Source organism: Hippoglossus hippoglossus, chromosome 13 (assembly GCF_009819705.1).
Source record: "Hippoglossus hippoglossus isolate fHipHip1 chromosome 13, fHipHip1.pri, whole genome shotgun sequence".
NCBI lineage: Eukaryota > Metazoa > Chordata > Actinopteri > Pleuronectiformes > Pleuronectidae > Hippoglossus > Hippoglossus hippoglossus.
The window spans coordinates 23,160,603-23,212,142 of NC_047163.1; the positions used below are offsets into that span (position 1 = coordinate 23,160,603).

Below are 51,540 nucleotides of genomic sequence, written 5' to 3' on the forward strand. Positions count from 1 at the left end.
AGGTGTTTGAATTATAATTTTTTTCTGAAATTAAAAAAGAAAAGAGTTAAATAAAAACAAAGAAGAATAACAAAATAACAACATTAAATTTGACATATTATACTAAAAATCCACCCATTATAATAGATATGGCTCATATTAAATGTGCAATTTCACGTTTCAAATTATTATCACTGACCTTTGAAGAGGTGTGTAAATGACTCACATCTCACCTGGGCTGTTATAGCAGGGCTGGAAAAGCAGGGGCCACAAGGTGAGAGTGGGTGATAACCTTAGGTGTCACTAGGTTTCATCACTTTTTAGGTTTAATTAAGACTAGAATGTTTAAAAAGCTGTTTTCAGACACAAAGTGGAGTTTGACTTTCACATATGAAGAACGTAGCAGGAGATTGTTCGGGTCTGACACAGGATGGAGCCTGGGTAGCTAGAGCATGCAGGAGGCAGGAAATGACGCATAAATTCTGCTGCAGAAATCAGGCAGCACATCGACACCAGCATCAGTTCTAATCACCAAAACCTTCATATCTTATTTTCATTCCAAGTTATTATCTTATTTGTCATGTTCTACATGAATGACACCTATTTTTTATCATAAAACATTTGTATTTCTTTTGTTTGCTTCAGTTTCACATCCATCACGTGTTAGCAACGTCATGGACACGCCGGCTTACTCACTGTGAATTTCCCTGATATTTTCCTGCTGTATTCTCACATGGGCTCACTCTGACATCTTCGGGGCAGAAAGAAAGAAGAGATCCTGAAAGTGTCCGGGAAAACTGACATTTGTGTTCTTACATGTAGCCCCTCTGGAAAATTTCAGTAAATGTCTAGTATTCAGTTCATGTCAGATGGTGGTGGGGGTTTGCACTTTACTGTTATTAATGTGTATATGCAGTATGCTCTTTGTTGATAATTATTTTTGGGAGGCTGTTCTTGCTTTGGTTCAATGTAGGGCCCCCAGGTGCCCCCCATTTCCATTCCTCACTTTACAGTTCTCTCATACGCCCCAGCCAGCAGTCAACTGTATCGGTTTTATTTCCATGTGTAAGTTCTGTGTTAAATAACATGCCAACAGAAAGTGGTATGGTCGTTTGTCTTTACCACAGGCAAAAGTGTAAAATGCTTCGGTAAATACACCTGGCTGGTAAACTGTGGGGTTATTAATGTTGCACCTGCTTTCATCTGTCATGCTGTTGTCTTAGGCTATAGATGTTAATGACTTTGGCCTTAATAGAGATTCACCTCACAGCAGTGTGCTGCTTAGAGAATCGTAGATTTGAAAAACTATGCAATTATGCTAGTTTGTTTAAAAGTTTTATAAGCACTTGCTTTAGTAGTTTTGTAGTTTAGTGGGTGTCACTGTGTACAGACTGTAAAGCACCTTAAGGAGAAATTGGGATTCTTGGGTAAGGACACGGTCCCATGTGTGGGTCAGAGTTGACCAAATTTGAGCGCCACACAAAGCCACGCTGCGACTTGCCAAAGACGAATGTTTTAATCGCCACCTCTCTTACGAAGATTGGAAGTGAAAGGTAGACACAGGTTCGCCCCTGAAACATCGGCGGATGTGTGACCAGGCCTTAGAATTGACTTCCCTCTTTTCTTATTTTTTGCTGTTGGTTTTCCCATCAACTAGATTGAGGATGTAACTGACAACATAGTGCAACTGAGAAGTGATCAGGTTTCTATATTTAAAAAGTTCGTCCAAGTTCATCATTTAAAAAACTTCACATAAAGGCCCATGTTAACATCTGGAGCAACATGTTTGAGAAAATGACTCAGCCAAGGTTGTTGTTTTTATAGCTGTCCATTATTTTCTTTGTTGGTTGGTTGGTTGGTTTGTTTGTTTTTTTGTCAGCAGAGATTTTTAAAAAACAGATTTCAGCAAAACAATGAATGAAATCTTGACATGAATCCGGACAAAGCGGCAGATCCAGGATTTTTTTCCCCCACATTCTTTAACATTGCATAAATGGGTGTGTTTTTTTATTTTCAGCAATTTTCCAGAAAATATTCATGGATAGTGACTGTTGTGCCTTATAGGTGGAATGAACTCTACTGAGAGCCATTCCCTGATTATTTGTTATGTACTTATTGGGCCACTAGAGGGCACATGGACCATTTTTGTGTAGTTCAAGTTTTAATGATTAATTTCTACTGTGGGACCTGTGGGCTATATAAATAGCGATAACAACTTAACTTGCGTAATTTTAGTAAATATTCATTTTTTTCACGGGTAAATGTGAAATGACAGGAGACAAATTTGTTATTTTTTTACCAATACACAAAACAAGGAATCTAATGAACAACAATGACAGAATATCCATAGATTGTTTTCGATACACCGTGTTCTATCACCTGAAGAAGTACTCACTGACAGCACATGTCCTCAGACCAGCAGTATGTGCACACCATTACTGATCTGAGCTCCAGTGAATGATAAGGACCATGAACTGAGCTCCACCAACTAGTTGCTGATGAACAAAACACACCAGCGATGAGGTGTCACACTACAAGACATGTTTCTATAACAATGAAGCTTTTAAATGACACTTGGAGTAATAAACCAACAGAGCATTACAACAGAACCCTGATTTAGACAGTTTTATATGTTTACTGTTCAGTTCTCTGACGAACCTGTTAAGTTAGGTTAAGACCTGATCAGCCTCAGTAAGAGTAAATATTTGACAAAAACTTGAAATTAACATAACAGTCAAATGGTTGCCATTTTACTGCTTAATGTTAACAGATACTTTATGTGTTTCAGCTTCTACCACTAGGTAATAAGATAAAAAAATATATCGATATAGATATGATAGATAGATATTGAAGATTAGGAGAGCAAGATTGTGGAATACATATTATGATGTCATTAGTTATATCTCTCCAGATTTCAAGAGGCTTAATTTTGACACGTGTGATCTTTCTTGCTTTTATTTTGAAGGTTGGTGCTCAGCTGCTGGGGCGTAACAGGAGTAGATAAAATTTTTGGAAACTAGTTGATCAGTTTGACTGACGGAGCTCAGCTCGTAATTATCATGACCTGCCTTCTCATCGTGGCTCTAACGCTGTGTGCTGTTTTGACACCTTCAGCCTCTGTTGACAGCTGTGGTGAGTAGACTCTGCTGAATCACATGTGAGCATTGAACTGCTCTGAATCGTTATGGAACAGGGGCTTCATTTCTTTGTTAACTATGCAGCAAAGGGAACAATATCATTGTTTGAGCATTACAACCTCTAAACACTGATGATATTATTCTGCTAGTGTCCTTTCTGCTTCACAGGTTTGAGTCTTCAGACACTATAATGTTGTAACTGTTTGCATACAAGTGGGTCACAGCACAGTCTCTGTGTGTGTGTGTAGATGGGTGTCTGCGCTTCGCCTCCTACTATGGAGATCACATGGTGCTGCAGAGGTCTCCAGAGAGAGCTGTGCTGTGGGGGTACGGCCCTGACGGTGGACATGTCACCGTCTCCTTGTCAGGACCAGTAAATCAGAAAACCTCACCGGTCCCTGTGTTAGAAGGTAAATACAGCCAGCTGCTGTCAGATGGGATATGTATCCTGACATCTGCAGGGAAGTGAAGACATCAGAGGTCAAGTGTTCGCAGCTACGACCTGAGTCCTCCTCAGTCCAGCACGAACACAAGGCCGTCTCATAATTACTTCTGTTATGTCAGTGCAACATGAGTATATGTCTTACTAGATGGTTGAAGTTAACTGCATAATCTTATCAGCATAACTAATAAAATTACCACTTACTTTTGAAATGTTTGTCAGCTATTGTTCTTCGGCCAAATGCAGTACGTACCCATTGGCAGCAGTGGAGAGTCCAGCCACCTTTTTTTTTTTCTAAATCTAACATCTATGATGGAAAATACAGGTGTCTGGCAAGTCACCATGGACCCTGTCGACGCTGGCGGTCCCTACAATGTGACGGCAGCCACTGAAGGCAGCACGGCCACTCTCACAGATGTGCTGTTTGGAGATGTTTGGCTGTGTGGAGGGCAGAGCAACATGGGCTTTGAAACATATAAGGTCGGCTGAGCTGGTTGAACACTTTGGATTGTAATGCACACCAAACATAGTGGATTAGTATTTTAGTACTTCTTGTTTAGTGCAACATAGTTAATGAAAAAAGAATGTTCTGTGTGATATTAATTTATTCATTGTCCAACAGATTTTTAATGCGTCAGATGAGCTGGCCCTCGTACCAAACTATTCCCAAGTGCGACCTTTCATGGTAGCCTTGGAAAAGAGTCAAACTGAGCTGATGGATCTGATAGAAGTGAAACTTCCCTGGACTGTGCCTACAGCTGGTAAGTCAAGGATTTATGTATCTATTCATTAGAGATCGACCGATACAGATCAATGCCGATAATGATATCAAGTAAAGAAGTTTCTGATCTATATATTCATATTGATTTAACCATAGACATTTTTGTATAAATAACATAAATAAAAACAAAACAAAACACACATACAACCAAGTACAATATAAGTAAGAAAATAAGCATATATTCTTTCTATGCAAAATGTAAATATAAATCTGCAACACTGTTCAGCTACGATCAATCGCTCCTGTACTTCCCAGGGAGAACTGACAGTATCCATCCTACACTATGTGGCCGGAGCACGCTCTGCTCACATACTTACCAACAGCCAATGTGTTTTTCTGCATTTTTTATTCTGTAAGACAAACGTTTTCGTATTGGTTGACCAATAAATCAGTCAGGCTCTATTACACATCATCTTAAATCTGAGCTACTGCTTTTTTATGGTTACGACATAGGACAGCATATACGTATTAAAAACTCAAATATATATAAATATGACCATGATGCTATTTGTTTATGTATGTACCACCGCATGCATTCTACTGGTTGATTGATGAAAGTGTATTTCCAGGCAATGTGGCTGACTTCTCTGCGCTGTGCTGGCTCTTTGGACATTACATGCATGACATTCTGAAGTACCCCATAGGACTGGTGGAGTCCTGTTGGTCGGGCACGCCTGTTGAAATGTGGTCATCTACACGGGCACTGCAGCAGTGTGGACTAGCCCAAAGCACAGAAGAGAAAGCCTTGTAAGGATGCAAAGACAACACAATTCAGCTGACCTATGCATTACCTCTGAAATGCATAGTAAATGGTCTGTATTTACATAGTGCTTTTGTCGTCTTGATGAAAACTCAAAGCACTTAAAAGTGTTTGCCATTCACCCATTCATTCCTACAGTGCATCTATGTGCAGCACTTTTTCTGTCACACATTACTCATACACGTATCATGCCCAAGGACACTGTTTTCAGGAATGGCATGTAGAAGGGGGGGGGGGGGGGGGGGGGACTGGGATCGAACTGCCAGCCTTCTGGTTAGAGGACGACCCACTCTGTCTCCTAAGCCACAGCCGCCCCAGTAATTACGTTCCCTGCAGTGTGTGTTCATGTGTGTATACAACGAGAATTGCTACCTTGCACAGATTGCAATTTTGCTACTTTCTGCATGTTACAATCTCACAGTCCCAGTGTGACCGATTCTGTCTTGTGGAATTCAATGATCCACCCACTGCTCAACATGACCATCAAAGGAGCCATCTGGTACCAAGGTAGAGTAGGACTTCCTGCACAGGTATCACCTGTATGTTCATTTGAGCCAAATACACCACATTTATCTTGAATGTTTTCAGGTGAGTCAAATGCAGACTTGAACCAGGATGAGTACAACTGTTCCTTCCCTGCTATGATCGATGACTGGAGGATGGCGTTTCACCAGGGCTCAGGGGGCCAGACAGCTGCTGATTTCCCCTTTGGGTTTGTCCAGGTATGTTACTCTGTGTATTTCATCAGTAGAAACAAGTACAGATGATAATACAAAAACAAAAATATTAAATACAGTACAGGTCTTAATGTGCGCTTTTAAAACACCATAGACTGTTTATAAAGATGGACGACGGGTCCAATGTATGAAGCCAAATATCACTGATATGGGTGCTGCTATCTTGCGCTATTGACATATTTGGGCCAGAGTCTGCACAGTAGTGATTGTAAAAAAGAGCTGCAGTGTTGAGGTCCAATCAGCTCACATGGAGGAGGTGGGATTCATGGCCTATAATGCAGCCAGCCACCAGGGGGCGATCAAAGTAATTTGGCTTCACTTTAGTGGAGCTGTCATGTTGTCCACCTTTATATACAGTCTATGTTAAACCTACCATGGGTACAATTTTTAATCTAAGTTGATTTTTGAATGTCTTTACACTTTCGCCATGTAGAAATAAATAAAAACATCGTTAGCATTTGCATGACTGCAGATTTGATCCATGGTTTCTCCCTGTGTGCAGCTGTCCACTTACTTAAAGACCTCCACAAGTGATGCCTTTCCAAACATCCGCTGGCACCAGACGGCAGACGTGGGCTTTGTCCCAAATCCACGGATGCCGCGAACCTTCATGGCCGTGGCTTTGGATTTACCTGACGAATTCTCTCCCTATCACACGTAAGGAGGATGTTCCGAAAAGCATTCAAATTTACTCTTACTGTACTTGTGAGTCACGTTTAGTAGATATTAGAAACATGCAGGTATCATTTGGCGATAGAGGCCTTGATCAACACTAGGTGATAGACAGAGATATACTTTCTAAAAGGTATAAATACATTTAAAATCAGTGCTGTGCATTTACTTCACGTAGATTCAATTCAGTCTTGCACGTTAGACTTTTACGTAACACTAACATAAATTGTAGAGGTGTGGTCAGGGCTATATTCTACCAATTCTGGTTTTAACCTTCTGTCACTTCAGAGTATGTTTACCTGCGAGAGTTTTTAAATGGAGCAAAGAGCTGTAGCTTCCAGTTATTCTACTGATAGATTGTATGATCCTTATAAACATCTATAAAGTATTTTATGGACTTGCCCCTGACCTGCTGCCAAGACACACAAGGCCATGGCACTTTTCTTATGTACAGAAAACTAACAAGCAAACTGGTTTCTGCTTTTTTGTCTTTATTAAATGTACGCAAATGTGGTGTGACCAGCTTTTTCATTTTGAATTTTCCAATCCAATATTCACCTGCCTAAATGAAACAGCAATTGCCTGCAAGACTTCTTTCACACTCGACATGGACAACACTTTGCTCCAGTCCCAGCAGAACTACACCGGCTTCCCATCCGCTCAGAATTCAGTTTAAGATTCTCATTGATCACTTTTAAATCAGTACATGGTGCAGTTTTGTTTCATATTTCAAGACTTTGAATCCCTTACTATGCTCCTAGACCACTGAGATCTGAGAATCTAACATTCCCACAATCCATAAAACAAAGGGGGATCATGAAGCAGAATCAGTGCCACAGAAATGAAGTTTACTATTATTTATTATTATCATCCAATATTTTCCAATCAGGTCTTAGACATTGGAATACCTGAAGTTCTGTTTAAATATGATGTCTATTTTTTTTCAGGATCCATCCGCGGTACAAGCGAGATATAGCTTACAGGCTGTCACTGGGCGCAAGGGCAGTGGCTTATAATGAAACAGATGTGCACTTCCTTGGACCTTTCCCCAACCAAACCCTGTGCTCAGGAATGCATGTCAACATAACTTACGACCAGGCAGTGTCTGTCACACCATCTTCACACGTCTTTGAGGTAGGAGTCAGGGTGAATCAAAACTTTTGTCCAACATTTACCCAGTAGTTTCATTAGCAAAGGTATTTAGAGGTCCACACAATGTAGCCCAACAGTCCTCTTAAACTCAATCAAGTCTGACAGCCAAGCCAACAAAATCATAGATCACGAAATCATTATCTCCAGTGAGGAAGAATGTTTATCCATCAAGATCAATTGCTGCTGGGAATTCGATGAAAATTAAATTTAAAAAAAAGAATGTGAAAAACAATTCCTGGATCTGTGACAACATTTGATGGGTTCTTTTTTGTCCCATGTTCCCTTTGCCTCACAGACCCATGTATATTGAGATCGAAGGCTCCCTAAAAGTGAAGCCAAAGTGTATTGATGTCCCCCTAGTGGCTGGCTGCAGTGTGGGTCATAAATCCTGTCCTACTATGTTAGAGGATGGGACATGGATCAAACTAAAAAGTCAAAGCACATGTTACTTTTTTTTTTATCATAGACGTTTTTTGTCATTTGAAGTAATACTTATTACACTGATGTGTGTTCAAGTGCTTATTTTTCCAGTATGTTTGTTTTTAATTAGTTATTTGATGCTATAAAAAAAACATCATGATTGACAGCTGACACTGAATTGAGATTGGTCAAGCCACTTCCAGCAGATATTTAGGCTTAAATCTTGGTGTAAATGACCTCGAATATGAATGTTTGCAACAAAGTTTACCACTGAGACTCCAGAAGGGTTTTGTGAACTCAAACACATCATCCCCCCCCTCCATCCGCATAGTGGTGGGTGGATAATGAGTGAATTTAAATTTTTCGGTGAACTATCCCTTTAACCTCTTTATTAAATAACTACAGGTTATTTGATGTTATTTCTCAAACTAAACTGTGTTTCCTTCTTTTTTTAAAAATAAAGATCTGTTGCTCTGCGAATCAAGCTCCATGCGGGCCGAAGTCCCTCTGGGTTCCAGCTCCTATCACAAACTGGGGTCTGACCACTGTCCAGTTATCCACCAGTTTGTGTTCCCCCACTGAAGAAGCAGCTGCTGTTCGTTATGCATGGAGAGATTGGCCTTGTGACTATAAAGCTTGTCCAATCTACAGCCTCAGCGGCATTTTACCTGGCCCTCCTTTTATTTCAAATTGCCACCAAGGAAACAATTAGAAAAGTCACAGAACCAGAAAATGTAAAAAGATGTGATGCAGAATCAGGAGAAACTTTGCAGAATGGACTGAAATAAGCCCCCTTTGACTATGATTGACACAAATAAATTACAAACTAACAACTATGTTAAAGTGAATGTGTCACATTCAAAGCTACACCTTTCGTGTGGGTAAAACAGAAAAAGACAAAAAAATGCAACAGAGTTTAAGAAAAATGTACACTTTAATTGCAAAACTTTAAATAGAAAGGCAATAGGATGCCTTGAACCAAAGTGTGCACATGGGACAGAATAATAACCAGCAATTTAGATTTTCCTGAGACCCCCAATTAGTAAAATAGTTAATTACTTTTTAAATATAAAGTAAACTAGGATTATAAAACCATGTATGTTTGTACAGAGAATATAGAATGTAATTTCTACTAAGAGGTCTTGGGATATCACATTAAGCACAGAGCTAATTCACCATCCATTTCCAGTATATTATCATCAACTATATTATATTATCATCAACAAGTTATCATGATGCTGCTATTTCAAGAATGACTTAAACAGGAAGGTATTTTTGAAATAGGGTTGTAAATACAAAAGTAAAGTTCACCATCGAGTAAGACTTCAGTGGCACTACCAGAATCAGGAGCTGAAATATGAGGTTGAGGGCTTCATGGTGGGGGAAGTCAGGTGGTGCTGATGAGAGGAACTAGGAGACTGCGGTGTCTGTCCTGAGGAAGACAAGTTGGATAAAAAGAGGAGGAAGAGCCAATGTCAATGTCTGTGAGGCTAAGCAACCGTCATGTCAGCATTAGAAAATGCAAGAAATGGCAAAAATAGAGGGACTGTGAAATAATTTGACAGACCTTTGAATGGAATGCAAATGTACAGAAGTTTGAATAATTTACTTAACTGCTGTTATCTTTTAATACATTACATGTCAGCTATTTCAGAGACGTGTTACGCAACCAACATAATCTTTAGACCCGTGTTGACAACTTTTCAAAATAAAAGCTCTGTAATTCAGCTCAATATAAAGCTGCACACAGTGTACAGCAACAACACAAACGTTGTGAAATTACCTCGCTTAAGAGAGGCAATTCTATGAATGCTGTTGCCATGATGGAGATAAGCGACTGCTGTGAATGTCTTTGTCAGACTGACACGGTTCAATAAAAATAATCAAATTGATGTGGTGGGCCAGATATTATTGCTGCCAGCTTTGGCCTGCAGACTGCAAGGACTTGAAGGACAGGTTCAACTTGGTCAGCAGACTCGTGTTGGCATGCTGCCCTGCCTCCACTGACTGCCAGGTAATATTTATTTGAAGGTTTACTAATACTGAACGTTGATCGTGTATCCAAATCACATCCAATTTGACAGTGCACTTCCCTGGGCTCTTACCAATAGACAAGCCAAGTGTGAAGCCGATAAGATGAACTGTTCTCAAGAAATGGGTTCCACATAGAGACAGACGTTTTAGGAATAAGTAGGTAGATACTGTATTGTTAACAGTGGAGGCTTAGAGAAGCGGTTGGGGTTGGTTGTGTTATCGACAGAAACTCCAGCAGTGCAAAGTAGAGCTGAGTGGCTCCACTGGAGCAGCTTCGCTGCTTTACTCAGACGTTTTGACAGCAGATGTGGACGAACAAGACATGGTTTCTCATTTGTTGCCCAGCAGTTAGACCTAGACCATGCCCGACTCTGTGTGTCTGATGAATCATTGCCTTTGAAATGTTTGCCTTGTGCAGCACAGAGTCAATATTCAAGGTTGTGTAAATAAGTTTAAAAACTAGGTCAAGTTTAATTGGAGCAACCTGTGACATGTTCCGCCTTGTTGTTCTCTTCAAAGCACTGGTGTCTCTGGTAGGCCTCAAAGTTGACAGAGGCATCGTCCTCTGAAAGGATGTGAGGGACCTGGCCATCACCTGGGCGACACACCTCGAAACGGATCCATCTGTAGCTACATAAACAAGATTTAATAATAAATAAATAAATAGTTTTGTTTCCATATTACATTCAAACATCATTATCATCACCTAATAATCAACCAGGTTGAAAAATGTGTTTCAGTCTAATATAATTACTTTGATTGGGCAACCTGTCCACAAAATACACTGCTCTACATTTCGTCAGTTGTCCCCTCAATGTGGATGGTGAAATTCATATCTGTATTTATTATAATTTAAAATAAATTCTCATTGTTGGTTCATTTTTTAGTCAGGTTAGGAAGTTGGTCTGCAATGTTTTAGACAACTGAACACGTATTATTAAGAGTTGCAGAGTTCCTGCAGGTTTCAACAAGTTAAATTTAAGACTTTTAAAGACCATAATTAATTAAATTGAAGACCTAAGTCAAGTACAACAGATATGAAGGAATATTGGAGTCCCAGAAGCATTTACACTTCTCCATAACTGAACATAGGCCTCGCATAAAATTAGAATGATTGAATCTTTATGCTTTTTAAGACCCTGGAATAGATTGTTGACAGGAATATTACCGACAGTATGCACTCATGTTAGTGATGAAAACTGACAGCAGACAGAAGAATTCAGCCTTTACTGACCACAGGTTTTCGTCTTTTCCAACTAAACATACACAAATCTCATTCTTATTAAGTCATAATCTGAATGTCAGAAAAGCTGCAAGTATATAGGTGTGTATTGTAATCAATAATCCACTCTTGATAAGCAAAGGGAACTTACTTGGTACATTTGCGTGCTCCAGGACAACTCTGGATGAGATTCTGGATGGTGGGGTGAGAGAAACCAAAGAAGTCTGCTCCTGATGGCACGATGGGCACCACACACTTGGAACTAGGGGAAGGACATGAGCTGTATTAAAGGTCAGGGAAGTAAAGACCATATTGATTAGTTCAGTTACACGTTTTTAAATAAAGAAAATATATAGAGGACTGATTTCTTTAAGTGTTTGCAATTTAGTGCAACTTGATTGAATTTAAGGGGACTATACGGAGGTATGTGTTCTACTTAGTGAAATTCTGGTTTCAAGTTGAATGTGCTGAAAGTAAAGAAGTAAAAAAAAGAAATGTCCAAATACTTCTGGCACTGATTGTAGGATTGGCTTTCAGAAAAAAATTATCTTGGACATTTGCCAGACTGACACCATTGCAGAGAACAAAAAAAATGTGGATGTCTGTAATATAATTTATTCAGAATAGCAACAAACAATTGAATCCAAGTCTTTGTGGTCGACGTCTGTACCTGACAGAAGCGATGGCCTTCAGGAGGTTGGAGTGGCACGTCAGGGCAGAGGAGGCCATGATGGCATTCTGAGGGTCTTCTTCAGGCACAATCTCAAACTGGGGAGTCAAAGTTGAAAATGTTTTAAGTGAGCCCCACTGCAATGCAGCCATCAGTTTGTGTGACTTAAAGTAATTTACATAAACTTTTTCTTTTTTTAATCATACCATTTCAACTGGACAAAAACACAACCCGATCACAGTTAGCAGTATTTTTGCGCTCATGTTAAAATGTTATGAAAATGTTCAAAAAGTGCTGATACACATGGAAGTAATTTCACGAAGTTTATAGTTTAAGTGTATATAGTGTACTTAAACAATATATTTATTATTAATAAAATAATATAGCACCAAATCCATATCAAAATGTGCAACATTGAAGAAGGAAGGCTTTAACTTGCAAAAGCAGCTTTTTTTTTTGTTAAACACAAGCAACATGGCCAGAGCACTAACAGCTCATGCTGATACAGAATAAACCAAACCACCATGGTGACCACGGTAATTAAAGATTGAAAAGGTACAACTTACCATGAAACCAATGAGTGTTTCATCCCTTCGCCAATGTAGGAAGTGTTTGATCTTAGCAGACCAATTGTTTATTTTTTATAAAAACTTGTATTAACATCTACATATATGATTCAGGGAAATGATGGACATATGGAAAAACTGAAGACAATTGCAACTGTGGTTATGTGTGTGCATGTACATGTACGTGTGTACCTTTGGACCTGTCCCCCCATCCTTGATTTGGCAGGTGTAAAGGCACTGCTGGTCGGGGTTCTTCATGCTGGCAAAGACTCGTGTGCTGCAGAAGCCCACTGGGTAGATGGCACACTCATCATGGAACAACATTCTGTCTGTGATGATCTGGAGAGCAGTCAGATATTAGTTTTTTTAACCATTAATCTGCACTAACAATAGTCAGTTGAAGTTGTCACAGCAAGAAAACTTCATTTTGGAGGTTTACCATAACTGTACCATGGTGACAATAAAGCAAAGACATGTCAGACATCTCAGATACTGACCTCCCCAAGACTGTAGACTGTTAAACCTCCCAGGACGATGGGAAAGACGGGGCGACCACATGAGTCCAGAGAGATGGGCTGCACCAGCTTCCGAGACCCGTCCATTAGCTTTCTCTTCTTAGTCATCTTCTTCGGCACTGATCAAACATAAGGGGGTAGAATAATTAGAGGTCAACAGTGTTGAAAGCCGAACACAATCCATTCATATTAAATCCATTATTAGTAATTATCTGCAGTAAAACTTATACTCGACCACAGAACACTCACGTTCTTCCTTTCCATTCTCCCTCCCCCTCTCTTTCCTTTCCTTCTTGGGTTTTTTAAGAGGACCTTCTTCCCCTGTTGACACCACTGATGCCAGGTTGTGTCCCCCAGACAGGCCCGAAGCCCCTGCGGGTACTGAAGTTAGTGCCACAGGTGGAACAGGTGGATGAGCGCTTGAGCTGGGTGTGGGCAGAATCTCCCCCTCTGACAAGGACTGGTACTGCAACAAGGATTTCAGTAAAAACCTGCAAATTAAAATTATATATATTAGTTGGAGATCTTAAACTGTTAGAGAAATGGCACCATCATAAATCCTCACCAGATGGCATCACAAAAACAGATCCATCATACAGTGTAATAAGAATAACAGAACGATGACAACAACAGGACAATGTAGAATGATTGACACACACCAGATGGTCAATAGCATGTTTTTAGAACATTATGGAAATCAAAAGCATAGCTGAAACATGTCCACTCACCTTCGCTCCTCCTTCGCTCTCAGAAACTTCTCTTCCAAGTGGGCAACTTCATCGCAGACAGCTGCATTCTCCTGTGGGTAAAACAGTTTCATAGCATTAATAATTTAAGAGCTGCAAATGCAAGACATAATAGAAAACCTACAGTAACTAAGTAGAGATTCTTATCAATCAGCAGTTCACTCACAAATATCATGGCCCGAGCTGCTTTGCGCAGCCTAAGGTACTTAAGCCGGTACTTTTCATTCTGGGTTTTTCGAGAAACTCTCTTCGCCTTGGTCTTGTGCTCAGAGGAACTGGCAGGGGATGGAAAGCCGGCTCCCGAGGCCCCTGAGCCAGAGCTGCCGACGGTATTCTGCTGCGGAGAGCTGAGGAAAGACTGGGAGGTGAAGGTCTGCAGGGCCTGCTGCCGCTCCTCATCCGTCTGTGAGAAGACAAAGACACAGATCTCTTCTTATGTGCTGGGAAGCACCTGAGGCTCGCGCTTGTGTTGCCTTCAGGGGGATGAATGAAAATACAGATGAAAATATAGACAACAAAATGAACATGGATGTAGCCTGTACTTTTCTAATCTAATTGCTGAATGACGAACCATGAAAGTTACTGAAAACAAAATGTGCATGAGCTATTTAAAATTTACGAAATTATTTCTACTCTGATATAATCAGAAAAGTAAATTATCATCATATATCCACATGATATCAGATTATCAGATTGCCAGATAGTATTGAATCTCCAATGCAAAAAACATTGTGCCTTTCAATTTTAATGATACTGAAATGCAATTTTCAATATCGATTAGTACTGTCTGTACAGTACATTTATAGCAGGCGGTCCCGTTTAATCAACCACAGTGCTGGACCTAGGTCTTGTGTGGACAGCAACGCCTTGGTATATTTCCAAGACAAATAGCCTGGCATAAAAGGTCAAGTGCATTTCAGCATCACATAACATATTCAGGGTTTGTGTGAAATTTGCATTAGTATCCCAGTTAACTCACCAGCAGAGCAAAGACTCCGTTTCTGTTCTCAATCCTCTTGAATCTCCTGCTTCCTTTTTGTGTCTGAAACATATGTGAGACTGAGGCCATAATGCATGGCGCTGGAAAAGTCCAATATGCCTCCCAATTTAGATTAGTTCCATCATGACTAGATACTGTATAGCCCGTTGAAAGGCTTGTGCGTGTGAGCGCAGGGCATCCTTTGCTGTTTACAGCAGTGCTTCTCTTGAAAATAGTTAAATAAGGTCATAGGAGCAGGATGGAAAAACATGGAGAAAGAAAAAATAGTGACAGAAATACAGATGACACCTGTGCTGTATCAACTGAACTAACACACATGTGAAGTGGAGGTGCATGTTGTTTTCCTCAACAGCAGAGGCTGCTGTCAGACTGATAAACACCCTCCTTACCTCACGGTACATGACCGCCTCCAGGCTCGACTTTGCACTGCAGAGGAGAGAGGGACAAGATAAGCAGACTCAAAATGTAGATTCAGTAACAACTTTGATCTGACAATAGATTTAAATATTCAGTGAACAAAAAGATGCACAGTTAATTGAGAGGATTTCTGTACTTAGATTGAACAAGTCCTCTGTCAATGATTCTCTGTTTAATCTCCTTTATGTGCATGGGACGTCCCGCTTCCTCCAAGACAATCTACATGAGAGAAATGTTTAAGTCAAGGACAACAAAGGATCAAACAAAACCTCACAAAGCAGTTGATCATAGTTCTAATAACAACACAATGAAATATGAGAAATAAAAGGCACCTGTGCAGCATCCAGCCATGTGAGGTTTGGCTTCTCCGAAATTTCACCGGGCGGTTCGCTGCAAAGAAAAGTTCAGTATCATTCGGGGAAACATAAACATCAAATCTCCACGCATTTGAGAAAATACTCCATATTTATGTAAAAAATTGTAGAGTTGCATCAGGAAAGTAAGCATAGGAGGTTTTGTTTTTATCATGTTTTAAGTCCAGAATCGTCCTTGCAAAGCACTTCTTTGCTGCTGTTTCGCAACAGATTGTACAAAATCACAGTATCAAAACTGACTTAATTCCCCATGAGCACAAAACTATACCCACTAACTACTGATTCTCAGGAGGTAGAGCGGGTCGTCCACTAACCAGAAGGTCGGCAGATCGATCCCAGTCTACCCATTTCCATGTGATTTGGGCTTAGTGTGTGATTAAAGTGCGGCACAAAGATGCACTGTACGAATGTGTGTATGAATGGGAGCGTGGCAAAACTGTGCTGTAAAATGCTTTTAACTTAACTATTTTACAAATGGTCATACCATCATGCTGTTTTATCTAGTCATTTTGAACAAATCTAGCTTATGTGTATTATAATAACTCATTCAACCTATTATTTGTTATTATCTTTGTTTCTTTTACCTCTTTTAATCTCTTTAAAATTTGTTCAAAACTTCAGATTTAAAATGTATCTATTTGTATTGCGTCTGTTGTTTTTAATGTCCCTGTGCAGCACATTGAATCTACCTGTGTATGAGATGTGCTTTAGAAATCAAACTACCTTGCTTTGCCCTTAAGTTGTCATCAAGACTCGAAAAGCGCAATATAAATACGTGTGTCGATATATAAATGTATAAAACCACCTCTCCAGAGTTTCTGCAGTCCCTGACAGACTTGCGATGCTGTCCAGAGCAGGAAACAGAGAGTAGTTCCCCTGTCCATCAGCCTCCATCTCAGATTCAAACGTGTTGAGGGACTCCATGTGAGACAGGGACGAACCTCTGTCCGGTGGAGACAGGAAACGTCAATGAGACATTTGAACAAACTGGTGTTTACATAATGCTACCTGTGTACACGTGCCTCACACACTCAGCTGGAGACAACACTAACAACAGTGGGACTGTGAGCCAGGCAATGCTAACACAGAAGCTAGCATACTCTGCTATGGTGCAGTTAAGACGAGCTAACTGCTCACGGCTGCTAGAGACTTAAAAACACCAGAGTTCATGTTGTGTAGAAGTAAGAGACCACACACCAGAATTAAAGTGCAGCAAAATAAAACGGCTCACTTCTTACGCTTCGTGCTCCGGATTGTTTGTTTCCGTGTGTCAACCGGAACCTTCAGTCGTCTCCACCGCAGTGGTTACGCTAAAGGCTAAAGGTTAATGTTAACCAGCTAGCCGCCAGACTCCATTATAAACACAGGGATACTGTGGAGATGTTTTCACAATAAATAATTCAGTGATATCGATAAAAGCGCAACTATCGCCGTTCAAAAAATATTGTTGAGGCTATAGAGATTAGTTGTTTCTACCGGACATAATTACTGAGGGGACCTGCACCGGATATTCGGTTTAAATTGTTTATTTTGAAGCTTGAGAAAATGTTAAAACGAGATTATATTTAGAAAAGTAGAACCTGTTAATGCTGCTTGGTGAAGGCTTTTAGTGTGTTTATTTTATTTCAATTTATTTTATTTTCGTTATGTCCTCTCTGTCCTTCCGTATTAACACCAGTATTAGTTTTGAAATGTGGATAAATGGCTTAAAAGTTTGTATTTGTATTCAATGTATTTAATAACATAATAAACTTAAAATACATGATAATCATATAACTTCTGTATACAAAACTACCCACATAATATTACTATACATAAAATATACATATAGGCTGATATATTTAATAAACGTAATAATAACAAGAACATAGAAATAGGTTAGAATAAATTGTGTGCTTTAATCTGTATACCAACATTTATAAGAGCGCAGTGATAGGTGTGACATTTTCTGACCAATATCGGAATGTAACCAAACCAATGAAATATGTTTACATAAGTTTCACTTTACTGAAGAACTTGTCCTTGTTACACTGAACATTTGGTTTCTTTTTTTTGGAATTACTTTTTGAGTGTTCTTAAGGAAAATAAACTTAATTACCAGGATATTACTTTGCAGCTACATTTCCTTTTCTTTCTCTCCTCTAATACCTGGCGTCTATTTGTACAATGTTTCTTTTAATCTGCTCTTAACCTGGTCACGTAACATTTAGAAGCACCAAAGAAAGATTCATGTTTCTCTGTCAAGGTTGTATAAGGTCATACCTACCACATGTCTCTGTACACCACACACATGTGTTTCTGCTCTTGCAGCTGCAAATGACATTGTGATCTGAAAAATTTAAACTCAATATAATTTTCAATATTCTGTTTACTTTGATTTTCTATTTTACCTCCAGCATCACTAGTGTTTCCCAATCACGACTTTCCTCATATCCTTCATTATTGCTAAACAACTCCTGATGTGTTTTACAGACCTCAATGTTTTTGTGGTTGTTTTCGATGTGTTGAAAACAACTAAAAGGTTAATATGACACACCTTTAGCTCACTTGCAGCACATTCCTTTAAATTCATGAGTGAATATCAGAGGGACAAACTGGGTCCATTTGCTGTGTACTGAGAAATCCATGTCTCCAAATTAAATTTACATTTGACATTTTGCCTTTGCTGTGCCTTTCTTTCACTGTGAAAGGCCATACAAGTGTTAGCTTTCCCTTCTTTGATTAGTTATTTCCAGGAAGCCTTTCTTAGGACTAGCACCAATCATGACCAATTTAAGCATGTGTCCTGAACGGGATAATTCATAGGCCTCACAGAGGACAGTTTCCAGTGGAACTGCTATCTTCGATGGTTATAATCTAAATAATACGGGTTGACAGCACGTCCAGGAGATTATCCATGAGTATGGGAGGCACGCTTGCTGACAAATAAATTCCATTCACTTCCACTACATTGGAGAGGCAGCAGGAATGTCAAAGATAAGTTCCTATAACCCTGGGCAAATAAAACCCAAACTATCGAAAATATATCGTTGTAATTTTGGTAAACCAAGCCTTTGAAGCTCCTATAGTCTCATCGCTTGTGCTCTCTATTACCTCGCTGGTCTGGGTTTATTGTGTGCCTCAACCTGGATGTTACTGCATCGTCACATGAAACAGCAAATTGATCCATGTTCATGACACAGAAGTGACTCAGCTCTCTTTCAATATTAAATCTCCTCTTATGAGGCTTAAAGAAACCCTTTGGTCCTAATTCTAAAATTGCTGCATCCAGGAAAAAACTGGTTTATTTCACAACATAATAGTCCAGACACAACTGAGAACAACTAATGGCTTAAATTGTTTATATTTGTTTTACTGTGTAACTGTGTTGGTATGGTACCCTGCAAGCGACGCCCCAAACAGGGCTAGAGGGGGCAGTGAAATTGAAGAGAAGAGTTTGCATGAATCCATTTTAATATTTATTTGTAACACACAATAAATGTTCCATCTAACATCACTGAAATGAGGAGAACATCAGCACATTCCATACAGAACAAAATGAAGCAGGAGACAATGAAGGTAAAACATTGTTCACAGAATTGATCACTGATCTTTGCCTAAATTGCGTTTATTTGAAATATGTCGAACAACATCTGTATTCAAGCGATGTTCCCCTCATCATAGAATAAAACTTAACACTGTTATTCACTTGACTCATTCATGATGTTCATGCAAGCGACAGGGACATTTAGGGGATTCTGCAGTCGTGTGTCAGTAGCAGTTGAGCCAGCCGTAGTTGAGCAATACACGCACCACCCTTTTGTTTGTCACGTCGTACTCACTCTGTCTGGGTCCACTTGAAAAGTATAGATAACCTGTGGAAGGGAACATTCACTTTATATCCAAGTATCAAGCTGAAGTTACAGTAAAATAACAGAATTACTTTGACTTTGGTACAAAAAACAATGTATATCACAATATATAGCAAACAGTTGCCTTTTTAAACATCGGGCAGATATGATCTAATAAAAAAAATGTAAACAGAAGTTTATTCATGCAGCATTTTTCACAGTCACAGTCAAAAAGTGCTTTTCAGGGCCAAATAAGTTAAAAACAGAGAAACAAACACACATACAGACTAAATATAATACAATGTAATGTAATATAATATAATATAATATAATATAATTGAATTGAATTGAATTGAATTGAATTGAATTGAATTGAATTGAATTTAACGTAATGTAATGTAATGTAATGTAATGTAATTTAATTTAATTTAATTTAATTTAATTTAATATTATACAATATTATATTATATAATAATAAAGAGTCCAGTAAAGGGTACAAACAGACTGACATGATACACATAAATAATCTTGTTATGTTTTCATTGGGATTCGTCTGTTAGTAAGCAGTATTACACACAAACTAATTTCCACAAAATTAGGTGGAAGGATGCAATATGGCTCAGGAAAGAACCTGGTGCGGATCCATAAATTCTTATCACTTTTTTTGACAAATTGTGAGATAGGGCATGTATGAACATTTTAACAGATTTCCCAGAGAATAATTCATGGATCTTCATGAGAAATATCTGGAATTTAAGCGACTCTTGGGCCTTGGCTGAGGTATGTACTCATACCTACTGTCATTCTAATCAAAGGTAATTCTTGGCTCGTATATGAAACAGGTTTAATGTTAATGAATATTTCTCACCATAATTCTCAAAGGCTGCATCTACTTTGGAGCCAATGCCTGGAAAATCCCAAGTGATAGATCGCGGGTATCCAGAGTCCATTTGGTTTCTGCTCTCATCATAGCTGCAACACGGGACACATAGATGCTTTGTAAATGATCTAACCTAATTAATATTTCAGTGATCAATTATCTCAGTTGTTTAGCCAACAGGTACATGTCGTGTTTAAACCAAAATTATATGTGATCATGACTAACACTCACCTCCAATACTGTGTTTTCACAAATATGAGTGTTTTCCTAGTAGTCGGCACATAAACAGCTGCATCCACTTTACTGACTGAGGAGGGGAGGCCGAGGCTGGTGATAGACTTTGGATAACCTGACATTATTCTCTTTTGATAAGCCCTTATGCCCCAGTATTGATGACCTGGAGAGAACAGATGGATCTTATTATAACCTGTACAGCTTCACAGTACTTATTGAATGACTACATTCATCATTTAACTGAACAAAACCCTTTGAAAATTACCTTCAAACAGATAAAACACATCCCTGTGTGGGACTTCAAACGCAGCGTCCACATAGTTGATCCCAGGCCACTTTGTTACCACTTTAGTGAAACGGATTCCAATTGAAGACTTTCTCCAATAATATCTGTTAAGGGATTTTAATTGAACTGTAAAAGAAAAACCAACCAATTCATGCTCCGCATAAATACACAGATTATAATATTTTCAGAAATTACCCGTTTTTAAAGAAGAACAGCTCTCCCCTCACGGGGGTAGCTGCGTCAAACACCAGCCCGCGGCTGCACTGCTCGCCTCGGGGATTTGGCAGAGGGTCAGGTTCTTCTGATGGCTCCTCCGGCTCTGGTTCAGGTTCAGGACGAGGAGTTGGTTTTGGTTTTGGGGCGGTTGTGGGCACTGGCGTACGGCTTCCTGGGACAAGGAGTGGCAAAAATCAAGAGTGACAGAAAAGCTCTTACGCTACGATAAAACAAACAACCACTGACATAAAGAAATTAAAATATGCACTTTTACAAACATTTATTAAAGGGGCAATGTGTAGAATTTAGAAATTCTGACATCTAGTCCAAACATGAAAGAGAACCTGTGGTTATCATAAAAACTCAAAAGGTGTTTAGTTTGTCCAGTTTGGACTACTGTAAAAAACATGGTGGCCTCCGAAGAGAGGACCCGCTCCTGATGTAAATATAAAGTATTGAAATATAAAGGATCCAATATAGGTTAAAGATAATTACAATTCGTTCAGTCTGGCTGTCAAACATAAAAACCGTAATGAATACAAAAAAGACCCTGTGCAGTTCATAATATCGAAACAGATACTGCAAATTGGTATTCATTCTTTTAATAGCTGTTGAACAGTATTTTCTGTTATGTGGTACAGATTCGAGGATGAAGCCATTTGAAGTTCAAACATTCAGCTTGTTTTATTTCTTACCATAGAGGGCTTGAACCCCGCGCCTGTCATCGTCTGGTAGCCTGTACTCGTTTGTGTTGACATACTGATAGGTGGGGTACATGAGTGCACGTCTGTTCCTGGAGTGATCCAGACCCAGAGCGTGGCCGAACTCGTGGGCCGCCACCAACAGCAGATTCACACCTGTGTACAACAACAAGGAAATACGTCTGACAGTTTTTATTAGATAAACACTACATTCGATTTTTCATGCACATTTTTATTTTTTGATTAACTTCCTTGGTGAAAGAATAGTTATTTGAGAATATCAAATCTTTTTTCCCCTCACAAACAGTTGTCACATCTCATCTGACAAACAGAAAACTACACAGATTATACACTCCTGCGTCAGTGGACAAGGTTTACCTCTCTGGGTAAGAGTCCAGGTTTCATCATCGTCAAAGTGTGTGTCTCCCCCCTGGCCTTGTCCGGGAGAGTTAGCATGAGCCAGGACTCCACTCGCTCCGTCAAAAGGGTAAAAGTCCCCGTGATCTGCAGAAGCACGAAGAAGATAATGCAATCTATAGTTTAAGAGTCTGTACTGTCTGCACAAGATTTCCAGAATCAGCTGGCGTCACTGATGAAATGTTTGTCAGATTGCTCCAAAACTATGTGATGAATTCAGCTATCTTATTTTTTTATTTTCTTCTTTTGATGGTAGAAGTTAGAGATTTTCTCAAAAAACTCTTATTTCAACTAGACTCACATCCGCCCTTGAAGAGGATCATGATGTCGGCGTTGCCGGTGTAGATCTGTTTGAAGTCCAGAGGGGTGACATCACTGTAGAGTTGCAAGGCCTGAGCGATGGTTGCATCCACCTGCCTCTGCGTCAGATCTGGAGTGTACCTGGTGATCCTGTTCAGACCATATATCATTATTATTATTATTATCTGGGGCGGCTTTGTCTGACGGGTAGAGCGGTCGTCCTCCAACCAGAAGGTCGGCAGTTCAATCCCCTGTCCTCCCCATCTGTATAACGTAGTGTGCTTGGGCAAGATGCTGAATCCCGAAATGCCCCCCATAGAACAAAAAAGTGATGCTAATAGACGCACTGTATGAATGTGTGTGTGAATGGGTGAATGACAATCTGTACTATAAAGCAATTTGAGTGGTCATCAAGACTAGAAAAGCTCTATATAAATACAAATCCTAATGGTTGGTGTCAATATTGTCACTCCAGGGTCATATTTATATATATAGGAGGTTTCACCCCTGTCTGTTGGTTTGTTTGTTTGTTTGTTTGTAAGCAAGGTTACCACAAAACTTATTGGAAGGATGTGGTATTGGTCAGAAAAGTGCAGATGCCTCAGTAGCCAACAAGGTGGCCACTTACAAGAGCCCAGAGAAGGACCTGGTCATCATATTCAGTGTTTGGTCATTACCGCCGCCAAGGTTATATTTTTATCTGCGTTTGTTTGTCCATCTGTTTGTTGGTTAGCAGGATAACGCAAACAATTACTGGATAGATTAGCATGAAACTCAGTGTAAGGATGTGTTGTGGGTCAGAGAAGAAGCCATTAGAGTTTGGGGAAGATCCAGGATGGGGCTGATCACAGGATGGGGCGGACATAGTGAGAGTGTTTTTTTACATTTTCCTAAATTTCTTAGAGATTACTTCATGGATTTTGCTGAAAAAAGACATGTTAGGGAACTGATATTTAACTGATTTAAGAGCGTGTGAAGTTTGGTTCAAATGGATCCAAATAAAAATCTGGATCTGTAGTCAATTTAAATGTGGTTTCATGAGGTGACTGTTGAGCCTTCGAGGAGATTTGCACTCTATTCATCAAATCAAATCAAATCAAATGACGTAACTGCAGCACTGACCTCAGATCTTCTTACCTGTATGTGATTACTCTTTTCTCCCATTTGGGTTTCCCAGGGAAATGTCCATATCGGCTGATGTCTGACACACCGCACCTCGGTGCTTTCATCACCTCCACTGTCTCTTTATTCAAGACGCCAGTCACCTGGTGGTCAGATGATGACATGAGGCAACAACAGCATAGAGCTTTTTAAATTGAAGTTTGAAATATGGTAACATTTTGCCATCTACCATATGATTCTTTTTATGAATCCTTTGTCAGTAGTGGCATTATTAAGTCATATTATAAATGATTACAAGAAAGCCGAGGACTGATTATTGTGTTTTATCATTTGAGAACAAAATAAAGAGTATTCTATATTCTTAAGAAAGAGTACAACATGACATCTAATTGCTTAAAATGTCCACAGAGATCAGCGTTTCTTTCTTGTTATTGAATCTAAAAATATTCAATATGTTGAAATCACCTCTAGGCCAAAGAAAGCCTGCATTGACTCCAGGTCCTCACTGAATGAATCATTGACGAGACTTCGTACTGACGAGTTTCTTGTACCAACATCGCCGTAAAACTGAGAGACATATCCCTGACAAACAGAGAGGAAAAGATGATAGTCAACAAAAGATGATAATGACAGTTGTGATGATGATAAGGCAGAATAGTCTCCCCTACAGTGTGTCTTCCCAATGACAGATCCAGGCAGCTCATATACACAGAACATCCACTGCGTTACCTGAGCCAGGTCCTCATCCTCCGGTGAAACGGTTGGAGCGATGGTCGGTGCCGACTGACAAAGCGTCAAACAAGCCAGCAGTACAATCCAAAAATCAGTGAGGGACATCTTGTTAAGTTGATCCCTTCTCTCCATCCGCTCTCCTCTTATAAGAGCAGCTTCAACTTCCCGAGGTGTGTATTGTTCTGATAAAAGCTGAATAAGAGCATTCCAGGATATGCTAAGATAAGCCCCTGTGCCAGAGGGGGGAGTAAAGAGTGGACCCTGAGATAACACAGTGGGAGGAGATGATACCATCAGTTTAACTCCAAAATATTTGCAATGCTGTTAGATCTTGTAAGGTTCTGCTCTCTTGTCAGGCTTTTATCCAACTTGCATCATATCCTGTTTTCTCTTTTATTTAAAAGTTTTGCATCATTTGTCAAAGATACATGTTGTTGAAAATCAAATATTGAGATATTGAAATATTGAGATCAATATTATAGATGTGCTGAATTTGCTCATTTTGTATTCTGAGTAAAACAACAGAAACTTACATCTACAAACTGTCAATCGAACTGAAACATGAGCAAAATGTGTTTCCTTTACAGCAGCAAACATCAAGTCTGTCTAGAAAACAACCACTTTGCCAGTGTTTCCGTTTTGTTTACAGTGTTCTCTTGTGCTTTTCGATAACCTCTCATGTACACTGACCACAGTTCAGTTTGGTGGTAAACATGAGTGCTCTGTACACACAGTGTTACCCAATGTTACACGGCTCGCTTGCAAAGAGAAAAAGTTCAGCACTGGAGGACTGGTGGAAGTTAACTACATTCACTCATTACAGTACAGTTTTGAGGTATTTATACTAAATTTATATGATTCAAAACAGGTTTAATAACAGCATCTGTTTTCCCTCAGCACTAGAACTTTGACTTTTTAAATTAAAGTGCATTTTTGATACTTACTTCAGTAAATTTATAGTTGAGGTGGTATTTTTAAACTAGGATATTGGATATTGGGAAATTTGAATAAAATCTTCCACCACTACCCTGTAGAGCAAAGATATGTTGATTAAAAAGCATTGGAGAACTTTATTCAACAAAACGCTTTGTTTAGTTCACTTTAATGAGACAATGATATGTTTTCTGACATGTCATCAATTTGAGTTCAAAAGATTCAAGAAATTCAAAATATACAAGAGAAATTCTTAAATTGGTGACACAAATATATGAAGAAGTTTCAAATCAAAATCATAAATTGTCAATTGTCAATTTGAACAAACTTAATTCATTTGTTTGTGACCAATACGTTAGTAAATCATTTTCATTTTTCACATTAGTACTGTACATCTTTACACATAAGACGGGCAGCACTATGCCCCAGGAGGGATGTCAGAGATATCATTTATATACAGGTACGCACATGCCCAAAAGTAACATAGCAGTTAAATATTTAATGCTATGTAATCATTATCTTTCTTTAACTTTTCCTTCTTGGTTATATACAGAAAGCTTTATCTTTTTAACCAGCTCTGAAGTTGATGTATCAACATCCCAGCCAAGAATTAGCTGAAATGATTTTCACCACCCGTTTTTGCTTGAAGTCGTACTGGTAGGACTTTATCCCACTGAGGAGGAAGATGCTGCCTGTCAACAGAAAATCATAGAGAGACCGTTTCAGATCACACGAGCAAAGAGAGACTTTCTGAACTATCTATATTTCTTGTCATATGTTGAGTGTGTGTCATCCCCTCAATTTGATGGATATGTGAGCAGCAAAGTTCAGCTGTAAGCAGAGAAGTTCTGCTTCACTGATACATTGTTATAGAACTGGTAAAAAGTGGTGTTTTCCGTATGAAAGTTTGTGCAGTGCGGTAAACCCCACCCGTCTGCCACCTAAGCACGGTGAAAACAAGAAATTACAGCTTCTATTTCAGTTGTATTCCATTTGAATCCTGCTGCTCAGGTCCACATTATATAGAGTTCATGACCACACCATGTTTTAGTTTTTTTTACCATGTAACTTGAATGCAGCATCGACCCTTCTCGGGATTCCAGGCCAGTCTGTTTGGATGAGTCTGGGGAATCCAGGGTCCATGCGTCTCTTGCCTTCATCGTACCTGAATGTGGCATCATTCAAATTCATTTGTTTGTCCAGGTCACACAATAATTCATATGATGTTTTGGGGTATGATGCTCCCTGATTAAACTGGTGTTCCGTGATTAAACTGTTGTGCCAGGATTAAAGCAGTTCAGCTATATTGTAAACGTCTGAGTCAAATGTTTAGTGGATAAATATAAAGTAGCACATTTTGTTAATTACTTCATGTATATGGGCACTATAAATGCAAACACATTGGTACTTGATTTATTTCATTTCTGATTGATTAATTATATTGATTTTCTATGTTGATTATCAATTAAAATGTTTTGTTCCATCTTTATTCTTGTACTTCGTGGTTTGACCTTTTGATTTCACATTCAGGTTTTCTGATGCTTTCACTCAAAACCCTGCTCTTGCACTCAAATAGCCACTGCTTGTGCTTAGATTTGATCTGCTCATGCTCAAGATATTTTGTTGCTTGAACAGATTTCTTGCAGCTTCAGCTCTTCTCTCGCACTCTTGCTCCTGAGTGCGCTTGAAACATCAACTCTCGGGTTTATCATCTGCTCTTGGATTTTTTCTTCTGTACTTCGGTAACAAGTCTGTCGATTTTCCCCAACCAATGGAATGCCAGGTGTCGAGATAACTTATTAACTCACCTACCCTTGGTATTGGTCCATTAACTTTGCTTCCGATGGGAAGCTGGTATAATAATAAAGCTGTGGAGTGACACTCAAAGAAGTGAAGCACAGGAAATCTGTCCAAACAACAAACTATCTGAGTGCAAGCACCAAGTTTGAGCCTGCCCTCAAACTGAAAGGCCTTGCTCTTTAATAAAAACAGGAGGAAAAAAACCCATTAATTAATGAGTTAAGTCCTTTTGTATGCCTCTGAAATTTGACAGTTTATAGTTTTATTTTTTGGCTTTTTTAGCTGACTTTCAGTTTTGAAGGCAAAACAAGACATTTGAGGATGCCATCTGAGGTTAAGGAAAATTTGAAGGACATCTTTAAAATGTTGTGACATTTTATAGACAATGATTCATAGAATAATGAAAAAAATGGCAAGTCAAGTATTTAGTATTTTTAGTCGTTTCATTGGTAAAACTTTTTTTCAAATGTCATTGAGCTTTTTGTTATTGTGAAAAACCTTGAAAATGTTAACACATTACCTGAAATAAAACTCTCCAGTGAAGAAAACTGTTTTCCCATATTCACTGATATGCACGGCAGCGTCGACCTGCCTGATTCTGGTGGGGAGGCCGAACTCGTAGATGGAGCCAGCGCGACTTTTCATCTTAAGCCGTTGAACCACCCAATACTTATGACCTGGAAAAACACAGCCGTGTCACTGCATTTTGGGATGCTATGAAAAACAGCAACACACCACAAGCGGTGCCAAACTCAATTCCCCTCTTGCATGAACTGCAACACTTAGGTTGCACAAGGCTGTAATTTGGGTGCAACATTGTGCTCTCCTGTAAATCCAGCCTTGTCATGCTGACATGGCCTAAGTGATACCTTGCAGACTGCCCATTACTCTACCAGTGAATATGTATGCCACGCCTTTGGCTGGGATGTCATAAGCGGCATCGACGTGAGAACTGATGCTGGGCAAATATGAGCTGCTGTGGCCCTCTCTTAGGCGATTCCAGTAGGTTGCCCACGTTGTCCTCATCCACATGTACCTAGATTGAAACAACAAGTAGACTCAATAACAGTGCAACCAGACCAACGTTAATCCAGTGATCATAATCAAACCATAACCTACCTGTTTTTAAAGAAAACAATATCATTTCCAATCATAGTAGCTGCATCGAAAGAGAAGTTGGGGTCACACTTTTTGGGAACCTGTTGAGTTTCCAGAGTTTTGGTGGGTTTTCCTAAGAAATAATATTATAGAAGACTTTACATACTAAACGGTAAAATTCTCTGTGAGTGAAGTTTTGAGCAAATAATATGTTTTAAAATTTTAACTCGTTCCTCACCGTACAATGTTTGGATACCAAGCTCGTCATCTTTGGACAGCGAGTACTGTGTACTGCTGTGATGCCTGTAATTGGGGTACATGATCGCAGAGGGGTCCCTCGAGTGAGTCAGACCCAGTGAGTGGCCAAGTTCATGAGCTGCAACAGCAAACAGGCTGTAACCTGAAATACAGCATCGAAGACCCATTAGTCCCTTTAAAGGGTCAATTTGCACAGAATTACACTGGGGACTGTTGCCACACTGCTGCCTGTGGGTTGTACAGCGTCATGTGTACTAGTGGCCATACCCTTCACCAGTGATGTCACACCAGGTGGATTTCATGTCAAAGGCTCTGTCCGCTACACTTGCTGGGAAATCAGTGGGGTGCAGAGCTGTCAACGCATGCAGAGTCGGGCAACAGCTTTTGTTCACCATGGTCAAAGTTGATTCATATCTTTCTTTGAGTATTTTACATTCAAGACCTCTGAAATCTAATCAATTCATCTTTGAGTCCAAGTGACAACTGGTCAAAATTTGAAGAAATTCCTTAATGTCAGACTTGAGATATCATGTTCAAATGGTCAAACACATGTTTTGTGAGGCCACTGTAACCTTTGCCATTTGGCCATCACATTCGAGTTTGTTAATCTATGAGTCCATGTGAACATTTGTACCAGATTTGAAGAGATCTCTTAACAATGCGATGGACGGATGGACAACCTGAAAACATAATGCCTCTGGGCACTGGCTGTCCCCAGCGTGGAGGCATGAGAAGATATTGACCTCAACATATTTTAAAATTACATGAATTTAACTTAGCAGTTGCTTTTGTCCAAAGTGACTCACAGGAAGTTGAAGTGTATCCCTTTTATGTACAGTTGGGGGGTACGAGTGCTTAAAGATTTTTATGTTGGAGAAAGTCTGAAACAGTTTGATTTTCACATTTGTGATTCATGCCTTAGGATCGGCCTTTGCGCCTTATTTCCTGTGGAAACTATGTCACCAGAATCACCAACAGGGTTTGAGTGACAAACCTTGCCTCCCTGCTGTCCACATTTCATCCTCATCAAAGTGCACGTCTCCTCCTATCCCCTCTCCAGGCTGAAAGGCGTGAGCCAGCACACCCCGGGGCCCGTCAAAGGGAAAGAAATCTCCATGAGCTACAGCAGACAGAGCGAATGATTCAGGGTTTAGAGGAAAATCGGACTTACTGTTCTCTGTTTCAATAAAATATCACATTATCACCAGAATTTGATTATGAGAAGTGGTTTGCATATTTACTTCTGCGGGCAAAGGAGAAGACAATATCAGCTTTGCCATGGTTGACTCTAATGAACCTCAGTGGCGTGGCATCACTCCACATCTTCAGCGCTGAGCGAAAGGACTTTTCCACGTCCTCTCTCTTCAAGTCCGGAGTGTATTTGGCAATCCTGCATGCAGTGGAAAAACATGGTGCAATATGTCATCATAAGCAACAGCTGCAGCTACCTCCAAATGGATCTGAAAGATCACATAAGAACTAAACATACTATGCTGCAGTTTCCAGGTTTTTTAAATCCAGATTCATATAAGGTCACCTTTGACTAACAAAATCTAATCAGTTCATCTTTGAGTCCAAGTGAATGTTTGTGCCAAATGTGAAAAGATTCCCTCAAAGTGTTCTCGAGTATTAGCATTCACAAGGCAAACATTTTTTGTTTTGTGAGGCCACAGTGACCTTTAAAGACAAAAATGTTATCCCTTCATTCTTAGGTCCAAGCTATTGTTTCTACTAAATTCGAAAATGTCCCCTGAGGCGTTCTTGAGATATCACGTCCACAAAAATGGGACAGACGGACGACCCAAAAACATGAATCATTCTTGCAATATTGGAGTAGTAAAACTGAAGATATGAATTAGAAAGCATGTTTCAGAGTTGACACAAAACATCTCACATGTATGTGATGGTGTGGTTTCTCCATTTTGGCTTCTCTGGGTAAAAGCTGAAGTTGTCCACATCTGGAACACCACACCTCGGCTCCCTCATTACATTCAGGGTGGGGGGGTCCAGGTGTCCCGTCCCTGTCAGACCAAAGAAGTTTTGCATCTCTCTAACCTTCTCCTCCATGACAGGCGTGGAGCGAATCCGCCTCAGTGGCATTCTGTCTCTGCTTCTGTGATTCAGGTTGTAAAACCTCCTGAGGTAGCCCTGTGGTGAGAGGAGTGCAGTCCTAGAGGCTCAGGTACATATTCTTTATGAATGGCTATAAAGGCATTTATACTTTAAATTGTGTTGTGCATGTTTACTGTGTCACACTCTACAGAGTATGACTGGAATGTATGTATGATGAGAGGCTACAGCAGATGCACCGACATGTATAATTTTCTGCAAAATATAAAAAAACTAAGTTGAAATATCCATGAAATATTTTTTAATTTTTCAGGCTGGTGGAGGAAAATGAGTTGAACTGTAGTAGATGCAATGATTATAACCATTTTGACTTTAAATTCAATTAAATGCATATTGCAAAGTAATGTAGATTATGAACTCACATGCCCAGTTCAGTTGAAATTATTGAGGTCTTAATTGTGGACAAAGATTGGATCTTAATATATGCATGTCTGTATTCAGCAATAGTAATAATATATATATAAAAATATAAAAATATAGTAAAACTATAAATAGAATTATCTCTCGTAATGCAATGAGGTGAAAATCTTACAGAATCTTCCACTTCCACTTCATTTCTGATAATAATATACAGACTCAGTGCTGTAACATATGACACATCAATATTTTCACCTTCATAGTGGAACCAAATCTGATTTGTCATCATAAATGCAGTAACAGTTTCAAATATAATTTTTAAAGTAGTTCTTCACTGGCTCCCTTGAAATAAAAATCACTGTCAGAAACGCTCTACTTCCAAAATCTGTTGTACATTTTTTTTATATAAACTATACGACCGCCTTCTACCCACAAACCTCAGCCAGCTCCACATCCTCTGGCCTGAGCTGCTGATCCGGATCGATGGCCCGGGTCCACGAGGTTTCCGCAAACATCAGAGAGCCCAAAACAAGTATCCACAGCCGGAGCGGCTCCATGTTTTAAATGCACATTCTCAGCAGGCTTCACATTTTTTATATGGGAGCGTTTCCCAGGGATTGTCGGGGCAATCACATGGCCCAAACATGCACAGTCCTGGTGGTTACAGCTGGGTCTACCTGCCCCAATTTTCTGGAGGTTTTGTGGTTAAAACCTCCCAATGAAACGTCTACATACATGTCTGGGCTCTCTGTCTGTAATGATGAAAGCTGTGTGTGTTTTGTAGCATGGAAACCAGAAGCAAGGAGAGTGAGTTCATTAGTGAGGGACACCTGATTTACCCTCTGCTGTCATCATGTCTGTAAAGTGAAGTAAAGATTTAATAAAAAGCAAAAAATGGAAAGGCTTATTTTTACTATCATGCAAAAACCACACATACATGTTGGGTTGTCAATTGTTGTTGTTTATTCTTTCCAATGATAAATAAAACTTCACTCAAAAAGTGTTTCTTCTTTTTTTAATTTAAAATCATTGCTTTCAGGTAACTTCCTTCTGGCCTGTTCGTGTATTTACAGCGGACTCTTTCAACATCCGAGCCAGGAATTAGCTTTCTCAACTGCGACAACAAGTTTCTGGGTGTAGTCGTATTTGTAGACTTGTGGTCCGAGAAAAAAGTAGATGAAACCTGGAAGATGAAAAAAAATAATCTGACAATTGAGAAGCAAACAAAGTGATTCACATATTTCATATTGTGCCCTCTGGAATGCTGTTTTTAATATCAGGTGATCATGATGATGATGATGATGAGCATATTTTCTCCACTGTTGCATGCAGTTAAAATTACAGTATATTGCGTGAAGGACTTTAATTATTAAATTATACAGTTTAAATGATAGAGGAGAATGCTCTGTAAAAACTACACTGCATGTAAATCAGCATGCCTGTGCTACTAATAGCAATGCAACTCGCAAAAGCCCTTAAAGCTACAGACAGAAATATACTGCCAGCTGAACAGAAAGAAGATTACTGCACTTTTCCAGCAACACCCAGTAGTATATTTTTAGTCTTTTGCATTTTCCTCCATCTCTATGTTTTGCTGTAAATACATTCGTAGCTTCCATCAGCTGCAAATATACAACATACAGGGAAACAATGACAATGTTTTTCTCACCATCTTTATAAACAGCGGCATTTATTGTCGAGTTGATTCCTGGGAAATCCTCGCTGATGTACTTTGGATAACCAAAGTCCATAACCCTTCGGTTTTCATTGTAACTGAGAAGAAAAAAGAAAAGCTGTGACCCAGGAGCACCTGCTTGTTCTACAAAACTAATACACAAAGTTTGTGTTGGGCTGTAACTTTATGATCACATCATCAAACCTCAGAGGTCACACTGAGGCCTGTGAGCTCTGCGTGAGGTCAGACTGAGGAACTGTTACAGTCAGATGTGAGTAAACTTTTTCAATGTCCAGGTCCATATGAAACAGTGCTGTGTGAATCAGCTCTACACTTTTTTATTAACAGAACACAATTTGGAAATAAGATGTAATTTACAGTGCATCCGGAAAGTATTCACAGCGCTTCACTTTTTCCACATTTTGTTATGTTACAGCCTTATTCCAAAATGGATTAAATTCATTTTTTTCCTCAAAATTCTACACATAATAACCTATAATGACAAAGTGAAAAAAGTTTGTTTAAAATTTTTGCAAATTTATAAAAAATAAAGAACGGAAATATGTACATAAGTATTCACACCCTTTGCTCAATACTTTCTTGAAGCACCTTTGGCAGCAATTACAGCCTCAAGTCTTTTTGAGTATGATGCTACAAGCTTGGCACACCTATTTTTGGGCCATCAGGTTGGATGGGGACCATCGGTGCACAGCCATTTTCAGATCTCTCCAGAGATGATCAATCGGGTTCAAGTCTGGGCTCTGGCTTGGCCACTCAAGGACATTCACAGAGTTGTCCCGAAGCCTTGTTATCTTGGCTGTGTGCTTAGGGCCGTTGTCCTGTTGGAAGATGAACCTGCGCCCCAGTCTGAGGTCCAGAGCGCTCTGGATGTCTCTGTACATTGCTGCATTCATCTTTCCCTCGATCCTGACTAGTCTCCCAGTTCCTGCCACTGAAAAACATCCCCACAGCATGATGCTGCCACCACCATTTCAACCACGTTCAATCTTTGTTTCATCAGACCAGAGAATTTTATTTCTCATGGTCTGAGAGTCCTTCAGGTGCCTTTTGGCAAACTCCAGGTGGGCTGTCATGTGCCTTTTACTGAGGAGTGGCGTCCGTCTGGCCACTCTACCATACAGGCCTGATTGGTGGAGTGCTGCAGAGATGGTTGTCCTTCTGGAAGGTTCTCCTCTCTTCACAGTGCAACGCTGGAGCTCTGTCAGAGTGACCATCGGGTTCTTGGTCACCTCCCTGACTGAGGCCCTTCTCCCCCGATCGCTCAGTTTGGCCGTCTGGCCAGCTCTAGGAAGAGTCCTGGTGGTTCCAAACTTCTTCTATTGACGGATGATGGAGGCCACTGTGCTCATTGGGACCTTCAATGCTTGTACCCTTCCCCAGATCTGTGCCTCGATACAATCCTGTCTCGGAGGTCTACAGACTTCATGGCTTGGTTTGTGCTCTGACATGCATTGTCAACTGTCGGACCTTATATAGACAGACAGGTGTGTGCCTTTCCAAATCCTGTCCAATCAACTGAATTCACCACAAGTGGACTCCAATCAAGTTATAGAAACATCTCAAGGATGATCAGTGGATACAGGATGCACCTGAGCTCAATTTTGAGTGTCATGGCAAAGGCTGTGAATACTTATGTACATCTGATTTTTTCACTTTTTATTTTTAATAAATTAGCAAAAATTTCAAAAAGTCTTTTTTCACGTTATCATTATGGGGTATTGTGTGTAGAATTTTGAGGGGAAAATTAAATTAATCCATTTTGGAATAAGGCTGTAACATAACAAAATGTGGAAAAAGTGAAGCGCTGTGAATACTTTCCGGATGCACTGTAGGTTCAAATGAGGAGTGCAACCTGATTCAACAATTACTTCTGCTAAGGAGATTATGTTTTCACCCCTGTCCTTTTGTTTGTTTGTTACTTTACACATAAACTACGGAACAGATCATCACAAACCTTGGTGGAAGGGTGTGATATTGGTCAGAGAAAATCCCAATCTCAATTTTGGCTCGGATCCAGATCCAGGAATCCTTTTTTTTTTCTTTAACATGCAAGATAGGAATTTTTTTACATTTTCATCTGAAAATGTATGGATCAGGATGAAAAAATGTGGCTATTTAGGGAACTGATATTTATTATTGTGTCAAATTTCATGCAGCTTGGTTAAATTTAAGAGGACTATTTGGCCTTGGCGGTGGTTTACACAAGACATCCTTGTACTTGCAGTGCATAATAAAGGTAAGCAGTTTGGCTTACAATAACTTCACATAATTAGAAACAGCCAACCAAACTCCCTGCTGTGTTAAACGTCCATTCATTCAAACTTAATCTATATTGCCTATCCTTTGAGGGTTGCATGATGCTAGCTGGAGCCAATCCCAGCTGACATTGGGCGAGAGGCGGCATATCGCAGGGCGAACATACAGAGACAAACAACAACCATTCACACTCACATTTACACCATACGTATAATTTAGAGTCTCCAATAAACCTAACCCCAACCTGCATGTCTGTGGGAGGAAGCCAGAGTAGCCTGAGAAAACCCACTCACACAATGGGTAAACATGTACACTCCACACAGAAAAAACCCAACTTCCTGCTTTGAGGCAGCAGTGCTAACCACCTGTTGAGTGAATACAAATTTTGAATATTTGTATCTGTGTTGTTGTTGATTTGTTGCCTTACCTCCAGTAGATGTCATGCATGAAGAAGAGTGTGCGTCCTGTTTTCACTAGGTGCACCGCTGCGTCAACTTCCTGCACCCAGACTGGAAATCCAAAGTGGCTGAGTGCTCTGGCCTTCCCCTTCACAAGAGAACCTTTCACTGTCCAGAAGATGGACTCTGTCGACGGATTAATATCAATGGAAGTATTAGATTCCTCCTTAAATAAAATGTTGCATTGTTTACTTTCCAGTTATGGTTACATTTATTTATTCCACTGTTACACAGGCTCTTACTAATTTGATGACTGTCCAAATGATTCTACCTTCAGATCGAGAATGAAATGTGCATTTAGAGCTCTTGGATAAATACTAGTTTGATTGGAATAAGAGGATAAAAGCTGTGTTTCAATTCAAGGGCCGTCTCGTGTTATTGACGACCCAGTCTATGCGGCCGAGGAAGGATGCAGACGGTCTGGTCTTGTTATTGCACTACCAGCTTGACCCGCCCTTACACCTGTTGTTGAAAAGATGTTTGTTTTTTTGTATTGTGAGCTGTTCAGTTGATATTTAAAACAAATATTATAATATAGATAATATTATTAATATTACTAATAATGACTTGCCTCACTTGCCATTACCTCTTTGAATTTTTTTTGCCACAGAAGCAAAAAATAAATAATGGGACATGTCGGGCTGGGACGGATCCACCTGGTGGAGCCTCCATTGCCCTGGGGTAGAAGGACGCATCCCCATTTTGGGCAGCCTTCGAATTAATACAGTCTAGTGCGAGGGTGTGAAGCAATCGCTCTTCAAATGCGGTCTACGAAGGATGCAGCCCCTGAATTGAGACACAGTTGTTGTGATTGATGCCGTTTATGTTCAACACTGAAGTAAAGATAGTTACCATGAATAAGATAAGCAGTGGATCTGCGAGGTACCCAGAAAGCAGCATCGATGCTCGTTTCAATCTTGGGCATAAAGTTGCTGATGGGACCTTCTTTGATGTCGTACTGTTCGTTGTGTTTAATCCAGAGATATCTTGTGGGGTGAAAAAATGTCAGTAAGGTAAACACATATCTTGATTATTGTATTTTTCAAAATATATTAAAATCAAGATTTCTAAATTCGCTTTTGTGTCAAACACTGTTAAATAAAATGAGATATGTACTTTTTAAGATAAATGCATTACCTATACCCTTACCTTTTATAAATTGTAATTGCAAATTGTGATTTGTGAATATTGGCTATACAAATAAAATTGGATTGATTGATTGAATAAATCTACACTCTGATGTGTCAGAAATTGTTGTTTTCATTTTCTTTAGAATAGAATACACATATTGTCTTCTTGTCGTTGAAATAAAAAAATCATGCACATACCTTTCTCTGAAAAAGAAGGTGGCGTCCCCGAGAGTGGACACTGCGTCAAAGGTCATGTCTGGAGCACATTTGTTCTGCAGGAGTCGAGGGAACAGAGATCCTGACATCCACTGGTTATACTGAGAGCTCCAGTCGTACCTCGGAAAGTGACTCTGACGACCTCGGGCTCGGCCTAACGTACATCAGCACACACTTATGTATCAGGTTCCACTTCGGAGGAAATACAAAGTGAAATACACAGTAACTATAATAGCTGTATCAGTGTTCGGGTTAGGGTTGGGTTGTTAATCAATCGGTGGATAAATCAAAACTCTTTACTGTAAAGTGCGTTGATATTTGCTACATCTTCTCTGGATAGGAGGTTGGCAGGATGGGGGGACTTGTAGGTCGGGTACATCAGTGAGTCTGGGTTTCTGGAGTGCTTTAGTCCCAAAGCGTGGCCAAATTCATGTGCAGCTACCACGAAAAGATTAAAGCCTGCAAAAGAAAAAAATGCACTGAACATGCGGCTGTGGCTCAGGCGGTTCGATCCCAGTCTCCCCCATTCTGCTTGCCGAAGTGTCCTTGGGCAATATACTGAACGCCAAATTGCCCCTGATGGCTGACTGTATGAAAGAGAAAGTGCTGCACATAGATGCACTGTATGAAACGATGCTGTAAAGCGCTTTGAGTGGTCATCAAGACTAGAAAAGCACAATAACATTTTAAGAAATATGCAATATACAGTTCTTTTAGCATGAACGTGTTGGTGTGATTCAGTTCGGCACCTGTTCCTCCTGCAGTCCAGTGCTCATCATCGTCAAAGTGGGTGTCGCCCCCAACACCCGACCCTGGACCGAAGGCATGAGCCAGCGTGCCTCTGGGTCCGTCGAATGGATACAAGTCCCCATGCGCTTCATGATATAAACCAGGTCACACATGAAACACAGAAACCACAGAGAAAAACATTTTGTTCCATGACACTGGAAAATTACAGTCCTCTGCTCGCCTCATCTGAAAGATTCTTTCATGTTCAGCAGCCAAGTGCGTGATGATGCTGCCTCGGTGAGCCGCTTAATTACTACTCAGGTTCTCCTTTTAACTGTCATTCGATATTTACATGCAAAAGATATGCATATTTCTGTATGTGAGCACGGGTCAAACTGCCCAGTGCACTCTCAGGCATCAAGACAAACCCACCGTAGGTCACAAACTCCACCATGATGTCAGCGTTGCGGGTGTGCGACCTTACAAACGTCAGGCCGCTGGCTCTGGCCCAGACGCTGAACGCTGACTCAACCAGAGAGTCCACAGTGCTACGAGGCAAATCCCTGGTGTACCTGCCGATGCTGCAAAGTAAATGTGTCATTCTGTTGGTTCATATGAAGATCAGGACACGTATATATCAAATCTGATGACGACAGTAGCCATGTTGCTTATGTTCTCTTCAATTACACTTTTGTGCTACATGTAATCGTGGATTTTTTAGTCAGTGTTATATAAGTTCAAGCTTGTATCCTGAACCTGGCACTAACGATCCCATTATAAATTTACGAGTCCCAAACATAAAATCTGTTTAAAATGTTTTGGAACAGAAACTTTTCCCTTTTTCTGCCAAAAGTTTAATTGCCTGCTTTCTCAAATTGTTTCCCACATATTTGGCGTGGTTTGCATTTTTGGGAACAATCATTTTTTTGTTTCAAGTTCAGTCTAGGTCAGACATGCCTTTTTCTTCAGTGATAACTCTATTGCAGTTTTGTCTTACTACACATCATTAAAAGGCCACATAGATACCTGTAGGTGATGACGTTCTTGTTCCATCGTGTTGTCTGAATGTGGCTGTACTCCTCCACATCTGGAACGCCACACCGAGGGCTCTTCATCACCTCCACGGTGTCTACGTCCAGCACACCCGTCACATTGAGCCCAAAGAACATCTGCATGTCTTTCACTTTGGAGGTGAAGGTGGGCCCACTCCGCTTCATGCGCCCCAGGGGCTCTTTCTGCAGGTTGTAATACTGCTGAAGGTATTCCTATGAGTGGATTTGAAAATCCACATCAGTTATCACTTTGCACTAAAGAGCCAGGCAAATGAAAGGGCCCTGTATCCATCAGATTGCACATTTCGTTGATTCATTTCTACATGAATGAATCTACAGCCTTTGGGTGATCATCTATAAATTACACCTTCTCTAATCACAGTAACAAAAAGTAAACTGACTTAAGCCTTAGCGAGTAACAATGGTAATCAATCCTCATGCTGGTTGTCTTCTACGACTCTTTTCTTCCAAAAAAAACCAGAACAAAATTATATCATTCTGGATGAGACGATGCTAAAAGAATCTGCAAAAGCATACAATGCAACATCTTCGAGGACTCAGAGGGCAGTGCAGAGACTTACCTCCGCCCCCCACCCACACAAAGACAAAAGAAATTAAAAAAATATCTCAACATCCATCGAGCACAGGAGAGAACGGCTCCGTGCATCGCAGTTAACCCCAGCAGAAGAGACGCTTTGAAACTGCCGTGATTTGGGGAATTGTACAAGAGATTAAATCACATGCAGTCCAATCGTCAAACATTTGTCATGCAGCTCATGCAATTATGCACTTACTGTGGCCAGCTTCAAGTCAACCTGTGGTTCTGCGGAGGGAGAGCTCAATGCCTCCGGGATAGATGTGGGCGCCGTAAAACATGGACGGGGCAGCAGAAGGACCAGGACACAGCAGGGGAGCAGCATGACATGCATTTCACAGACGTAACACTACATGGATTGTAGTGGCCGAGGTTTAAACACATGGAGATGGGAGTTCTGGTTAATGAGAAAGCCTTTTAAATGGTTATTGTGACTCATGCCAGTTGCAAATCCAAGGAAAGCCTCAAAGAGTACTATGGAATTAGGGAGGGGTTTGGAGACAACCAAGGACAGCACCAAAAAAAAGTGACGTTCAATGAGTTTTTTTGACTTGCCTACTGCAATGGTGACTGGAACGAATGAGGAGCATAGTTCCATTTTCAACATCTTAAATTCAGTTAAATTAGTTAAATTGAATGCAAATTTAGGCCTGAAATCAGTTGTTGTGATGTTAATGTGACGAGACGAACACATATTTTCTTTTTACATTTTTCAAGCAGGGAAATTACAACACGAGACAAGAGGCAGCAGAAAACGAATCATTCTGCTCTATGTGTGTGCTTGGTAAAAAAATGTAGATTTTTCCATGATTAAAAACCAAGCAGCTCGGATAATGAGTCAATGATTTCCGCAGTCTAACTCCCTCCAGACTTGAGCAACACAATCAGCTGGGTGGCACTTCTCTGTCCCACGCATTCTGCAGGCTCTCCCGAAATAACGCCATCCAAGCCCATTCTCGTCCCGATTTAGCAAACACACGTGAGACCTTCCGATGAGACAGTTTGCTGTAAATTGCAGGGGTTGATTTAAGGCCCTAGAAAAAAAAAAAGAAAAAATGGCCGTCAGCCAGGACACCGAGACTGGCAAGGGTGGTGCTGTGCTAAATTCAAGCTGCAATTATGGTTGATTGGTCATTGTGGGGCTTTATAGGAGCGACGGCATTCCTCTGCGGGGCCAACGTGAGCCGGTTTTCAGGAAATGTTGCACTCTTTCGCAGAACGACTTGAAGAATTTATGTCATTCTGGTTTTATGGTCCGAGTACAGACGAGGTAATGAAGTAATTTCAAGCCGGGATGATGAGTGAGAGTTTAGTTTAGATCTGCAGGATTACAAGCGGGGGGGAAGACCGCTCTGGCAGAATTAGACCTACGGGAACACCTCAGTTTACCAAACACACAATTTCCCACTGTAAATGTACCAGAGAGGCAACTTAAGATCAGATCTGTCTCTGGAACAATGTACTTCAAGACAATGAACATCTTTAAAGTACCTAAAGGACTCAGGCAGCGACTATGAGGCAAAATGACATGAGAAAACTAGAGTTCATTTATTTATAATGCTAAACCAAAGAATGCTATCAATAGCAATAATCAATGATATCAAATCAATAATATATCAACTTCATTTCATGGTTCACTCAGAAAAATTCGATCTCAACCATCAAACCTGAAAATCCAACATTTCTTGTTGTATCGTGTTTTTCAGTTAAACACAATCACACCAATCTCACAAAACACTGCTCTTATTTTGAAATCTTCTTTCCAGCTCATTTCTATCAGAATCATCACAAATATTGCATGATGTTTTCTGTTAAAAAGGCACATCCACTGTTTAAACATAAACTCTAACAATAAATTAAACCAAACTGAAACACGTGACGGTGCCTTTAAAGCCATCAGGTGTAGACTTTAAAAATATCTGACTTTGGCTCCTCCTAGTGGTACAATCAAAAAGTGACTGTGGCAGACTGAAGTGTTTTACCTCCCTACTCCTCCACATCTGACCTGGATGAGAGTAAATGCAATTTATCTGTTTACGACTACAAAGAATGTCCAAAATATTGTTATCATATAGTTTGGATGTATGACCTTGTTAAACTGTTGCACATGTGCACAATCTGCTCGGTAGTTGTGTGTGGATTTGAACATGCATTTGGGAGCACCCACAGTTATGCATAAATCATTGTGTGAATTTGTAAATCTTATTCATGGCCTGTAGATCATTGTATACACATTATTAGCATTTTCAGTAAATGTTCTCTGAGAAGACACTTTACTATAGTTCTGCAATTCATATTTTGGGTGTAGGAATATTTTCTCAGCTATAACGTACAGACAGATTTAGTGGCCACTACAAAAGATAGACAGAAAAACAAATATGGAAGACTTGCAAACTAATAGATAATACAAGATAGCAAATAAGTCTGAATATGATTTTTTTTGTAAGGATCATTTATATAGGCCCCTTTGATGATGAGTGGGAAAATCTGACATTAGATGATAGACCAAAGCCATTTGTGAGCTCCCTCTCCTGAATAGTCTCCTGTTAGAGCCTCTGCTGCCCCCTTGTGGCAGCTCTTCACCATGTGTCTTTTCTAAAAATGGGCCTGATCTTACCTGTCTCCAGTCACTGATGTTTACGTACTTTATTTGTGAACTTCCCATGTGTTCAGATTAAATAGATCTCAATGGTGCACTGTACAGTGTCGGATTTTGCTGGCATCCCTGTAATCTAAATTGTTCCTTCACTGTAGGCTGGAGCTGTCTCATGGGCGTTTCACTGGTCAGGTCCATTGTGGTATTACATATCATTTTCATAGGCTCACACAGTGCTCCATAGTTGCTAGGATGTGAAATACAATCACGTCTGGAGCTATATTGTATTACAAAGGAATTATTTCCCCTCAGTATGTTGCCAGCACTTATGTTAATATGTAATACTGTGTTTTATGATCCAGAGGCTCTATAGTCCGTATTCTGCCTCATTGAAGTCTTTTGAGCTAAATAACACCACAGTGACTTTTGCGTCTCCTGACACACATTCACACAGCAGCTGCCCACTATCTCACTGAATATGATGATATTTAGCAAATTCCACTTCTGAAGCGATGATGAAGCAAGGCTACTTATGCATTCAATGGAAACAGACATAATTGTTCAAACAATTTATGATATATCCCTCATTGTAAATCATTTGAATGTAGACGAGATGAGTGTAAAAAGTGTGAATATTAAAAGGAAAATAGTTGAATCGTCTCTTAAAATGAGGTAATTTGAAAAAAAAAACACCATTTCTTGTTTTGCTTCTCCAAGAGGACTTTTATTATGAAGCTTGTCTGATGTAGAAACAAGAAAAATTCTGTTAATAACCAGCCAAATCAATACTGCTGTACAGAATAAAGGTTAAAGTGTAGATTTGTACATTCGCAGGGGGATCAAAAGTAGGAAAGCTTCATAACTGGGTCACTACAATGGATATGTTCAGGTTTTTTCAACAAACTGTACAGAATTGACTGTAGAATCACAAAGAGTGTGCTTGTGCCCTCTAGTGAGTCATCATGGTCAGCAGTTCAACTGGGTGCTTGTGTATCATTATTGCACACAAACTATCTAACACTCAGAATTAGTTGCTGTCTTTTTTGTAATTCAATTTTCTATTGTGTTTTTAAAAAACACCCATGCACAAAACACGTAAGAGTAGAGATCGCTTAATTACTATCACTATCTTTAAGACTAAAACGCTCAAAGAGCAAGCTGAGCTACATCAGTTAGAGATGTTGATAAAATATACTGCAAACAGCAGATTATACCCAGGACATTTCATTATCCAGGCAACATCCACATCATACATGTTATACCCCAGCACAGGTCCTCTCCCACAGATCATTAAAAGTAACCTTCTTCCAAATATTAACTGATCATTTCCCCACTCTCAGCTATTGAGAATGTTATAGCATGTTAAGTATGATTGTACTATATATGAAAGGACGATGGCTATGACCACACCATAAAGAAATGACTGCAGATTCTAAAACATGAACATTTATGGATCTGGTCTCAATACAAATACAATTATTTCCCCAGTAGAAACCAAGTGGAACTAAACCAGCATCTTATGTGAAAGGTATGAAAGCAGTTTCAGATAAGGGTATAAATCATTGCTTCCACAGCAGATCTGTTGATCTCAGAACGTCCAGACACAGCAGGATGGTCGTGTGGTCCCTCAACAAACCCTGTCCCATGTCCCATACCTAAAGAGTATGACCAAGCAGCACAACAGTGACAATTTAGAAAGTGAATGATTTCCTGACAAGTAGTGGGCAGCTGCTTCACGCCAGTTTCAACAACCAAACCAAAAACAGGCTTTGGGTTGGACATCATTAAAGTGCTGATCTGTGTGGAGAACGACCAAAGAGGGAATCAAGACAACAACCCACAAAGTGGCAGAGTCATGCTCCAGCAAAGACATCCGCCACTTTCCTGTTGGCTGAGGGAGGTAGAGAAGCTCTGTACTCATTTGTAGTAGGTTTGTTCACATTGGAAAGGCAATAAACAAAAATACACTCAATCTTTGACGTTGTTGTGAATGGTCATCCACAAAGGAAATGTAGAAGGATCATAGCAGAAGAAATGTAACCAAATAGTGGTGAATAAAAATCTGATTTAAATGAGTTTTGTGTCTCTTAAAAATGTTACATCATATGCACTGTGTCAATTCATTTGTATAAGACATTTAAGTACGTTGAGATTTTTGTATACCAACAAGTAAAACTGTAGACCCAGAAGCACAAACCTTCACCAAGGCCCAAAAGTCCCTTTAAATTCAACAAAGCTGCACCATATTACACACTCACATTATTCCCATAAACATGACACATTTGTTTTCATGCAGTTATTCTGAGAAATCAACACAAATGTTGAAAAACACCTCATCTCACTATGTTAAAGAAGGTGAAGACATATCCTGGATCAGCATCTGCACCAAAATTGAATGTGTTCTTATGTGACCCATAACCCAGCCTTGTGTTTGTGGCAATCTGTCCAGTAGCTTCTGTGTAATCTTGCTTACAAACAAACATACAAACAAATGGACAGGAAACATCAAGTGTCTAGCTAGTCTAATGTGAAAACTTTTGTGTATAGAATGAGGCGAGGGCCCAAATGCAGATGCCAAACCAGCACAGACCAATGAGCAGTCTATGTTCAGACTCACGAGTAGGTCAACAGGCCGACATTAGAATCCAAAACCTTGGAAGGCAAAGTCAAAACATTTAAGTTTAACCAACTTAAATATTGGTAAAACACATGATGATGATGATGATGATGATGATGATGATGATGATGATGATGATAATGATGATGATGATGATGATGATGATGATGATGATGATGATGATGATGATGCAAAATACTGGAGAACTCACAAACACACTGAGACAGAACAAAGAAACACAGAGAATAAATACTCCAATTTGACAAGCCACAGGTGAAGATAATGAAGGCGGAGCTCGTCGTCATCAAAGACAGGAAGCAAATGAAGAGGGACACACAAGTTTCCAAATAAAACAGGAAATAATAAACAATAATTGCAAACATAGTTCCAAATATACAAAACCAGTCCAAACACAAGGAGATTATCAGCCTGACAGGTTTGAGTCTTTGAGTCTTCAGATGCCATAATGTAGACACAACACAATCTTTAGGAACTTTAACTGTCTGTATACAACAACTGGATCACAACACACACACTTGGTGTGTGTGTGTGTGTGTGTGTGTGTGTGTGTGTGTGTGTGTGTGTGTGTGTGTGTGTGTGTGTGTCAGTGACCATTTTAAAATAGCATAAAAAATCCCCCATACTGCCAACTTCCCCCGGTCATGAGTCAGGAGCACCGTGCCCACCACTGTCTAAACCTTGATGATGTTACACCTAAAATATTTGTCAACACAGGATGGTGAAGTTTTTGGATACAAAGTTTGTTACACGTTACACGCACACATCACTAATATCTGTGATGTTTGTATAGAGACTTAAAATCATAAACAAATGTATTATATACAACAATTAACATATTTCTATTTGTCAAGAGCAAAGTGTAGCAGTAATTAAAAGTTTTTAATCCACACATCGCTAACACTGTATCTAGGAATCCTTATTTAACCCTGACTACAGCAATGCCTGTTCTGGACCTGTCTGCTGTCTTGTTCTGTGTCATTAGTGAGTCCTCCTCAGTTCTACAATATGCTGTCACTATTTATTGTTTGTGTGCTGGACTTTGTGTTTATCATACCATGTTTATTTGTACTGAAGATTTTATAGTCAATGCTTCAATTTAATAAAGCATAATTTTCTTTATTACTGTTCACATGTGTGGTTTATATATGAGTTTGAATGATTTACTTAACTGCTGTTATTTTTTCAAATTGCATGTCAGCTATTTCAGATGTCTGTTAAGCAATCGACACAATCTTCAGACCCAAGTTCACAAATTTTCAAATGAATAGCTCTGTAATTCAGATCAATATAAAGCATCGCAGCGACAAAACAAACATTTTGCTGGTGCTTTGACGACTTGGCGAAAAGGAAGTGATTCTATGAATGTTGCCGCCATGATGAAGAATCTGTACCTGTCACAGGTCAGTCTGTCTATGTCGGTGTCAGTTTGATATGGTGAAATAAAAAATATATAAATATAAAAATGATGCACTGCTGTAGTTTATCGGAGGATATAGAAGAGGAAGAAGCTCATCCCGGTCCACAGACTGACTGTTAGCACGCTGCCTCCCCCTCACTGACTTAATACAGTGTCTGATTTCTCTGGCAGCGCAGCAGCCTGCTACTTAGACTGCAAAACGTGACACGGACAGTCTCATACTAATCAAAACATTGTCATCATGTTATTATGAGACATATTTCCAAAGGTATGCTGATAAAGACTAGTATCATGACACTGTCAAATTGTCCTGTCAATTCTTTGGCATGTAATTGTCGTCAGGGCAGCGATGTTAAGTTGAACTGTTTCCAGATGTGTAAACAATACCATTATGTGATTTACTTGATTCAAGGTAAGTGCAGAAACATTTGTAAAAGTACTGTCCTAGGGGTCTCTGAGCAGAGTCTTCTCTCAGCGTGTGGAAGTGAAGGAATTCCAGTGATGTGTCAGGAGGTAATAATTATACAGCATTGTTGTCAGACACAGACAGTGATGGAGTAGACGCAGTAATAAGAAGCATGTCTTCACCTGCCTTGTCTCCACTGACTGATTCAAAACCCACTCAGCAAATCTCTGGAGCAATACTGTCAGGTTCTATATATATATATATATGTATTATATATATATATAGAGCTGGTTTTAATTATATATATGGATGGATGGATAGATGGGTAGATGGATAATTGGGTAGATAGATAAGATAGATAAGATAGATAGATAGATGGATGGATAGAGATAGATGCAGGTATTGGGGGGGGGGGGGGGGGGGGGGGGGGGGGGGATTTGAGATGACCACAGTCATATACAACATAGCCCCAAGTGGAAATCACATGTTTTAGATTTCATGTTTTCATCTTCTCCTTATTTACTCTGATGTGTGTCTGTTAGTCACGTCTCCTAAAACGTCTTCACCTAAAATAACAAGACACAGAATCACTATCATGAGACAAGCAGCAGCATGAAAGTATTCCCAAAATCCCCCACTTTTTTCGCATAGAGCAGCATTTATTTTCTTTCTTAACCTAAAGAAGTTTGGCGGATCAGTAATGATGCGACATCACATATTAAACCTGACCTGTTGACTCTTGTGAATCTGCTGACAGGAAAAAAAGACTCCTAGTTGTTTTTGCCTCTTGGACGTTTTCAGTGAATATGTTGGCAAACTCCTCAAGTCATTGCAATTTGGCAAAATGTTTCATCAAAGCATTTCAAATGGGGTCAAAGGAGAACACTCAAACCACAGTCACTGCACATTTTACACATACAAGCACATTCTCGACGGCTGCATGCAGGAGGAAGTGGCTAGGTGCTTTTACATGAATCACTGGGACCCTTTGAGAGAAGAAAAAACAGTGTTCCCAAAACACTATAAATACCCTTTAGTGCTTCTTGAGCCCAATGAGTGCTTAGGACAACACAAAGACAGCAACAATGATAGCTTTGCTGCTGCTGCTGGCGCTGGTCGCTCACACCTCTGCACTGCCTCTGCCGTCTGAGAACAAAGACAACTGGCTTCAAGCAGAGGTAAGATCTGACATCTTGTAAACTGGCTTTAAATGGTTTATTTAATGTAATCATGACAAGAATCATCACAGTGCTCACGATCTAAGATGGAGCACTTTTCATGCCTCTGTGATTTTTCTCTTTGAAATAGAAATACCTCCGTCGCTTCTATGGTCTTCCAGCCGGTCTTCAGGGGAGACAGGGGACATCAGGCGCCTTCAAGACCAAGATCAAGGAGATGCAGAGTTTCTTCAAACTCAAGGTGACCCGATGAGGGAAATAACTAATTTTACCTGTATTTAGGGAGGAAAGTTTCTCTTGGAAGTCGTACACTTAAAAGAAAAAATACTTTCAAGTGATGAAGGTTTTCTATTCATTAATTATGTTAATGCTATAAAACGCTCTTATCGAAAATGACTTACTTATTTATGGTGTTCATTTCCAGGTGACAGGGAATCTGGATGACAACACGCTGGAGTTTATGAATCTGCCCCGATGTGGCGTCCCGGACATCGGGGAGTACAACCACTTCCCTCGAGACCTCAAATGGCAAAATAACAACGTCACATTCAGGTTGGCATTAAAAATTACCTCCACCAAGGAAGTTCATGTTTTTGTCTGTGTTTGTTTGTTATTTAGCAGGATTAAGAAACTTTACTGATTTACTTTTCATATTCACTTTTCTTAACTTGTCCCCTGATGTTTCAGGATCCTGAATTACACACCAGATCTGACGAAGTCTGACGTTGACAGAGCCATTCGCACTGCGCTGAACGTTTGGTCTGATGTCACGCCTCTGACCTTCAAGAAGCTGCAGAATGGCATCGCTGACATTATGATCAGTTTTGGGTCAAAAGGTACAAAAAACCAAAAGCATTAATTTTGATATATGGTAAGCATGCTTGACTTTGGCTGAAAGGGTAATTACATGCTCTAAAGGGGAGACTGTGCACATTCTGCTCAGTGTATTTAAACCGACACCTGAATCCTGCAGAGCATGGAGACTACAACCCTTTTGATGGGCCTGATGGTCTGCTGGCTCACGCCTACCCACCGGGCCAAGGCATCGGAGGAGACACTCACTTTGATGAGGATGAACACTGGACCAAAGATTCATCCGGTAAGACTCAGGCGCACGGTCGACATTAAACACCACTTATCTGAACAATATAATGGACTGGATATCTTTTCTCCACAGCCTACAACCTGTTTATAGTGGCAGCCCACGAGTTGGGCCACGCCCTCGGTATGTCCCACTCCACAGACGCCGGTGCCCTGATGTATCCCATCTATTCCTACAGCACAGGCTTCGTTCTGGCTGAGGATGACATCGAAGGCATTCAAGCTCTCTACGGTGATTCAGACAAATCTCACCTATGAATGCTTTTCATAACATCATGGAAACATTACTGTGAACGGTGCATTAATGCCAGATGTTCAATCTCAGGTCCAAACCCAGACCAAAAGAAGGTGAAGCCAAAGCCTGATGCACCAGATAAGTGTGACCCCATGTTGAGTTTTGATGCTACCACAGAACTCAGGGGGGAGACCATCATCTTCAAAGACAGGTACACTGACACTAATGATGGTTCACACACACAAAGTCATACCTGAACTTCAGATCTTTATCATCAATGAAGAGACTTAAAACCTGTGATCCCTAAACACCACGTGTCCACGTTCAACCCAAAATCCACACCTTTAAATTCACTATATATCTTTATTGAGATTTATTCAATTAAATTTTTTAATTAAATTTTATTTGTGTAATCATAACATACATTAAAGAGAGAGAGAGAGCAAACTATTTTAGGGAATCAATTTTAATATTGTCGATTAGTTCATCAGTTCATATTATACATTATTCAATTTCATTTGTATAGCACCAAATCATAATATACATTATCTCAAGGTACTTTACATAGTGAGGTCAAGACCTTTAAATCATAGATAAACCCAACAGCAGCACTTTGGCAACTGTGGAGAGATAAAACTCATCAACTGGAAGAGACTTTAGCACAACCAGACTCAATGTGGGCGACTGGTTGGGTTGAGGAGAAAAAAGGGGGAGAGGAGAGGTGGGTGGAAAAGAGGGGAGAGAAGAGAGAGAGACCACATTAACTTTATGCTTTATCTTGTTCCAGATTCTACTGGCGTCTCCATCCTCAGATGCCTGAGCCTGAACAGACTCTGATCCAGTTCACGTGGCCCTCCCTCCCCAACAAGGTGGACGCAGCTTACGAGAACCCAGAGAAGGACATGGTCATCATATTCAGTGGTGGGTGATGACCTCCACCAAGTAATGTTTTTGACTGTCAGTTAGCAGGATTACATTAAAACTACTGGACGGATTACCACGACACTTGGTGGCATTTCCCTTGACAATAATTCACGGATCTTGGTGAAAAACTGTGTGCAATTTGATGCAGATCCAGATAGAAATCCAGATGGAAAGATTTTAAATGTAGTTTCGTCAGGGGATTGTTGGGCCTTGGTGGAAGTATGTGCTCTACTGAGTGGAATTCTAGTTATTGTTGTTGTTTTATGCGCCATTGTTGTTACTTTATCTTCAACAGGGATCCGAATGTGGGCTTTGAACGGATACAACCTCGTGGATGGTTACCCCAAATACATCCACAAACTCGGCCTCCCCAAAACCGTGAGGAAAGTGGATGCGGCCGTTCACATCAAAGGCACGGGCAAGACTCTGCTCTTCACTGACGAGGAGTACTGGAGGTATGTACAGATTAATGTAAGAGTTGATAAACCTGCACAGTAAAGTATTCCTGGTGAACTATACCTGTTATTTTTCACCAACAGCTACGATGAAGCAACAGGCACCATGGACAGCGGCTACCCACGAATCATTGAGGACGATTTTCCTGGAATGGATGACGAGGTTGATGCTGCTCTTTATCAACACGGTACTGTGAAGCCTTTAATATCATATTTTCATCAATATACAAAAAGATTATTTTCCCTTTGTCTGTATTGAGTTTCTTTCTAACACTGCTCCCCCTCTGCTCTTCAGGATACTTGTATTTCTTCCATGGTCACGTGCAGTATGAATACAGCTACACCGCGAGGAAGGTCATACGCATCATGTGGACCAACTCCATTCTCAACTGCTGATGAGGCGGTGTGCGACTGGCCTACCATGGCATAGAAATATCGATAAATATAGCTGGCTATATGGCAAGAAACCAACACAACATACACAAACATTTAGAAATGTTGAAATGAGACATAGGAAGACGCAGTCCAGTGAATGAGCAGGGAAATGGACACGTGCAGGGAACACATGAAAATTCTTTATTTCCACTAGTGCTGGACATACGTCAGCTCATGTAAAGTGCCAGAAAGACTCCTGGAATATTAATTTTTTATGTATATTTCCTAATATTTCCTATTTATTTTACAAATCTATTTGTACAAAGGACGCCAGACAGTGGACAGGGTTCATCAGTGACTGTGGGTCTGGCTGATCTGACCTGTGAGGTCAATATTTGACCTTTTGTTACACTAATATATTATTATTTTTAACAGATAGAGCTCAGCAGGTGAATACAAACTGTACTTGTCCTGGGACTTTTGTAAGATAGGGGAAAGTGAATCTGTAACAATGACATCACTGTTAAAGAGCCTGTGTTGTCATTTGAAAGATTGAATTTGAAGTAGCACTGAAAGATTTCTGTGAATTTTATTGTCGGTAATTTCAAAAGTGTATATATAAATAAAAACGCTCCATGTGAAACTGAGTCAATATTCTTTCCAGCTACATCAGAGAATGCATATTTTCCTGTGTTTAATGTTTTCTGTGTACAGGGTATAAGTATGCGATCATAATTCAATTTGGTGATCAAATATGCTACTGCTAATAATAATATTAACCTTAATAATAGTCATAATTATTATAAAAAAATTTGTTAAATTTAACATCGGCCGTATTCTGGTAATGTAGGTACTATTTTTTTGTATAGGAAGTCAGATGGGTCATGGAGCCCTCATGGAAACTACAACCCCTGCAGAGGGTTGTTGGCATTTAATGGTTTTAAATAAGCCTAATTCATACTCTTAATTTATACTATTTTATAGCTAGATTTTGAGACAACATGTAGTCACGTACAATGTCCACTAGAGGGCCCTCCTGTCACCTTTCAGAAAACATAAAGGTCCAGTGCAGAGTGTTGAATTGATCATAATCCTGATCCTGATTCTGGGTATAGTTAAGTGTTATAATGAAATTATTTTCAACACCATAACAATTTTCAACTTC

General features: G+C 39.9%; 6 protein-coding genes and 1 long non-coding RNA gene across 11 annotated transcripts; 2 read left to right on the top strand and 5 right to left on the bottom strand.

Moving 5' to 3' along the window:
* Positions 1-816: 816 nt before the first annotated feature.
* Positions 817-8,631, bottom strand: LOC117772350. The gene is made up of 4 exons (XR_004615762.1): positions 8,515-8,631; positions 5,360-5,366; positions 1,326-1,328; positions 817-827 (listed from the first exon to the last, which is right to left on the bottom strand). It is a non-coding gene; the product is annotated as an uncharacterized LOC117772350 (long non-coding RNA).
* Positions 2,454-8,857, top strand: siae (sialic acid acetylesterase). The gene is made up of 11 exons (XM_034603367.1): positions 2,454-2,481; positions 2,992-3,111; positions 3,365-3,526; positions 3,884-4,038; positions 4,181-4,319; positions 4,909-5,086; positions 5,521-5,606; positions 5,688-5,821; positions 6,339-6,493; positions 7,456-7,642; positions 8,544-8,857. The coding sequence occupies exons 2-11, from the start codon at positions 3,039-3,041 to the stop codon at positions 8,790-8,792; spliced, it is 1,518 nt and encodes a 505-aa protein (XP_034459258.1). The 5' UTR covers positions 2,454-2,481; positions 2,992-3,038; the 3' UTR covers positions 8,793-8,857.
* A 449-nt stretch (positions 8,858-9,306) lies between these two features.
* On the bottom strand, positions 9,307-17,047 carry tbrg1 (transforming growth factor beta regulator 1). 4 transcript variants are annotated; one of them, XM_034603364.1, is made up of 15 exons: positions 16,863-17,046; positions 16,430-16,567; positions 15,583-15,640; positions 15,387-15,469; positions 15,223-15,259; positions 14,813-14,875; positions 14,000-14,236; positions 13,816-13,886; positions 13,337-13,578; positions 13,070-13,206; positions 12,765-12,911; positions 12,007-12,104; positions 11,488-11,598; positions 10,599-10,744; positions 9,307-9,512 (listed from the first exon to the last, which is right to left on the bottom strand). In XM_034603364.1, the coding sequence occupies exons 2-15, from the start codon at positions 16,546-16,548 to the stop codon at positions 9,424-9,426; spliced, it is 1,638 nt and encodes a 545-aa protein (XP_034459255.1). In that variant the 5' UTR covers positions 16,549-16,567; positions 16,863-17,046; the 3' UTR covers positions 9,307-9,423. The 4 variants fall into 4 exon arrangements, with proteins under 4 accessions (XP_034459255.1, XP_034459253.1, XP_034459256.1 ...); XM_034603362.1 differs by having other exon boundaries at positions 16,856-17,046; XM_034603365.1 differs by lacking the exon at positions 16,863-17,046 and adding an exon at positions 16,785-16,803.
* Positions 17,048-19,112: 2,065 nt separating this feature from the next.
* On the bottom strand, positions 19,113-24,594 carry LOC117772324 (stromelysin-1-like). 2 transcript variants are annotated; one of them, XM_034603361.1, is made up of 12 exons: positions 24,340-24,594; positions 24,076-24,192; positions 23,626-23,753; positions 22,490-22,638; positions 22,150-22,275; positions 21,766-21,927; positions 21,050-21,242; positions 20,834-20,958; positions 20,566-20,731; positions 20,323-20,426; positions 19,356-19,478; positions 19,113-19,325 (listed from the first exon to the last, which is right to left on the bottom strand). In XM_034603361.1, the coding sequence occupies exons 1-11, from the start codon at positions 24,472-24,474 to the stop codon at positions 19,375-19,377; spliced, it is 1,509 nt and encodes a 502-aa protein (XP_034459252.1). In that variant the 5' UTR covers positions 24,475-24,594; the 3' UTR covers positions 19,113-19,325; positions 19,356-19,374. The 2 variants fall into 2 exon arrangements, with proteins under 2 accessions (XP_034459252.1, XP_034459251.1); XM_034603360.1 differs by having other exon boundaries at positions 19,115-19,478; positions 24,340-24,592.
* A 597-nt stretch (positions 24,595-25,191) lies between these two features.
* Positions 25,192-31,482, bottom strand: mmp20a (matrix metallopeptidase 20a (enamelysin)). Its single transcript, XM_034603413.1, has 10 exons — positions 31,356-31,482; positions 30,326-30,579; positions 29,673-29,821; positions 29,426-29,551; positions 28,412-28,573; positions 28,195-28,306; positions 27,969-28,111; positions 27,596-27,752; positions 26,337-26,440; positions 25,192-25,967 (listed from the first exon to the last, which is right to left on the bottom strand). Exons 1-10 carry the CDS (start codon positions 31,473-31,475, stop codon positions 25,867-25,869), a joined length of 1,428 nt encoding a protein of 475 aa, XP_034459304.1. The 5' UTR covers positions 31,476-31,482; the 3' UTR covers positions 25,192-25,866.
* Positions 31,483-31,969: 487 nt separating this feature from the next.
* Positions 31,970-47,471, bottom strand: mmp20b (matrix metallopeptidase 20b (enamelysin)). Its single transcript, XM_034603389.1, has 10 exons — positions 47,422-47,471; positions 38,430-38,668; positions 37,836-37,984; positions 37,424-37,549; positions 36,975-37,133; positions 36,657-36,828; positions 36,181-36,314; positions 35,298-35,454; positions 32,588-32,691; positions 31,970-32,101 (listed from the first exon to the last, which is right to left on the bottom strand). The coding sequence occupies exons 2-10, from the start codon at positions 38,618-38,620 to the stop codon at positions 32,001-32,003; spliced, it is 1,293 nt and encodes a 430-aa protein (XP_034459280.1). The 5' UTR covers positions 38,621-38,668; positions 47,422-47,471; the 3' UTR covers positions 31,970-32,000.
* Positions 46,703-50,680, top strand: mmp13b (matrix metallopeptidase 13b). Its single transcript, XM_034603381.1, has 11 exons — positions 46,703-47,285; positions 47,416-47,526; positions 47,710-47,837; positions 47,973-48,121; positions 48,259-48,384; positions 48,463-48,618; positions 48,712-48,832; positions 49,409-49,542; positions 49,841-50,000; positions 50,085-50,188; positions 50,296-50,680. Exons 1-11 carry the CDS (start codon positions 47,193-47,195, stop codon positions 50,394-50,396), a joined length of 1,383 nt encoding a protein of 460 aa, XP_034459272.1. The 5' UTR covers positions 46,703-47,192; the 3' UTR covers positions 50,397-50,680.
* Positions 50,681-51,540: the final 860 nt, after the last annotated feature.

Excerpts from the sequence above, each read along its gene's own strand:
- siae (XM_034603367.1), top strand. The coding sequence starts at position 3,039 with ATGACCTGCCTTCTCATCGTGGCTCTAACGCTGTGTGCTGTTTTGACA. Across the intron at positions 3,527-3,883 it reads ACCGGTCCCTGTGTTAGAAG|GTGTCTGGCAAGTCACCATG; the intron begins GTAAATACAGCC and ends TGGAAAATACAG. Across the intron at positions 5,607-5,687 it reads AGGAGCCATCTGGTACCAAG|GTGAGTCAAATGCAGACTTG; the intron begins GTAGAGTAGGAC and ends GAATGTTTTCAG.
- tbrg1 (XM_034603364.1), bottom strand. The coding sequence starts at position 16,548 with ATGGAGTCCCTCAACACGTTTGAATCTGAGATGGAGGCTGATGGACAG. Across the intron at positions 13,887-13,999 it reads CAGCTCGGGCCATGATATTT|GAGAATGCAGCTGTCTGCGA; the intron begins GTGAGTGAACTG and ends TTTTACCCACAG. Across the intron at positions 13,207-13,336 it reads GGAGAATGGAAAGGAAGAAC|TGCCGAAGAAGATGACTAAG; the intron begins GTGAGTGTTCTG and ends ATGTTTGATCAG.
- mmp13b (XM_034603381.1), top strand. The coding sequence starts at position 47,193 with ATGATAGCTTTGCTGCTGCTGCTGGCGCTGGTCGCTCACACCTCTGCA. Across the intron at positions 48,122-48,258 it reads GATCAGTTTTGGGTCAAAAG|AGCATGGAGACTACAACCCT; the intron begins GTACAAAAAACC and ends TGAATCCTGCAG. Across the intron at positions 48,833-49,408 it reads ACCATCATCTTCAAAGACAG|ATTCTACTGGCGTCTCCATC; the intron begins GTACACTGACAC and ends ATCTTGTTCCAG.
- mmp20a (XM_034603413.1), bottom strand. The coding sequence starts at position 31,475 with ATGGAGCCGCTCCGGCTGTGGATACTTGTTTTGGGCTCTCTGATGTTT. Across the intron at positions 28,307-28,411 it reads TGGTATCCAAACATTGTACG|GAAAACCCACCAAAACTCTG; the intron begins GTGAGGAACGAG and ends ATTATTTCTTAG. Across the intron at positions 28,112-28,194 it reads ATTGTTTTCTTTAAAAACAG|GTACATGTGGATGAGGACAA; the intron begins GTAGGTTATGGT and ends GTTTCAATCTAG.
- LOC117772324 (XM_034603361.1), bottom strand. The coding sequence starts at position 24,474 with ATGGAGAGAAGGGATCAACTTAACAAGATGTCCCTCACTGATTTTTGG. Across the intron at positions 21,928-22,149 it reads CTGGACTCTTACCCAGAGAG|GTGTGAATCTGCTGTTGGTG; the intron begins GTAAACCTTGTC and ends TGTTGTACACAG. Across the intron at positions 20,732-20,833 it reads TGTGTTTTATCTGTTTGAAG|GTCATCAATACTGGGGCATA; the intron begins GTAATTTTCAAA and ends TGTTCTCTCCAG.
- mmp20b (XM_034603389.1), bottom strand. The coding sequence starts at position 38,620 with ATGAAGCGGAGTGGGCCCACCTTCACCTCCAAAGTGAAAGACATGCAG. Across the intron at positions 36,315-36,656 it reads ACCTTCTTTTTCAGAGAAAG|ATATCTCTGGATTAAACACA; the intron begins GTATGTGCATGA and ends TCACCCCACAAG. Across the intron at positions 35,455-36,180 it reads CACTGCTTATCTTATTCATG|AGTCCATCTTCTGGACAGTG; the intron begins GTAACTATCTTT and ends ATCCGTCGACAG.